At 39.9% G+C, this 72,089-nt stretch overlaps 2 protein-coding genes and 1 long non-coding RNA gene across 3 annotated transcripts; all 3 read left to right on the top strand.

Moving 5' to 3' along the window:
* The first annotated feature begins 24,641 nt into the window (after positions 1-24,641).
* LOC136180457 (uncharacterized) lies at positions 24,642-25,920 on the top strand. The gene is made up of 3 exons (XR_010667109.1): positions 24,642-24,775; positions 25,016-25,097; positions 25,534-25,920. It is a non-coding gene; the product is annotated as an uncharacterized lncRNA (long non-coding RNA).
* A 10,056-nt stretch (positions 25,921-35,976) lies between these two features.
* Positions 35,977-39,935, top strand: rbm7 (RNA binding motif protein 7). Its single transcript, XM_020649431.3, has 5 exons — positions 35,977-36,191; positions 36,442-36,604; positions 37,886-37,961; positions 38,626-38,719; positions 38,909-39,935. The coding sequence occupies exons 1-5, from the start codon at positions 36,099-36,101 to the stop codon at positions 39,269-39,271; spliced, it is 789 nt and encodes a 262-aa protein (XP_020505087.1). The 5' UTR covers positions 35,977-36,098; the 3' UTR covers positions 39,272-39,935.
* A 3,180-nt stretch (positions 39,936-43,115) lies between these two features.
* barx2 (BARX homeobox 2) lies at positions 43,116-54,222 on the top strand. The gene is made up of 4 exons (XM_020649421.3): positions 43,116-43,548; positions 48,912-49,218; positions 51,901-51,985; positions 52,457-54,222. Exons 1-4 carry the CDS (start codon positions 43,362-43,364, stop codon positions 52,721-52,723), a joined length of 846 nt encoding a protein of 281 aa, XP_020505077.2. The 5' UTR covers positions 43,116-43,361; the 3' UTR covers positions 52,724-54,222.
* Positions 54,223-72,089: the final 17,867 nt, after the last annotated feature.

The following is a 72,089-nucleotide window of genomic DNA, read 5'->3' as shown; positions in this document are numbered from 1 at the left end:
GTTACTCAATACAATCTTTCCCCCCACTGATGGGAGTATGCAGTTGATTGACTTGACGCCTGAAGTTCAACTACTTTACTCACATAACTTGTTAAAAAAGTTTTGGGTGCCATCTGTAACTTGCCTTCCAAACAGTCATTGGAGTAGTTATGGCAGACGTGCAAATGGAGGTGTTATCGATTTGACAGACTCCAGCCTGGGGGAAGTGTTTGAAGTCTGTCCATCTTACTGAGCTCATTGCGTCTCCCTGGTCCTGTAATGGTCCTGACAAGATAAATTCCTCATCTAAAGTAAGGAACACCTGTCTTCTCTGTCGTAACAGTTTAGTGTTAATGTTTTCTGTTGTACTGTATGAACTTTTTTGTCATAAATGATTGACATCTACTGTTCCCAATTCAACTTCATATTAAACAATTAAACTTCACATTAAAGATATGGTTTGATAAAATAATATTGTGTACTTGATTTATAGTATTGACTGTGGTTCCATTATGATTTTGCTGATGATGACATATGAAAATATGAAACTTACTCAAGATTGTGTAAAGTTCAAGTTATGCTAGACACAACCTAAATAACATAGAAGTCATTGCACCTTTTGCACCTTTTGTCTTCTTTTTAGTTTGATCATATATTGCTTTTTATATTCAAGTTTCTTGACAGTAAGATTACTGCTGTCTAGCCTTTTACACCTTTTCCTTTCTAGCCAAAACACCAAGTCAAATTCCTGGTATGTGTAAAACATTCTGAGCAATAAACCCAATTCTTGGCTCCAAAGTGGTGGTCCTATGTGATCAGAGGATGACTGATCTCCCAGTCTTGTTACCAAAGATAGCCTGACGAATATCTGGCAGTGTCAGACATTTAGGACTATCATCACACAATGTGAATGCTGCTACAATCTTCATCAACTACCAACCAATAGAAATGTGTAGCATGAATTGACGCACTATTCATTTAGATACTTGAACTGACTTACACTGCATTATATGCTGTATTCTATCATTTCTCAGTGGGTAGAGCTGGTTGTCTCTCAATGTAAGGTTTGATGTTCGATACCCAGCTCATGCAGCAACATGTCTGATGTGTCCTTGGGCAATACACATAACCCTGAGTTGCTCCTTCTTCGGTGGCGTGTGAATGTGTATGAATGTAATTAGGTAATACTGATGGACACTTTACATAGCAGCCTCTGCCATCAGTGTATCAATGGGTGAATGGTAGCTGTGACCTGTAGTGTAAAAGTGTTTTCAGTAGTCAGAAGGCTAGAAAAGCGCAGTACAAGCTCAAATCCATATACCATCTACCAATAGTAAAATAGTATTTTAAACTGTTTCAGTATACTGCCATAATAATGAGACAAATAGAATGAACACATTTTCAATGTCTCGTCTGGTGCTTGTTCATCGGAACATTAAACAGACATTTGTCAAATTTAGTTTTACCTCCTTTTGCTTCCTTTCCCTGTTTTATGTGTAACTCCTGCTATCTATCTGCCGTCACTTTGGCTTATCCCACAAGGCCACCCGTCCTTAAATTGCACTCTCCACCGTGTATTTTACCGGCTCTTACAAAACAATTTATTTCCCCTATCCAAAACTGTTCATCGGAAATTCTACCCTCCATAACAACACAGATCCCCGAGGTTTAAGATTACATGGTTATGATGTTCTCATTTTTATGTCTGACTAGTACAAAACAGTACATTCATTTTCACTCAGTGAATGAGTTGATAGACTGTGATAAGAATAATTACCGAATAATTCTTTTGCAATCATATTATCAGCCTATAACTTCCAATAATGCAAAAGGTGATAACACATGGGTATTTGATTGTGTTTCCAGTTTGCATGTATAGGAATAAGAAGTCAGACGTCTGATTCCCTTCCAAACCATCCTGTATGACGTTTTTTATCAGATTAGCATGTATGACCTTGGGTTTCTTTTCACCAGTGTTATTAGTTAGTCAGAATTTACAAACTACAAACGCATCTGATTGGCGAGAAGAGAAAAAGAGTCACACAATCAGCATGTCAGTACAAAATATCTACTATATTTGATGATGATTTGACTATTTGCGGCCCAACTCCCGTCAGCAGATTGGTGATGAGCACCTGTCTGGTCTCACAAGTCCCCGTAACTCATTTAATCTCATCACATCTGTCACACAGTGTTGGTTTTAAGCCATCATCTTTTCCAGGGGGACAGTTGGATTGGCAGCTATTATTTCTGACTGCCATGTTTTATTTAGGTCCAAGTATGGAGATGGTGTGAGTGAGTTGAGTTCATATTCTACTGTCTACTTTATTTCTGTCTGAATATAACTATCTGTGCGAGTTTCTAAACTAGAATATAAACATTGTTATTTCACTAAGTCTCAAGCTAAGGGAAGAATGGAACTTTACAAGAGCTTGATAAATGGTAGTGAAGTTGAGCATGCCCACCTTGCTTATCATTACACAGACCATTAATAAATTGATGGATTTGGTAAGTGGTTGCTCATATATTTTTTAATCAATTTAAAGGCTTTATATGTGATTTTTCACACTTTAATGTAATAGAAATCAAGTATATCCTCTGAAAATAACTGTTATGACTGTCTACAATGGGTGTAACACCCAAGTCCCACTGTCTGTGATGCTTTCAGAGTTTTCAGAGTCCTACACAGCAAATTCAGGCCTTAGGAATAAACTCTCTAAGAGTTAAAATCAACTCAATTTGAGTATAGATGTGAGACTATCGAATAAACTCTAGGGCTTAGTTAAAGTAACTCTTTTCTCGGAGTTGATATTTTGACTCTTTTTAGGAGTTAAATATAAACTCATGTGGGAGTTAAAATGCTACTCCCATTTTGTGAAAAAATAACTCTTATTTTAGTTAAACTTGCATAAACTCTTTTTGGTGTTAACAGTCAAAACTAAATATTGTGTTAAATTTGACACTTCACACAAAGTATTTTGTGTGAAAATTAATACAAAACACCCACAATATAAATGACTTCAATGCCTTTTTTTATTAAACACAGACATTGCATTCACTTTGCTGCATAAATACATGTGTACCAAGTTATATTTAAGTGTTTTTGAATAAAAGTGAGCATTCAAAACCTCACATTCAAAAGACACTGTAACAATGGCAGCTTAAAATGTGTAAAGCACTGTGATGAAAATCATGAATAAAAAAATAGCTGATAAAAAAATAATTTTCAATATTTCAAAAGAACATAAAACAAACTAGGTCTATCCATATTCATTGTACAAATGACTCAGAATAAATGCATCCAGTGCAAATGCTGTTTGAAAAACCTTCAACGTCTAAGTCAGATTAGGTTACAAAAGTGACTTTCTTTGTAAAAGAATTTTGTGAACATACACAAAATACATCCATAATACTTTCAAAACTGTCATTAAAGCACAAATGCATGTCGATGAAAGAAATTATCAATTCCATTCAGTTTAAACTGATCTTACATTTTTGACACTTTAAATTATACAACTCTCTAACACAACATAAAAATGTGAATCGCACCCATAGGACATTTGGGCATCAAAAGCTTTGAAGTGTCTTAATTTCCCTCTTTCTTGAACCAGAATCTTCCTTGGGATGCTTTCACTCACTTGGAAAGCATGAAAGTGGTCATGGAAACAAGTTCTACATTCAACCGAAACAAAAAACACTTTACCATTATGCAAAATAATCGTGGTTATTTTACTAAACACTGGCGTGTTTTCATCAGTGCCTGTGCAAACAAAGAGGCCAACCCGATATTCAACTCCATCACACTTGACCCAGTTTTTCAGGTTAACAGTGGCTTGTGAATCAATATTAAGATGTGCAGATACATCTCCTGTACATTCTAATGTTTCAAGTAAACGCATTTTGACTGGACCAGACTTAACTGTTTTTAAAGACAAGCATTCCCAATGATAGGCTACTGCAAACTGATGTTTCCTTGCAAGTGACACTGTCAAGTTCTTGAAGTTCTTTACACAGTCCTTGAAAAATTTGTGTTTAGCCTCGACTCTCATAGTCCAGATATGAATAAGTGGTCCTATTTTCCGGATGCACCTTGGATAGTGGACCATGAAATTATGTTTTGGAATCAAGTTCTTTGTTGGGTACAGTTCTTTGAAGAGTTGGTGATGTTCAATAATAAGATGCTTTAGATACACAGTCATCCCTTCAGTAACTGAGTATGAGAACACAATGTTTATGATATTCAGCAACAAAAGCATTAAGCGCCAGTGCAAATCATCCTCTGTTACCCGGTCACCAAATATCAAAGGTATGTTGGTGATCAAACACAGAGTTTGTGACGCATTTAACCCTATTCCATGTCCCACACAGTCAAGCCTTACTCAAATTCATCAAAGTACAACTGGATCTGGAGAGCAAACTTATCACTTGAAAACAAGGGATGATTTTTGAAGTAGCTTCCATCACAGAAATCTTCGTATTTGTCACATTCAGTAGATTTTTGCATCATCTCACAAATACTTTCATTTTTGAAAAGGAACTGCAGTGTTTTGAGTATTGGAATATATATATATGTATTTGTCACTGATTGGCACTTGCTCATAGGTTCCAGTTTTGCTATTTCGCCTGGTATCATACCTTATACCTAGGCGCTTTTCAACTGGCTGCACAATACCCCATTTTTCTGTGAAATATTTCTTCCATTTGCTATCAGAATTCAACTGACTAAAGGGGTTGTCAATGTGCTTAAACAACTCTTCAATGGCTGATATGGAGAGATTATTGGCTGGTAACAAGTTCAACACTTGTTCCTGGATATTTGACTGCAAGTCTCCCACAAATTCCTCTAAGTTCTCAATGGTAGAAAGCACTACAGTATTTGGTACACACATATCTTTGCTGGTATGACACTGAAGAGCCTGATACAACATTTTGGTGTTGAGATGGAGAGGAGGGTGTTTCATCATTTTAGAACTGAGAATTATCATGCTCTTGGGTGTCATGGTGGAAAGGGGTCTTGTCTGTCGCACATGAAGTCAAAAGGTGCATGTATCTTTATGAGATGTCTTCTAAATCCAGAATAACTTGAGAATTGTAAGCAGCATCCGGTTTGACCACATTTTAGTCTTAAATTTTTCCCTGGATACATTCCATGAATTAGTTTGAGGTGCCTGAACAAAAGTAAGGTTGTACCAAAGGATGACTCACAGAGGAAACAACTCAACATTTTGCTAGTTGGTTGAATACTGCTTGTTCAAAAGCCTAGCTCTCAGCTCTTTGACTTTTGGAGTTTCTTCTGTTGTGCCTATATCAATGTTGTACAGAGTAGTCTGCAAAAATGTGTACAGACTGGACAGAGCAGCATCATATTTCAGACTGAAATAGTGGGACTTGAACAGCTCATCAAATGCGCCCAAAGATGTACTTGACTGACATGTAAGAAGCTTCCTATCCAAGACTATGAAGAAGCTGGAAACCTATGCTTTTGAAGTTCCTGAGGCCAGAAGATATGGTTGTGGGTTTCCCTCTGTGGTGGTGAGATGATCCTCCAGGCTCTGGCAAGCCTGAAACACAAGAGCATCTCCGTATAAGCCATTAGATAGAAAGGACCAGCAGTTAAAACAATTGGGTTGTGCACTGCTTAAACCCACAGACTTTAACCGTAAGGATAGTCTCAGGTTTGATTAAGTATGGAATAGGTAATGTGGAATATTTCTAGGTAGAATAGTTTAGTGGAGAATAGTTTTGTGTAATCAAAAATTTGTGTTGATTTGTTATTCAAATGTATTTTAATAGTTCCTTATCCTTTAAAGCAAAGAACAAAGGGGGGGGGGGATGTGAAATACTTCAAGCCACTTCGCTGTTTTTATAACTTAGTAACAATAACATAAATAAATCCTTAATGTAATACTACCTGGCTCATCAGCAATGTCAGATTCTTCATTCATGGCAGATTTCAGGTGTTTTTTCAGAAGAGGCATCTCTCGTAGGGTCCTGGCCTCTTGGATGATCTTGTCTTTAAAGCAGGTGGTCCATTTTTCAAGGAACCTGAATGAAGTCTCTGCTCCAAACATCAACGAAAAGTCCTGCAAGATCTATTATACACAGGACAGAACAACCATTACAATCAACTTAAGTAAATCCAAGTTAATTTCCCAAACATTGAAACTCTGATTTGTTTATTACCAGTCCCTTAGTGTCCAAGATACGAGGAAACATTCCAAGTATGTCTGCTGACTGCTGTGAGTCATTTCTCTCATCTTCTGGAAGACTATGTCACGGTCGGTTGTGTGGTGAAGAAGAGACATTGCCTCCATGTAGTCATCCCCTCATTGTTGGTCATCTTCGGAGCCAAGTGTTCTTGATGATGTGGGACCTCCTTTAAGGACCACTCTGTTGTGAGATGTTGATGCAGTTTTGGACTGACCTTGAACTGTCTTTACCCTCCACTCAAGAAAGCCTGCGTTGCTTTGAATATCATAGAAATGTTCCTGAAAAAAAATGATCACCTGTGGTTAGAGTTCTGAGACTTTCAAGTTTTAAAGGACAACATTGAACAAGCAAAATTGTGTCAATATTTCATACTACTACGCAAACTCACATATCCCTTTGTTGAGTATGGATCCTTCAAAGATGGGAAGAGTGACACAATCCCAAGAGCATGAAACTCCTTTGTTGATTTATTTACCGCTCTCCTACATAAATAGAAGTTTTGTTTGTAATAGGATTATTTCCGTATTGACTTCAAGCTTCTTACCCTTCCTTTTCACGCATGTGGGCCACAATGATGTTAACCATTAAGCGACGGGTTGAATCTTTCAAACACCCATTGTCTTCATATTCCCTGATAACATTCAATCCTGCTGGCTTTGATGTTAGAATCTGCTCCACCATCTAATCACATAAATAGAAAACAAAAGAATAAACAACCAAAATGAGACCTTTTTTTAAACAACGATCTCAATCAATTTATCATGAAAATGATTAATAACAATACTTCTTCTATTTCTGTAACCCCTATGCTTAATTTTAATTTAAGATAACCAACTAGCAAATTGTATAATTATAGTTACATTTCTCGCTCGGGTGCTGTCCATGTCAGGGTGAACAATTTGATGTCCAGCATTACTGATGTTGCTACTTGGGCTGCTTAAGGTTGAGATGGACAATGTATCTGTTTGACTTGGGGAGGAAGGCCCTACACCTTGCTGCAGGTGTGTAAAATCTGAGGATCAAAAATAAAAAAAACATTTGGGTACAGGGCATAAACAGCAGAAAAGTAAGTATCAAAATGCCAGTGATACAATGAAATGATCAATATCACAACTTAATATCATTAGGGGATGGCTACTTTGTATTTCATTAAGCAAACTATAACACTGCCTACTACATGTTGTGAGTGTCACATATTCTGCAAGGTCTGCGCTGTCAGCTCTGCACTTGGATAATTCTGCAAGCTGGAGTTCTGAAATACAAACAAGAGAAAGCATGATTTGTTATTTACTCACCCTGAATACAAGACAAACAACTAAATAGAAATCTAACAGAAATTGACATCACTTTACCATCGTCAATGTAGATGACAAAACAGACATCTTTAACAGTTGCAAGCTCTGGAAAGACATCCTCATCAACCTCTATTCCCTGATCATCTGTGACTTTCAGTTTTGTGTCTTCTGGTATGAGAAACTTCTGTTGCACTGAAGCATAACAAGCAATACTCCATTAACAATTGATCATTACTTTCCTTTAAATTACTCAATACAAAACGAACTTGACTTACCCAAACTAATAAAATATGAAAAGCTTCTTCCAGTTTAACATATTTCTTTGTCTCTCCGTGGTTCACCTTTACCAACATCCTGACCTCTAAAGGAAAAATGTAAAATTGTATTAGTATTAGCATAGACTGTATTGTCACTGTAAACTGTCTGTGTTATATGTATAGCTTTATCGTAATCATTCATAGAGGAAAGGAGACCGAGTGTGGTTAAAACAGCACAGCTTTGAACAACTTGTTGGAGGCATTGCTTTATGATGAAAATATATAGTCTAGCATAGGTATTGTGACATATTATGCGCTCTAACAGGCACAAAAAATAATTATAGCATAGCTGCTGTTCAACCACACCTGTCTCCCCTCTTGTTAGCCTGAACTTAACTCACAATTAGGCTCAACTGTTTGCTTGTTAGTCAGCTCAACATCATGCTGAATTACTGGCTCAACCGTTTGAATCACGGGGTCGCGTTCAGGGCTGGGTTGTTATCTGAATTAAAATCATATTAAGAGGCAATTATATGATGCGTTAATGTTACCTTGTCCGCAGTCCTTCAGTGGAGTCCCCGTGTCTAGTCGTTTAGCTTCCTAACCATGCCCAGTCCGATGTTGCGACTCACAGTCTACACAAAACAACACCATTGCAGCGACTAAACAGAGAGAAATAGGACGGAGTAAACGTGAAGCTAACAAAACTACAATTTATCAAATGCAGAAAATAGTGAGCTAGATAGAGGGTTGTTCTGGCAGGCCGTCAACCAACGATGTTGAGGAGCCTAAGAGAGCTCAAGAGCTCCCAGGAAAGTAGGTGGTTAGTGACTGAGATTTACAGATAGATACATGCAGTAATATGATGTACTGTATATGCACAGAGAGAGAGAGAGAGAGAGAGAGAGAGAGAGAGAGAGAGAGAGAGAGGAGCTCAAGGTGCCAGTTCCCCCGGTAGTCTAAGCCTATAGCAGCATAATTAAGAGCTGGTCTACACCAGCACCAGCCCTAACTATAAGATTTATCAAAAAGGAAAGTTTTAAGTCTATTCTTAAAAATACAGACTGTGTCTGCCTCCCGGACCCCGGCTGGAAGGCGATTCCAGAGGAGAGGAGCCCGATAACTGAAGGCTTTACCTCCCATAGTACACTTAGAGACTGTAGGTACCACTAGTAGGCCTGCATTCTGGGACCGTAATGTTCTCGAGGGGCAGTACGGCACTAGTAGCTCCTTAAGATAAGATGGTGCCTGGCCATTTAGAGCTTTGTAAGTGAGAAGAAGGATCTTGAATTCTATTCTAGACCGTATAGGGAGCCAGTGCAGAGAAGCCAACACAGGAGTAATGTGGTCCCTTTTCCTAGTTCTGGTCTGTACACAAGCTGCAGCGTTCTGGACTAGTTGAAGAGTCTTTAGAGACTTACCAGAGCACCGTGACAAAAGAGAATTACAATAATCCAGTCTGGAGGTAACAAATGCATGAACTAGTTTTTCTGCATCATTTTGCGACAGGATATTCCTGATCTTGGATATATTACGAAGGTGAAAATAGGCTGTTCTTGAAATTTGCCTGATGTGAGAGCTAAAGGACATATATCTTGATTAAATAGATTCCTAACAGTGGTGCTAGATGCCAGGCTGATGTCATTAAGGACAGTCAAATCACTATAAAAAGTCTCTCTGAGGTTTTTAGGGCCTAACACAATAACGTCAGTCTTGTCTGAGTTAAGTAGCAAAAGATTTCTGGTCATCCAGGTCCTAACGTCCTTAAGGCATGTTTCTAGCTTACATAACTGACTGGTGCCATTGGGCTTCATTGATACATAAAGCTGAGTATCATCTGCATAACAATGAAACTGTATGGAGTGTTACCTCATAATATTTCCCAGAGGAAGCATATATAATGTAAAGAGAATTGGTCCAAGCACTGAACATTGTGGGACTCCATGGCAAACTTTGGTGTGCATAGAGGACTCATCATTAACATGTACAAACTGAGATCGGTCTGATAAGTAGGATTCAAACCAACTTAAAGCAGTCCCTGTAATTCCAAGTAAATGTTCTAGTCTGTATAATAGGATCTGATGGTCAATGGTGTCAAAAGCAGCACTAAGATCTAACAAGACGAGCACAGAGAGAGGTCCCCTGTCTGAAGCTACAAGTAGATCGTTTGTAACTTTAACTAGTGCAGTCTCAGTGCTATGGTGGACTCTAAATCCTGACTGAAACTCCTCAAATAAACTGTTGTGATGGAGAAAGTCACACAGCTGATTAGCTACCACTTTCTCCAGGATCTTTGAGATAAAAGGAAGGTTGGATATAGGCCTATCGTTAGCTAGAGTTCCTGAATCTAGAGTAGGTTTTTTGAGTAGAGGTTTGATTGCCACTACTTTAAATGACTGGTACATAGCCTGCCAGTAAAGACAAATTGATCATATCTAATATAAAGTTGCTAACCAAGGGAAAAACTTCCTGAAACAGCTTGGTTGGGATTGGGTCTAAAAGACAGGTTGACGGTTTCGACGCAGAAATAATTGAATTTAGCTCTGAAAGGTCGATTGGAGAAAAACAGTCTAGACTAATATCTGGTCCTGGAACTGTCTCTGCCGTATCAAACGTATCTGCACCAGGTAAGGGCAGGAGTTTACTAATTTTGTCTCTGATGTCTAGAATTTTGTTGTTGAAAAAGCTAAGGAAATCATTACTGCTGAGTGCTAAAGGAATGCAAGGCTCAATGGAGCTATGACTATCTGTCAGCCTGGCTACAGTGCTGAAAAGGTATCTAGGATTGCTTTAGTTTTCCTCGATTAGAGAGGAGTAGTAGGCAGCTCGAGCGTGACGTAGAGCCTTCATATATTTTATATGACTATCCTGCCAGAATAAACAAGATTCTACCGTTTTGGTCGAGCGCCATATTCTTTCAAAAGTTTGCGACGATTGTTTTAGAGTACGGGTTTTTGAGTTGAACCATGGAGCTATTCTCTGCCGTTTGATAACCTTCTGTTTCAGGGGAGCAATCGAATCAAGAGTAACTCTCAGCGAATCCACTGCACTATCAACAAACTGATCTAGCTGAGAGGGACTAAAGCTATCATAAGAGTTTCCAACTGGATTGAAACCCGGTACTGAATCAAAAGCAGCTGAAATAGCTTCCTTAAATCTAGCACTATCAGATAAACTTCTAGAGAGCACATTTTTATTAAGCAGAGATAATTCTGGTAGGACAGAGTCGAAAGTAATAAGGAAATGGTCTGATAGAAAAGGATTTTTTAGGAAAACTGTAAGGTTTTGGATTTCAATGCCATAAGCTAAAACAAGATCCAGGGTGTGGTTAAAACGATGAGTGGGTTCGTTTACACCCTGGGTGAAACCAATAGAGTCTAATAATGACATGAAAGCTGTGCTAAGGCTATCATTATCAACATCCACATGGATATTGAAGTCACCTACAACAATTATTCTATCACTGCTAAGGACTAAATCTGATAAAAATTCTGCAAATTCAGATAGAAACTCAGAATATGGGCCAGGAGGACGGTAAACTACAACAACTAGGACTGGCTGAAAGGTTCTTGAGACTGGATGTAAAAGACTAAGAACAAGGCTTTCAAAAGAAGAAAAATTCAGCTTTGGTCGAGGGTTAACTAGAAGACCAGAATTAAAAATAGCTGCTACTCCACCACCTCGTCCGGTATCTCGAGGTATATGAGTACTAAAATGACTGGGAGGAGTGGATTCAGTCAAACTAACATATTCATCTTGACACAGCCAGGTTTCAGTCAAAAAAAGTAAATCAATATGCTGATCTGATATCAGATCATTCACTAAAAGAGATTTGGATGCGAAGGACCTAATGTTCAAAAGTCTGCAGTGAATATTCTGATTTTTTAGCAAAATCGTATTCGTAGTTTTGATTCTAATGAGATTTTGACGATTTATGCCTTTTTTATTCTACGTTTTGGATGAGTTAGATTCAGAATTACAGCTATAGTGACTGGGAGACAGATCTAAGGGAGGCGCAGAGAAGCGTGCAAGACTGCAGCTCTGCCTCCTGGTCTGAACTCTGTGTTGTTGTCAGGGTTTTGGACTAATAACCTCTGCTATGTTTCTAGATAATAGAGCTGCACCGTCCAAAGTGGGATGGATGCCGTCTCTAGCTAGCAGACCAGGTTTCCCCCAAAAAGCGTGCCAGTTATCTATGAATCCCACATCGTGTGCTGGACACCACCTCAACAGCCAGCGGTTGAGTGATGACATGCAGAGAACACTACGGAGTCCGACATCGTCTTAGCAAAAGTACATACCGACTCCACATTAACCTTAGTGACTTCTGACTGGCGTAGTCAGGAGTCATTAGTGCCAACATGAATTACGATTGTATCAAATCTACCTTTAGTCTTTGTCAGCAACTTTAAATGAGATGCGATGTCGCCCGCTCTGGCCCCGGGTATACACCTAACTATGCCCGCTGACTTCGCTAGCTTCACGTTTCGGACTATGGAGTCTCCAATAATCAGAGTTTTATTCTCAGCGGGTGTGTTGCTGAGTGGGGAAAATTTGTTTGAAACGTGAAGTGGTTGGTGGGGAACCGTGTGCTTCGATTTTCGACTATGCTTCCCTCGGACAGTAACCCAGCCACTTCCTCCCGGCTGCTCGGGAGCTACCGGGGGGGAAGCCAAGCTATGTCGGCCCGCACCGGCTACAGGTGGCTGGCTAACTACAGCTGCATACGATGACTCTGACTCAATGGTGTGGAGCCGTCTCTCTAACTCAGACACCCTCGCCTCCAAAGCTAAAAATAAACTACATTTCTTACATGTATCATTATCACTAAAGGAGGACGAGGAGTAACTTAACATCTGACACATAGAGCAAGAGAGGGAGAGACAGAAAAAGAAGACATTGTAAAGCTAACTGCTAAGATAAGAGTAGGTACACAGTAACACAGTACAGAGGAGAACAGAACAGAAAATGATGCAATATGCTCACCCGTAGTACGTAGCTCACTGCTCAGGTGCTGTAGTAAGAGAAGTACAATTTCACATTTACCTGTGTCTCAGCGAAGTCCCAAGTGAGCACTGCTGGTCTGGACGCGGCAACAGAACTGTTAGGAATAAACTCTGGAGTAGTGTTGGTTCACTGTCCTCAACACCGTGTGAATGAACTACTTTTTTTAACACCGCCCAAGAGTATCACTTAACACAAGCTAGAGTTAAATGTGTGAATAAACTCCAAAATCGAACTCTTTCACTATTTTTTGTTCAACTCCCAATTTTTCCACTCTAGAAATTTGCTGTGTATCTTCAGTTTGTTTACATCGCCTGGACGGCCGGCTGACTCCTCCCCTCGTGTATAAAAGTTGTTTAATTGAAGGACTAGAGAAAAGAAGAATAACATACTGTACTCACTGCTTTGTGTTTCTAGATCACGCTCATTTCGGGTAAATTTACATGCAGTGTGAAGATACGAGCATAGTAAAGAGCGCTAGCATTAGCATGCTAACACAACAATGAACCGCAAGTTGTTTTGATTTCATGCTGGTGCTTAAGGGCGATATCTGCTGGATCAAAAAATTGCATATAAAGCCTTTAAAGGAAGGTAAATACCACTTAATTTTTTAATTTGGGGCGGCTGTGGCTCAGTTGTAGAGTTGGTCATCTCTCAACTGGAAGGTAGGGAGTTCGATCCCCAGCTCCTGCAGGTACTGATGCATGATGTGTCCTTGGGCAAGACGCTTAACTCCCAAGTTTTTTAATAGATCAAAACTAACAATGCATCAAAGTCAATATTTTGGATAATCTTTGACATATTCAAGACTGATTTGAAAAAAATCCCCCAACCACCAAATATTTTCTATATGGAAAATAACTAATTTTTGTGTTTTTTTCTTAAATAACAACAGTGACATCAAGTAATCAAACTGTCATTTAAAGGGTTAAATTCCTAAAAATGAATATTAATCTGTTCTATTTTTATAGCAGTTTTTTGGCATGGACATTTTTGTCCTTAGTGACTTAAGAGGGTAGTAAATTAAACTGATCCCTGAGGGTTACAAATGGACAATTTCCATAGAAACCTTTGCCATCAATGTGTTAATGTGTAGATGTGACTTGCAATGTAAAAGCGCTTTGAGTAGTCAGAAGAATAGAAAAGTGCTATACAAGCTAATTTGCCATTTTATGATGACACCTCCACATAATGTGCCAAAGTGAAACTCTAATTTCACCCATTGTCACTGTTTCATATCAGTACATCATGTGTGTGTTTTATTTTAAGCATGCTAGGTCTGCAGCACCCATGATGTATAGCCTTTGACTGTGAATTGAACCTCCCAGATTTACAACTTTAAGCTAATCATTCAATATTCATTATAATTACTTTTTAAGCAGAAGCAGTGAAACACTGTAATGGTTCTAATTTAGGGTTTAAGGGCACCGCTCCAAGGACCCCTCAGAGGGAAACTTCTCAGAAAATCAACTAAGAGAAAATGCAGAGGCGAAACAGAAAGCCAAAGCAAGGGAAAAGGCTTGAAGTAAGTTCAATAAATTCAAGACTGGGGTGGAGAAGAATATAGCCAAAGACTGGGGTAATAGTAGGATGAGACTCTGGGTCACACTTGCATGTGGGTAGGCTCGAGTGTGAGGTGAAAACTGGCTGTATGGAATATGAAAAGCTCTAACACTGTTATCGTTGACTGTCTGCATGTGCAAGATGCGATGTGACAGTTGAGCAGGGCTGTAAGGGCAGAGATGAATTCACAAATGGTAGCCCCGGGGACCAGTGGGTTGGGGTGGGTGGGTGACGGTGCATGCTGGGGAGGGAACATCAGGGGGTTATGAAGGGCTAGTGGGGGTATATTATCTGCAGTGCAGCAGGGATGTTCCCTCTTAACTCCCTGCCCTTTGATGATGTGTCCAAATAAAACGTCTGATCAAAAATCCACATGAAATTATTTTCTACGATGTGACAGAGTCGAGGGAATCGTGGTATAAATATGTTTATGGCTGTGTGAAAACTTCATTGCAGAAGGGAACATGAAAGGTCAAGTAGAGGGTCAAAACCTGCAATCCCTTGCAGACACTGAAGCTCAAAGCAATAACTCCACATTTTGGGAAATATGCTTATTTGCTTTCTTGCCAGCAGTGAGATAACAAGATGTCCACTTCTTTCATGTCTGAATGGCAATTTTTGAGCTAAAGCCAACAGCCTGTTCGTTTAGGTTAGCTTTAAGACTGAAAAAGGGTCAAACAGGTGGCCTTGCTCTCTCTCTTTAAATGTCACAAACTCCACCTATCAGCTCCTCTAAAGCGAACAAGCTACAGTAGCATGTTCCTTTATGATTTCACAGGGATTTCCTGCAGTTTCAGCTGTTGTCCTGGCAACCCCAAGGTGACAACATTACTGAATTCACACATAAAAACACACATTTGGAAATGCCCCTTAATTCCCTGGATGAGCTGCTGGTGTGAAACCAAATTGTTAAATTTTTACCCTGACTTTTTCCTATCTGCCACGTAGTAAAATTTCCATGTGAAGTTGGGCAAGCCATTGTGAGAATGCAGCAGTAGATATTCAGCAAAATTCTTGGGCAAGCGGGAGGGGCTGATGACGTTTTTAATCACGCAACATGATATCATAATATTACATGTGGTACAACAGTCATGCTGGTAATAAGCAGCTTCATTCTCTTTTCTGCTTGCTAGTGTGTTCTTGTCAACTCACAAAGGCTATCTATAACATTCACAGAGTCGGGCATGGTTAATCAAAATGTTTAGATCACGGCCATTTTGTGTAAATTTACATGTAGTGTGAAGATACGAGCAAACTAAAGATCGCTAGCATTAGCATGCTAACACAACACATCAATGTGCTGCCAACCTCCTTTACTTTTTCATTAAGACACGGTGGAAAGTTTTGTTCAAACAAAGTTTTGTGTCAATAAATTGGATATCCAAAGATACCATTAAGATATAAATTACATATTAATGACATACAGACAAATTACACGTCTATATTGAAAATCTATAACTAATAGAAACTTTAACTGTCTTTACTCTAGCAGTGTACATTACTTCATGTAAGTAAAGCAGCATTTCACAGTAAGAGCTCCAGGGGCAGAGACGGGCATATTGGCTTGTTATTCTTTCTGTTAAAGGTTTATAAAGCTCTCTATGTACAGGAGGCAGTATACTCCTGCTCAGGTTTATCCATCTTACCATGTTAGAGCAGGGTTCAGATGTTAACAGAAACACAAGTTACTGGAAGTTAAAAGATTTTGATAGTCCTTTTTCAAATGAATGCCTACCTTAAAAATGTATTTTAAAAATTAACACCTATAATTAACGATTGATGGACGTGTGACTAACAGACATGTGCCCAGCTATACACAATTCTACAATTCACTTAGCAGACACTTTTATCCAAAGGGACGTAAATCAGAGAGTAAGTACAACACAAGCAAGGGTCTAGAAAAAAGGGAACAATGTCAGTAAGAGCAAACGATCAGCTTTGAGTCTGATTGGACACACAGGTGCTGACAGGAAGTGACCAGAGACAAAGCACAACATTGAGGGCAGTTCTTGAGAGCTCTAATCAGTATAGAAACCATCTTATAAGTCATCGTTATCAAACAAAAACCATCGTCATTACCATCATCATCATCATCAATAATATGGAGACCATCATCATTAAGTTAGTAGGTATTCATGAAAGAGCTGGGTCTTTAGCTTTTTCTTAAAGGTGCAGAGGGACTCTGCAGATCAAATGGAGTTTAGTATACCCTTCATACCACTTCAAACTACCAAGACTGTAATGCAACAATTCCAAATCCATTTGCGATGCTTTCAAACAGGGATTAGGACATTATACAGACAAATACAGTGCAGTGGAAAATCCTTTTGTGTCCAGGTATTCCATTCCCGATGATTCAGAAATGTTTGCAGGGGAATGTCTTTGGGCATGTGAGTCACATAACCCTTTTTATATTCATGACTTGACATTGTTTTCCACAATGTGTAGAATGTCAATATACTATGTTTCTACACCTTCACAGCTGTGAATTTAAAGTGTTACTCATTTTCTTTCTCCTATTTTTCCCACTTTCAACTCTTTTGTCATCTCAAACCCTCCATGTGACCCTGGCCCACATAGGGTCCATCCTTCTAGACAAATACACCAGTTGCCTTGTGATCCTGATGCTAACCCATTTTTTTTTGCTTTTGTATTCCATGCACCTCTGAACAATACAACTCGGTCTTTGAACCTGTTAAAAACACCAGGCTAAAACCTGATTGCAGACAGCATTCGGCATCATTCTGTCAATCCATCAGAGCTCTGTACCGTCTTCTACCTCAGCTAAATGTGCTTAATTTCTACCTTCTTCTTCTTGGCACAGGCAAAATGATACCAATTGAAGTGAGTGTGACAGACCTGAAAGATTATGTGTCTGTAGTCGTGGGAGGGGGGGGACAGGAGATGGGGTAGGGTTCTGTTGAGCAAGAAAGTGAAAAATCCGTAAAAACCATTTAGCATTTTAAATAGCTGCACCATCTCCATCTAGAGCTGAGCCCCATTAATTAAAAAAGGACATGCCACATTGAAGCCCAAATGAAATTTCACTCTCATTCACTGCAGAAGACGTCTCTAAGAATGATCCTTTCCCTGCCCCTCCGTAAAACTGCATAATCTAGGTTACAGACTTTATCATAATTGGATGAGGATGATTTATACCAGGTGGAGAGAAATGATGAGGGCGGAAAACCTACCCAACCACCTCACCTAAGTCCTCTTCATTGCTCCCCCCCCTACACACACACTGACACTCTGACTGTCACCAACAGCTTAAGAGGATGTCATCTTCTACTACTGTATACACTTACAGCTGCTAACAGAGTGAGGAAGTCAATTATCTTGATTGACATTTTCATCTCAGTGGCAGATTTGGCATCGCATGCTTGGGCATGTTTGTGTTATCGGCTGAGGGTTTCATATGCACTCTTTTTCTCTTAGTCGTTGCTGAATGAGGAAGCCAATTCTGACGTTTTCAACGTGATGATTGCACATCCAAAGACGAACAGCTGAACCAGTGCAGATCCACGTGAGGGAACACATTTCTCTGTGCTGATTTATGGTTGCCTTCCCTCACAACATACTGAGCTGATGCCCCCATACTCTCAGAAAATAACATCTTGATTTCAAGACAAAAACCAATTGGATTGCTTTGTTTTGGTCAGTTTTTGATTGCATCATCTTTCACCATGCTAAGTGTCTTACATGAGTAAGTATGGATCAAATCTGACATCAGTAACACCACACTTTTCAAGTAAAGTTTGAACTCTCTTTCTATTCAAACTGATGTGACTCAAGCTTCAATTACCATCCCCGTGCGCCCATTTTTTTTGCCATGTGGCCGTGTTGCAGCTGAATACGCTCATCAGTGCCCTTGAATCTCTGAATATAGATGAAACCCAAACGTTGCTGTGTTTGCAGCTGTGTATGTGCTTGGCTAAGCATGTGCATATGCGTGCACACTTACATTTGCATTTATGTTTTTATTCATGCTCGAGACTTTGTGCTGTTTCCCTGTGCTGTTTGGCTCGCTGTGGCATTTCGCCTCTGGCTATCCGAAGTTACTCAAATTTCAGGTAGCTGCACTCCTTACCTCGGGGGGGGGGTCCTTCGGGAGCTCTTGTTTGTTTGAACAAAACTTTCCACCGTGTCTTAATGAAAAAGTAAAGGAGGTTGGCAGCACACTGATGTGTAGACTAACCATAAAGGGAGAGGAAGAGCGAGGGAGGGGGAGAGAGAGAGAAATAACGAGATGTGGAGTATCTGTTATTCTAATGTTGTTGTTATTTTTGTTTTTTTAATGGAAGGTCCAAATATGAATCAAATTGTAGATGGGTTCCTGGGCTTATTTAAACTTGAAGTTAATTTCATCTTATATCTTATAATCATCTTATAAAGAGAAGAGGAGAGAGAGAGAGAGAGAGAGAGAGAGAGAGAGAGAGAGAGAGAGAGAGAGAGAGAGAGAGAGAGAGAGCAGCTTTAAATATACATCCGTAAATTGCTCTTAACCTATTCAACACAGGTAAAACAAAGCCATGAGGCTTTATCTTACAAACATAGGAGTTTGTGAAGTACCAAGAAATCATTAATTCATGCCTTTTTATACATTGTAACCACACATGTTGTAGAGCACACAGAATGTGTCCCGCACAGGGATAGTTTTTATCATGCATAGTGTAGTTTAAAAAATAGACTCACATCCACTTCTTCTTGCAACACATTTAAAAACCTATTAAAAATACACTTTCAAAATATTCTTCATCCACAGCTTTTTAAGTCTTAAAAGAGATCATGTATTGAAAGAAAAGAGGGGGAAAAAAGGGGGGGGGGTGAGGAGGTAAGAACCCTTGCCCCTCCATATATTGGGAGTGGATACGTAGCTAATGAAAAAGAGGACATGGACGACATGTTGCTGATACAGAGGTAATTACCCACTGCTGCTACTGCAGTACCTACACTGCCTCAGTCACATGCTCATATAGCCTTGAGCGGGACTCAGGCAATGCTCCGAGCATCTCTTCTTTCACTCCTCTCTCTCTTCTTTCACTCCTCTCTCTCTTTTCTCTCACTTCTTTTACTTCCTGTCACTTCTCCTGTCGCTCTCTGCCTCCCTCCACCTTTAGTTTAGTTCAGCCTTTTCTGTTTTGTTTTTTTAACAGGCTGCCATGAGCAGTTGCTGTAAAGCTGGGCAAAGTAACTGGGCAGTTAATAGGTTTCTCCTGTTACTATTAAATACAAGTAAATACCTTATTAACAGGACCAGACGGATAAAAGGACCCAGAATGCAGGCTCACACAAGGCAGGATGCAAACAAAGGGCAGAGTTTATCAAGCGGTCTAGACCGGTTCACAGGTAATTCAAAAATAAAGAAGTAAACAAATCTAAGTGGGGCAGGCCAAAGGCAAAAGTCTAAAAGGCAGGGACGTCTTACAAATGATCACATCAATGCTAATTTTATAGTGTTCAGAATAACACAATGTCTGACTAAATTCCATGATTTACTTTTTTTTCAATCACAGCTCCTGAAAATACCTTTCAACAGGGTCAACCACACCTCCTCACTAAGATACTGACTATGGGCTAAAATTCCTTGCTAAGATATTTTAAGCTATGTTAGGAGCTCTCTGAAAGGATTCTCTGGTCAGTTGTTCAAATAAAACTGAAGCCAAGAACTGTAGTTACAATTCATCATCAGTTCCCCCCGTACAACATGGGTAGATTTAGATAATTTGCTTCATCAGAGCTTTTTTTCAGTGATCAGAGGATTTAACTGAGATGTTGCCAAACACAAATAGTTGCATACCGGACATATGGACTTGGTAAATGGACTTGAGCTTATACAGCGCTTTTCTAGTCTTCCGACTACTCAAAGCGCTTTTACACCACATGTCACACCCACCCATTCACACCCTTTCACACACTGATGGTAGTGATTGCTATGTAGTATCATCCATCAGAAGTAACTAATCCATTCATACACTGCAACTGAAGCAGCGGGAGCAATTCAGGGTTAAGTGTCTTGCCCAAGGACACATCGGACATGTTGCTCAGCTGGGGATCGAACCCTCAACCTTCTGGTTGAGAGGCGACGACTCTACCAACTGAGTCAGCGACATATAAGGTCAATCCATTTCTTCCCAATTCAAGTGAAGAAAAGTATCATGAGAGTACTGGCAAAACCAATACCAATAATGTACTTTATTGGTATAACTAGAATTCTTTTACCTTGACAAAAAATTATCTTGCTTTTTTCCAGCAGTGTGTTTGAATATGATAAACATATGCAACTTGAATGTCATGTTCATAAGAAAAACAAAGAGAAGGACCCACATGCACAAACCAATTAGGCCTATATGTACTCAACAGAAGGGCAAAAATCAAAACAGAAGATGAACAAAACCACTCACTCCTAACTCACTGAGAACATCACACAAAACACAGGCAGGGAAGAAACCCAGAGATTAAATAGACCAGGTAATCAAACACAGGTGAGACTAACAAGACACAGGTGAGGATAATGATGGGCACTCAAAACTGGAGGGAAATAACACAGAGGCAGGAAGAAACCTGTAAGACATGAGACACAAAAAAAATACAAAATAAAACAGGAAACACTGAAAATTAAACTCAACTGAAAAATAACCAGGAAACAGAGAATCAAAAGGATACAAATGACAAAATGAAACGACAACAAAAGTTAATCATGACAGTGAAAAAGTAAAAGAAGAATCCAATCAACCATTACCATTTTGGGGGCCTTGAAAATAAAAGTATACAACAACTCCATGCCTCTCTGTCGACCACATATTTCATGCTATAATAACATCCTATATTTACCATAAGACTCATCAGTTGCTCCTCTCTGTGAACTTCTTTGAACATTAGTCCAGTATACGGGTAGTGATTTTAAGCTTGACTGCACGCTCTGGAGCCCTTTCTTTACTGCGCTAATTGTGATTCAAGCAAACAAAGCCTTCATAAATCCAGTAAAGCTATGCATGAATAAAATCCTGCTGATACACATTCTTATTTTAGTGCAAGTGACCATGAGTCTTTGGACCAATTTATTGCTGCCTCCTAAAGCAAGCATTCTCATTATAAAGCAGCATGACGTCCATTTGGCGCTCACGCTGTCATGAAACTGCCAAACATTTGAACATCAGCCATTGTACATGTTTGTTTCCCTTGACACAATTACCTTTTTTATGTATTGCAGCAATCAATACACCGAACGAGCACCAAAACATTTCCTTAGAGCAGCTTGCGTGTGCTTTAAAGTGCAGTGGTGTTCAGAAACTGCAGATCCCTGGTTCACACATCTCACTCCTGCAAAGGTGATTAGCATATGCTAATGTAGGTGGAATACTTTGGAGTGATTACACTTTCATGTCACAGAAGGGTTTTGAAATTGCAATCCATTGATTATGTTAAACAGCAAGGATTTAATGGGGGGGGGGGGGGGGGGTGGATGCATGCACAGCGGCAGCAGAATGCAATTGTAAAACCACAGATGCTCCAGAGATCCAGTTTTGCAGTGATTTCATCCAGGGATTAAAATCATCATGTGCTTGGACAACATAAGAGATAGTACTTGCTGATAATCAACGGGTCAATCACGTTCACTGCTCCAAACCCAACAGACGGCTCATTAGGCAAAGAAGCATAGTCTTAACAAACAAACAATTATGCACACAACCTAGCACTGTGAGTGGAATCGCAACACCTGCAGAGACCCTTAAAGCTAATTTGGGAGAAATCCTTTGAGTGAGACATTAACTCAGCACAAATGATATGGAAAAACTCAATTAACATTTAACCAAGTGATGAAATACAACAATACAAACAAATGTGCCTCTGGGCACAGAGACAGTAAGCCCTCATTAGCCAGATGGAAATTATTAAAATGAGATAATAAGAAGACCTCCCCCAGTGCAAGGCTACGCGGGTTGGAAAAGTTGGAGATGTTGCTTTTATTAACCGAAGATGAATGTTCTCAATGAATATTCATGAGGAGGAAAATGTTGTTTATCTTACAAGTACATTATAAGGAAAAACAATCAGGAGAATGCTATATACTTCATAATCAATGTTTTATTTTAATGACTTTTTAATTGATCATTTCATTTTGATCATTCAAGTGTGTATTCTCTCTGCTAAACAATGCCCCTGCCTTCTTATTATTTATGTTTCTTTGCCGCTGTGTCGTAGATGGCAATATTGATTTCAGTATTTGTGGTCGTTGACCTACCCAACAGCTCGCTTATCTTGTCACTGCATCATAATGGAATTAAAACATTGGGAGAAGGGTTGCTGGCAGAGTAGTGATGGCCCCGATCTTACCCACTTCCATGCGGCACCCATTAATAAAGTCATACATCAAGTTAAGGACTGCTTATCCTGCCGATGTCATTCTTGAACTGCGATGTAGTTTCCCCCTCGAACAGGCTTGACACTTTTCCTGACCCTGCTGATGAATAAATAATTGCTTCGGGATTAGCCCTTTATCATTAAAATCGCCTCATTCCACCCTCCACACCTCTGGATCTGTTGAATTTGAATATCAATCTGTTCCAGTAATAGATATTTTCCTCCTCCACATACCTGACATCCTGTTGATATACGCACACTTTATGACTTTGCCCGCACTCTTTGTAAAGCACAATGAAGAGAACAATAAATCTACTGTTTACATATTCTCCTGCACAGTGATGCGCTGCCATAAAGTGAAGGCATGTGTTGCTATTAGAGCCGCATGCAAGACCGTACAATACACTGATATGATTTATGGAACACTGCCATCACCCTTCCGATTTCCATCTATATCCGCTGCTATAATTACACCCAACAGCATTTTTCTTGTACTCGCTGCATGGATTGATGTGCATAATTTATTTACTCGCCGACAGATTTTAAATAGGAAGCATCAAACCAGTGAGTAACCTTGGTGCCTCATCCAAGTGCAGTTACTGCTGTCACTTTGAAGAAAAAAAAGTATGAGGATGCAAATTTGTTTCTTCAAAAAAAAAAAAAAAACACATTTTACAAGGGTTACAGTTAAGGGATAATGACTCCCTTATATGTCTTAATTTACACGCATTGACATTATTTGATTTAAGATGTGAGACCTCAAATACAAGATGAACAGATGCTGAATTATGACCAAAAAGGTCCTGGCATTGCTCAGATACATTAACATGAATAACAGAGATGTGCATCCATTAACAAGTTTTGGCTGATGTAACCTGAGTTCATTATCTTACAGAGCTTCCTGAGCACTATTCGTTTTTTTGTTGTTTTAAAGGCTTTATATGAGATTTTTCACACTTACATATAATGTAAATCAAGTATATCCTCTGAAAATAACTCTGTGAGTCATGACTGTCTACAATGGGTGTAACACCCAAGTCCCACTGTCTGTGATGTTTTCAGAGTCCTATCTTCAGTTTGTTTACATCGCCTGGACGGCCGGCTGACTCCTCCCCTCGTGTATAAAAGTTGTTTAATTGAGGGACTAGAGAAAAGAAGAATAACATACTGTACTCACTGCTTAACTGTGTTTCTAGATAATTTCAGGTAAGTTTACATGCAGTGTGAAGATACGAGCATAATAAAGATCACTAGCATTAGCATTGCTAACACAACAATGCAGCGCAAGTTATTTTGGTTTCATGCTGGTGCTCAAGGGCGACATCTACTGGATCAAAAAAAATCGCATATAAAGCCTTTAAAGATTTCATGACTGTTAAATTCAGTGTCTCTACACCCAGGTCAGCCTCTCTACTACAGTGTGGCTTCCTTGTAATTTGTCCTCAATCTGCATTGCACAAATATAGGCCAGTGCCATCAATATATCCCCCTCCCGTTCACTTTCCATCAACATTATCTTCTAGTTAATGTATGAACCTCTGCTTTCTGTTGCCAGAGGGACAGAACTTGCCCCGGACCACCAGACAGGGAATATAAAATTAATATTTCATAGTGCTCCAACGCCCATCAGACAAACTTGTGTGGACATCCCGTCAATAAATGGTTGAAAGATTGATGGAATATGATGTCCCTGGGTGGCGCATGGAGCAGCTGGTTGGACTGTTGATACAAGAGCTATTTTTGGAAGATCCCTGGTTCTTTCCTTTAATCTAGAGGGGAAGCCAACTGATGCATTGTCGCATGCATTAGAGGGGGGGGTAACGGAAAAAATTTAAACAAAGGAGCCCATCACAGGAATGTCCCATATCTGTCGCACTGTGTGCACCAGTATCTGAGATGTGGTTAACGCTGTGAGTATTTAAAGCAACAATATGTGGAATTCAGTTTGGTGTGCGTTGGCGCCGACCAAAGATCTCTGAGTGCAACTGCACTGTTGTACACACAGTATCATCCCCTACTACTGTTCCTCACAGACAGCATGCATTTGTTGAAAAGCAGAGGAGCAGTGTTATGAGAGGCTGATGACTCATGTCGACTGACAAGGTACAGTAATATTACTTGATTTGTGGTTTGCAGATGAGCAAATATGGCTTTGTTAGCATCTACAGCCTGTTGTAAAGACAACTTAAGGGGTAGACTTTTGGCACAAAAACATCACGACAGATGCACATGTAACAGCAGTAACAGTGTACCAAGTGCTGGAAGACTTTGCACAAGTTACCACGCACTACATTTTTGTGGTGAGTTGCGTATTTTAACACAAACTGCTGAATTTCTCACCAGGCTGTTATCTGGATTTTTCTGGCCAGCCCCTGATGAACATTTCTGCAAGAAGTCGAGATGAGCTGATGTGTGAACGCACCAGGTGAAATATATGTTTAAAAGATCCATGTAAGTGAGTAGGTGGGGGGAGGGGGGTGATGTTTTTATCCTTTGATCAGTGTGATCGACCTTGGTGCACGTAAAGAAGTTACTTAATAATCTTGTCTGTTCACCAGTAGGTTCTTCATCACTGATTATGCTATGATTATGTCAAATTACATATACTGTAGCAGTGATATAAAGGGAAAAAACTGTAATTATACAGTCAGACTCGTTTATTCATACCCCACCTTTGACATATTGTAATTTTAACTCTTTGACTTCCACTTATGACAACACCTCTTTCCTCCTGAGATCTACAAATAGTTTGAGCAGATAAATTCTAGAAGGTGAAAACTCAAGACTATGATTCAAAAGATTAACAGGCATGATTTATCATGTGTTCTTTCTGAATCTGTGGCATTTCTCCTCATCCTCAGGGTCTCAGGGTGTGTGCCTTGAGGGATGCCTAGAGGGCCACGGCGAACCAACTCAAAATGACCATTAAAAAAAAAGCAGAGATCTGGGGTGCTGGTGGCGCAGTGGTTAGTGTGCTCGCCCCATGTATGGAGGCCATGGTCCTCCAAGCAGGCAGCCCAGGTTTGAATCCAGCCTGTGGCTCATTTTCTCGCATGTCATTCCCTACTGTCTCTCCACTATCCTATCTTTCCATTAAAGGCACAAAAAGCCCAAAAATAAATCTAAAAATAAGCAAAGATCTAAAAGCCTGTTTGAGTATAATTTGGGGACTAGTACAGGGATTAAAGGAATTATATATATGTACATATAGGCCTATATGTTTTTTAAATGAAAATTGTAATTTCAATAAGTGATTATTAAGAAAAGTGAACCATATAATGTGTCAAATATTGTAGTCTCACTGTCCATGATATGACCATAATAATGGTACCACTGTGTCTTTTGACATTCAAAAGCGGTTCATGCAGAGTCCACACAACATCTGACTGATCTTATTTTGTGGTAGTTTCGTAGCTCTTCTACAACGCTCTGATATTATAAATAAATTAGTTGAATGTCAAGGCAAATGTTGAACATTTGTACTGAGAAACCCACAAGCCATGGATAGAAGCCCATGTAACATTAGTTGTGACAATGACAGAACCAAACCCTTGGAAAAGCCTTCAATGGATTTGACATGGTCCCATCTTGCTGGATCTGTCAAACTCCTCTTGAACTTTTTTTCCCCCTACTATTTTGCAGTAAAGGAACACAGTTAGAGCCTAGAGCAGCTCCTGCATGGGTTTGAAGTAATGTGCTTTACCCTGACAGTGAAGATAAAGGGCTTGGGGTGAGGAACAAAAAAAAACAACAACTCTGAGCTCTCCAGAGAGATGTCTGTGAATTTGAAGGTTAGGGCTGCAGTTTTATGCCGATATAAAACTGGCATTTACTTCAACTTATCTATACTGCAAGCAATTCATTTTCATAGTAACCATTACACTGAATATTCTATGACCTTTTTATGCTCTTCATAAACACCTGGGAAGTCTTTCCATGAAAAGACAAGGCTAAATGTAATTTGATTTCTCTTGCATCATTGACCACATGGAACTATTTAGGTCCAAGCCTAGGGTACTTTAATAACCTTTTAACTTTGTACCACTCATGCATGAATTATGTGAGGGTCTATTATTTATTTTTTTAACAATATAAACATACAGCTGATGACAACACCACTTTTGAAATGTCTGTTTTTCAGGTGGCTTAAGGTCAACTACAGCTGTGTCATCTTGTCTGTGGAGGGATTTCGTATCTACAATAAAACTGGTAATAATATCTGATTCAAGGTCCTTCTGACAATGTTCCTACTTTGATTTTTTTTTTTTTAAATTACACAGTCTGTGTTATTTTAAAAATCGATAGTATTCAAGAGTACAAAAGCTTTAGCTCTTCAATTTTCAGTCACATTTTTAACCCAAAGAGAGAGACAGAGCGCTGGTGATATTTCACAAATACATTAATAAGGTTTCGGTATCTGTCATGTGTGGTAGAAAATAAGGCTTATTTTTTCAAAAAAATAAAAAAATAAAACAGAAAGAAAAAAGGCTAAGAGTAAACACTGGGAGTTAAGTAACATCACAGGAGCAGTTAGATCACTTGTACTGACAACGAGAGGGAAGAAACAGTGAAACTAAAGAGACACTGGGGCAATCAGACACAGGTGAGACTAACGACACAGGTTAAGACAATCAGGGCAATAAAGAGAGAGAAACCAGACAAAGGGAGGAAGTAAGACAAGACAAGAAACACTGGGGATAAGAACTACAAAAAAACCAGTCAAACAATAAAAACAATGCTAGGGAAATGCACACTCAGGGAAAAGAGAAACATAATAATAAGAATGAAAAAATACAACAGGAAGCACTAGAAACTTCCATCAGGAATATGAACAGAAAATACAGGGTTAAAAGCAACACAAGGGAAGAACAATGTGATGAAAACAGTAAACATAAAGAACAAGAAAACATTCTACAACTCCACAAGAGTAATCCATGACAATATCAAAATGTTGCCTATGTCATGCTGCATTCATGTGGTGTCGGACACATCGTACAAATTATCTTCCGAGTTGTAAAATGGACATGAACACCTGCGCAAGTCGGAACAACTCAGGAACTCGGAAAATAATTAAGTGCCCGATTTGACGTCATAATCGTCATCAAATGGGGGGCAAAATATGTTTTGTTTATATGAAAATACTTTTTATTAATTCAAGTATTGCACATCAACTTTTGGCCCAAATATCACTTTTAACAGTTACATTTCACTGATCTTCTTCATAGCATCAACGCTTTTTTGTGCTGCTGTTACAACATTCCAACTTTCCGAACTGAAATCACATGAACACACTGAAGTCGGAAGAACGACTTCCCAGCTCAGAAACTTGGACCACCCGAGCAGCACATGAACGCAGCATATGTGTACAACTTAAACTGTGTGCAGTAGAGCCCGACCGACTAATCAGCCAGCCGATATTAGCGTATCAAGTGACTATCGGTATCGGCTAATTTTATCGCAGATATGCGCCAATATTACCAGATTTATTCACCAGCATTTCATTTTCATTCATTGTTATACAGATGATACTCAGCTTTATGTATCAATGAAGCCTGATGGCACCAGTCAGTTATGTAAGCTAGAAACGTGCCTTAAGGACGTTAGGACCTGGAAGACCAGAATTTTTTTGCTACTTAACTCAGACAAGACTGAAGTTATTGTGCTAGGCCCTAAAAACCTCAGAGAGACTTTTTATAGTGATTTGACTGTCCTTAATGACATCAGCCTGGCATCTAGCACTACTGTTAGGAATCTAAGAGTTCTATTTGATCTATATGTCCTTTAGCTCTCACATCAGGCAAATTTCAAGAACAGCCTATTTTCACCTTCGTAATATATCCAAGATCAGGAATATCCTGTCGCAAAATGATGCAGAAAAACTAGTTCATGCATTTGTTACCTCCAGATTGGATTATTGTAATTCTCTTTTGTCACGGTGCTCTGGTAAGTCTCTAAAGACTCTTCAACTAGTCCAGAACGCTGCAGCTTGTGTACAGACCAGAACTAGGAAAAGGGACCACATTACTCCTGTGTTGGCTTCTCTGCACTGGCTCCCTATACGGTCTAGAATAGAATTCAAGATCCTTCTTCTCACTTACAAAGCTCTAAAAGGCCAGGCACCATCTTATCTTAAGGAGCTACTAGTGCCGTACTGCTCCTCGAGAACATTACGGTCCCAGAATGCAGGCCTACTAGTGGTACCTACAGTCTCCAAGTGTACTATGGGAGGTAAAGCCTTCAGTTATCGGGCTCCTCTCCTCTGGAATCGCCTTCCAGCCGGGGTTCCGGGAGGCAGACACAGTCTGTATTTTTAAGAATAGACTTAAAACTTTCCTTTTTGATAAATCTTATAGTTAGTGCTGGTGTAGACCAGCTCTTAGTTATGCTGCTATAGGCTTAGACTACCGGGGGAACTGGCACCTTGAGCTCCCCTCTCTCTCTCTCTCTCTCTCTCTCGCTCTCTCGCTCTCTCTGTGCATATACAGTACATCATATTACTGCATGTATCTATCTGTAAATCTCAGTCACTAACCACCTACTTTCCTGAGAGCTCTTGAGCTCTCTTAGGCTCCTCAAGATCGTTGGTTGACGGCCTGCCAGAACAACATAGAAGATAGAACCAATATATCGGTATCAGATTTTTATTATCCCTAATATCAATATCGGTCCCAAATATGCCACATCGGTCGTGCCTAGTGTGCAGGAATTTGCTTGCAATTTTTGGCATTTAAAATGAAGAAATTAACTGGTATTGCGTGTCTAGGACTTCTATATTTGTTTTGATTTTGACAAGTATCATATCTAAGTTTAAGATTACGTTTTTATGACAACCCTATATGTCCTTCTTCATTTCTTAAGTATACTGATGATGGTCTCGCTCTCTGCAGGGCTCTTCACCCAAAATGAGTATAATTTTCTCAGCGTATTGAAAAGGCAGTCAGATTTCTAGCCTGCTCTCAAGTGCAAAAAAAAAAAGTGAATAGTTCTAATCTTGAGTTTTTGCATTTAAAGTAAATATTTGCATCACAAGGAGCTGGAATAACATCCTCTGATCAGCTGATTACCATAGTGATGAGAATCTTCAAAGGGAAAACTTTCTTCCTCGGGGGTTGAGCTCAGAGTTATAGGTTATGAGCTGCAATATTGACTGTCTCGGAGGGCATGTTCTGCTCAGCAGCAGCAGGAATATGGGACACTCCACTGTTGATTATAATGAAGTGGGGAAAGAGGCAAAAGCTTACTTCTGGAAGAGGGGGAAAAAAGTGAGAATCAGCCTCTTTTTGACAGAGCTCATTATCTTGTCTGAAGATGTTTGGGGCTTTTAAAAAGCAGCAGCAGAGATGACTAAAGAGGAGGGGGAGGGGGTTGGCAATGGGATACCCAAGTAGGATGGACATTTGGGATGTCAAGAGCTTATACTGTGTGGGGATCCATTTCTTGGTTATCCTGCTATAGGACAGCCATTTACTTTCTATTCCCTGGCTATAAAACAGCCTCCATATGGCACCTTTGGCAAAGGGCATTATTCTGCTTCTCAACAGGCAGACATCAGCCTGGCCATCTGAAATGTGCTGACAACACACTCTTTGGAACTGTTAACGGGATGGAGATAAAGGGAGGAGTGGGCTGGAGGGATGTGTGTATGTCCCTTATTCTTTTTATGGCAACAGACGCGTACCCTTTGAGGTCCTTAATCATCTTCTGTGAGTTAATATTAGTCATTGGACACCCTCTCTGGAGGGAGCTGATGAAGGAAGAGGTATTCTGTTTGAGTTAAATGATAGAAGAGGAAAAAATGGGTTTGGATGCCCTGCCGCAGTCCTTTTTGTGGTGTGGGGCCTATGCCAGAACCCACATCCCACCCACCTACCCATCCCCTCCCTCCCCATTTCAAATACTGCTACTCAGCACTGCAGCACTGTAGCAACAGGATGGATCTTCTCCTTAATGTGTGCATTTCAGAGAAGGGAGACAAAAAAAAAAGCGGGAAAGGAAGTCACAGCATGTCAGGGCATTAGTAACATGCAGCGACGATATCGAGATAACAAGAACGTTGCAAACGGGCAAGAGATGCTGCAACACAACAAACCGGCTCGGACACCACTCAGAAGATTTTTGCATCCATTTATGTTGGGACGGTGTTGAAATGGAGTGGCATGTTGCCAGAGATTAGCTCTTGCCTTTGCGAGTGTGTGTGTGAGAGAAAGAGAGAGAGAGAAAGAGTCCCTTCATCAGATGTGTTCAGTGAGGACTGAACATTTCCCTGAAGTTCTGCATTTAATATTTGAAGCAAACCTGTTGAAAGTTGACTGATTGAAAATGATTATTATTCAGCCGGGGGAGAGGATGAGAAATGCTTTACTCTGTTGCAGGGCTGAACGTGTGCACAGGAAGCATTTCTCTTACTGCAATATACTCAGAGCTTTGTTGTGATCTAAGAATCTGTCTCACCTAGAGATTAATGAGGATGTAACAGACCAGATGCATATTGTACATGGACCTAGGATATAAAGTAGAGCACATTGCTATTGTTGGAATGCTTTATGCAGTATGTATATGCCTCAACAATCTCAAAGTGAGCTGATATGTATAGTCCAAAGTCCTGAATAATTGACGACGTTCACTACACAAGTGGCTCTCCTGCTCCATTGCATTAAGTATGATTGATCCACATATTGCAACTAGAACTATTGGAACCGCTCAAACGCTATCCTTATCAATTGAGTTCATCCAATAGCTGTGCACGAGGTGTAAAATAAGACTGCGTATAAGCGGTGGGGTTGTTGCTGAAAAGGCACTGAGGAGCACTTATAGGGGCACAGGCCATTAAGCCATGCACAAGATGCACTGAATGGGGGAGCGGCGCTGTGACATCACGCCGCCAAAGAGGGATGGCTTAATTAAACTTTCGGCCGACAAATATTCATGTGCATTTAATGATCCTGAATCACTTCATTCCACATGAATTATGAATATTAATGAAGAGGAGGGAAGGGCAGTGGAAGGGTGTGTTGGGTATAGGATAAAGCCTAAAGGAAGGGTGGGTGTCGGTGAAGGAGAGGGATGTGTCTAACCACCAGTCAATCACTTCACAGTCCAAGCAAACCCTTCAGGCCAGAGGTCATAATTGGAAGTGAGCCTTCAGTGTGTGTGTGTGTGTGTGTGTGTGTGTGTGTGTGTGTGTGTGTGTGTGTGTGTGTGTGTGTGTGTGTGTGTGTGTGTGTGTGTGTGTGTGTGTGTGTGTGTGTGTGTGTGTGTGTGTGTGTGTGTGTGTGTGTGTGTGTGTGTGTGTATATATAGCCTCATTACAGTAGCCTGTGTGAGAGCACTTAACCGCTTGTAAGATCTGACCATAGCAAGGGGAGCTGGTGGTGGCCTATATTTCTGGAGTCCTGTCCTGTCACTTCTCCCCTCCATGAGCGGCTCACTGACCACCATCTCGCCCTTGAGCATTGTTCCCATTTTTGCCGTGCTTTCTTCTTCTCCCTCTGCTAATTACAACAATGTGGCAGCATCTCATGTGCAGGCATCCAAAAAAAAAAAATAGTCCTAAAAACAGGGACTAATGCACTAATGTTAATGAGGAAAAAGTCCAGGATGTATAATGTGTTTTTGAGTGCAAGTGCACACCGCTGTTTCATATTTAGCTCCAAAATGGTTTCTGTAATTGCTTTAAATGAGGATAATAAAGTGAAAGTCGGGGCAATTCTGCCAGTTTGTAAAGTACATTTCACTTGAGCAGCTGGATGCACACGTTTGTAACAAATTGGGTGTTCAAATATATATTTATATTTCAGAGAGATGTGACAAGCATCCATGATAAGTTACAATGAAAACTCTGAACTTTTACTCAACCCTAAACATCGCCTTGTTTGCAAAGTTGTAAACATGCTGCATGTTCTGATGAAGCATGAATAACAGAGGAGGGTGTATGGTTGTCATCCAGTGTAGAATCATGTAATGCACAAATGTAAATTTCTTCCATTCTGCTGATTTTAATACACTGCTTAAACTGAAAAAAAGCATACCATCTCTCTAACAAGCCACTTAGATCCATTCAATGTTATTAGAAACCTAAAAGTGGGCTACAGGCTAAAAGAGAAACATGAAAAAAGGATATTCCTATGACAATCAGATCAAATTCCCTTCTCCGCATTGAAAAAAACCCCTCTTTAATTCAGCTTTTTTTTTTTCTTCCACGGTGCATAGCAACCGTCTGACATCCCCTCAGAGATAAAGCCCTCACTAAAATAACTCTGGCATGTGAAGCATCGTTAGAACAATGCTGCCATCTACTGCTTCTTTTCAGACCCTTCAGCTTTGTGAGCAGGATTTAGGTTATTGTCAAAGGATGTATACATGTTTGAGTCAATTTATAAATGTCAAAGCAAAATGTATTTTTATCTGAAAGGACAAAAAATAAACATGTCACTGGATTCAGTCATTTTGTTTCTGTATGTGTTAAAGAGGGTTTAACTGATTCAGCGGGCTGTTTTGTCTTCACTCTCCCCTTTCTCCCACATCTCCACACTGAATACTTTGTCCTTTGGAAGTACACTTTAGTGCCCTCCTGAAAGCCTTCCAATGGCTGTAAAGAGGGGGAGGAAATGCATCAGGGAGATGTATGGGGTAATGGCAATGTAAGCACCCAAAATAGATTCAAGGGCTTCAGTCATCAAATAGCGTACTGCACAGGTGTGATTTTATGGTCGGAGCTTTTTACTGCAACCTTGCACCATTTTATATCATAAGCTTTTTTTTTTGTGGGAAAGCGCCTGCACATTCAATATGTCAAGTGTTAACAACTAGGCACAACAGTTAAGGTCCTGCAAGACATGATGACAGTCAAGATTTTTGGTGTTAAATTGCGGTGTTTATTGCCATGGGGAGTAATAAACGTTATGGAAATAGCACCTTGCATGGAAAAAATTTTAAGGTATAGATTTTTCTTTAATGGCAGTGCGGTCCACTTTGAACTTCATTCAATTAAAATGAAAAAAAAAAAAAGTAAGAGAAGCTTACATGCCATGCCATCCCTGTTTCTTTTCCTTACGGTGTTGCAGCCCAGAATTCTTGAGGATGATTACTAGGCATGAAGGAGAGAATCATTACAGTTTAAATTGATCTAATTAAATTGAGGATAGAAGCAGAGGTCCATCTGATTAGGGCTGAAGTCAAGCCTCTCACACTGCTCGCTTGACCTCCACACTTGATGATGAGGCCAGCACCAGAGGTACTTGGTTCCAGGTGCTTGAGTCCCTGACCCAGTCACAGTTAGTCAGTAGCCTATATATAAAAAAAAAAAACTGGTCAGTCTGGAACAGCAAGGCAGTCAAAGAATCGGATTCAGATGAGACAAGAAGCAAAAACAGAGGAGAAGAGGGGTGGCTGTGGCTCAGATGGTAGAGTGTGCTCTCAAGGTCGGGGGTTCGATCCCCAACTCCTGCAGCCACATGTCTGATGTGTCCTTGGGCAAGACACTTAACCACAAGTTGCTCTCTGCTTCGTCGGCAGCATGTGAATGTGTATGAATGGGATTAGTTAATACTGATGGTCACTTTACATAGCTAAATCTACCACCATTGAATGAATGTGTAGGTGTGACCTGAGGTGTAAAAGCGCTTTGAGTAGTCAGAAGACTAAAAAAAAAAATACAAGCTCAATTCTATTTACCATTTACTGAGAGAAGAATTAATGTATAATCTATAGGGGAAAAGGTAGACAATTAGCTATATACAGGTAGATGGATGGGTCATGACTAAGAACCACTTTAAAACAAACCTTTAGTAAAATATTTTTAAATTAAAAATAAATAGTCCACAAAACAGATGGAAATTAGGAGTTCTCCCTCACATTGACAACCTTTTGTGGGGCATGTCTGAATTGTCTGTAGGCCAGAATCACTCAGTAATTAATCCTGTTATTTTTCACATTCTGATGCACACACTCAAACTTCCATTGTATGTGCTGAAGAAGGTCTGCTCTTTTATTAAGTTTTACTAACCTTTGGGTTAACTCAACCTTTTGGTTGTATTGTCATTAGGGATGTAAAGATTAATGGTAAAATCGTGATAAATCGATTCAAATATGTCAAGATTCACATTGGTACTCTGAAAAATGAATCGCAATAATCTGGTGAGCGTCAGCAGCTGTAAGAGCAAGATTTTGAAATTGAGGATGCTCCATCGTCTTTTAAAGTCAGAGGTGTGGAACTATTTGGCTTTCCCAAGACAGAAAATAAGAGGTGAGAAGATAACAGACAAGACAAAAACTGTATGCAAATATTGCAAGAAGACAGAGAACTACACAAATAGCACAAACAACATGATGCAGCATTTTGTCAAATAATTTGTGAGAGAATCGTATCGTGAGTCGAGTGAATTGTTATATCTCTAATCATCATAGTTGAATGCATTTTTTGCACGTCCCTTAGTAGGGCCATCAGCGTATGAGTCATAATGTAATCTAACAAAGCATGGACTGCTCTCAGAAGATAACAGCCAAAAGCAAATGATACAGCAGAGCAAGAAAGTCATGGAGTGTGTAGACTGAACATTGATATTTTGTAAACATCTTTGTCAAATCAGTAAAAAAATTATAATCTGCAAAAGATTTGATAAATAATTGGTGATATTAGACATCAGAAACTGTAAAATGATTGCACTCAACTTATATCTTGCAACTTCCTGAAAAAATTGTCCAGCTCTTCTTTAGGCCTACACCTAGGCTTTTGTAAATGATCGCTTACTTTATGTTATGAACTTTTAGGCTATAGTTTAAAATAAATAAATAAAATGTATTGTGTATTTTATTAAAATAGCACTAGTGAAGTACCGTTCTTATTTTACCTTTGTGTTTATTGCTTTTGCACCAAAAACATTTTAAAAAAATAAATAATTTTTACTGTTTAGTTATTTGTCAAATCTAATTCTGAAATTCCAACTCTCTCTTCATCTTCTGAAATGAAATGAATTGCCTTCTACTGTGCATGTTTTAGGCTATACAGTAAGGCAAGACCAACAAACGTGCGTTATCTCAGGCTACCACATGAAGGCAAGACACACAGAAAAACATTTTTTTAAATAAAATAAGTAATTTAAATATTCCATCAGCTCAGCTTGTTTTGATGTATTTTGCATTGAGTAGGTAAGCCTACCGCTGCAGGCTGCCAAATAAAACCAAATGTACGACGAAGTTTTGTGAAACATAATGATACCATGATACCAACATTTTCAACTCAACCGGATTGTGTACATACCTTATGTCGTAAAGTAGTATCTGTTCATTACGACGGCAGCTCTTGTGTAACGGCATGTCACTTTACGGCAGCCGAGGCCTTCCGTTTATAAATTAGCTGAGTGATTTTCACGCTAGCTTTAGTATTACCACCGTTTGGAGAGTATCATCAGTACAGTGCTGAAATACAATGGGAATAGAGGATGAAACGGATCGGACGCTCTTCATAAGAAACTTGGATTCTAGGGTGACGGAGGAGCTTTTGTTCGAGTTGTTTTTACAGGTACGTATGTTGTTGCACTCATTAGCCATAGCTAGCACACTTAGCATTGATGCTAACAAATAGAAGCGGGTTAGAGATTGAATACCTCGAAATATTAAATTAGATTTTGAACCCCTTTTTGTAATATGTGTGACTTGTTCGAATATATTATGGAAATGTTTGTGGTGCAGACGTTATAGGTAATTGTTAGTTAGCTGTAGCATGAGCTAGTTATTGTTTGGTACAACATTAAGTGATTGTTTGTTTACAGGCCGGACCTCTCATCAAAACTAAAATCCCCAAAGACCCGGATGGGAAACAGAAAACATTTGGTTTTGCGGTTTACAAACATGAAGTGTCCGTGCCGTACGCCATGCAGCTTCTGAACGGAGCCACGCTGCACGGGAGAAGTCTTCATGTGCAGTTCAGATCAGGTGTGTTTGTCTTCTGTTGTTATTGTGCGACAATCATTACTTTGTACAAATAATCATAAAAATGACCTTGAACATGTGAAATGCAGTTATACTACAGCGTGCCCCTCGTGTGAGGTGACAGCAAACATTTGGCTCCACCAGTACTGAACGATAATGGTAATTAATCAAGTGACAACAGAGGGTTAATGATGAGGTTTCTGTGAATATGATAAAGAGCCAACACGCCTCGAAACAAACGTTTGCATTCATTTGTTTGTATTCTTCTTGATTTACATACTTTGACCCTGCACTCAACCCCATGAATCACAAAATGCAATTTAAGAAAATGCATACTTTATTAATCACCAAAGGCGAAATTATGTTATTTTTTTTACGCTGTTTGTAGTGACTATCTAACGTCCAAATTTCTTCTCTTGCTTTTAGTCACTTGTAGAGAGGTGTATGGAAAGTTCTTGATGTGTAAAAAATAAACAAATGTCCATTATTAAAGTACTTTCTGATGTTCCGGTTTATTGTCACATATGAAGCAGAGACTAACCGTGATGATGATATGATGAGTTGTTATTTCCGAGATTATACTGTTGGTTGTCGTTCTTTTATGTTAAATAGCCTACTTGCGTTATGTTGTGTTACGGTAACAACCGTATGTTCCCACCACCTATACCCTTGTTTCCTGTTCACCCTGTGACATATAAACACTTAACCAACCACCTGACCAATTAACCCAAATGATCAATTATCCCCACCTAGTATCCAAATGCAGTAAATGAATCAACATATTAACAAAATCCATTGAAATAAAACACATAAATACACACACACTAAATTGGCTCCTACACTGTTAATATGAGAGACATGCTTCTCACACACACACAGGCCTGAGTTACATGCACATGCAGGACCTGTGGGCATACATTAGAAAGATGTCAGAGTGGGGCTGCTTAATGTTACCCTAGCACCTCTACAGCAACCAGACCAACTTCCTTACCCCTTGGCAATGATATACATTTACATCTCCATGGGCTTGTTCACATGATAACCAGTCATTCTGTCAGTTAGATTTTTTTTATTTAAAAAAAAAATCCTCACCTTTACTTCTACATTTTGATGCAGATGTTTTTCCCTTGCTGGTTTGCACTGTAATTATACAGTTCTATTTGAATCTGAAGCGTGTTTGTTTGGTTGTTTTTGTACCATACAATGGCAAATCATTTCACATGAAGACTAATTTGTTCAGGAGTTAAAACATTGTTTTTGTTTCCTATTTTTCCCTCATCATAGGTAGCACTCATAGCAGCAGTCCAGGGAACTCGCATAATTCAAGTCCTGCAAATACACCAAATCCCCATGGCCAGAGGTAAGAGTGTCCCATCAGCTGTTTAATCCGGAAGGGAAAGAAACAAACTATGTAGCACTCAAACAACTCTTTAACACAGATGTAACTGAAAAATATAGGAGCCAAAAGCTTTTCCAAGTTCATGCTTTGCAAGAAATACCTGGCTGATAAAGCTACATGAACAAATAAACTACATGTCTTGTTAATTTATGTTGTTGGACTAGATACTGGTTGTGCTTGGCTTCAGGTCTGCAGTTGCGTTAGTAAGTTGTTGTTGGCAACATGTTTGACTGAGAGATATATTTTGCTAATGGAAGAAATTATCGCAGGGGATTTTTAAACAAGCTGAAACTTAATGCAGGTGTTTTGTTGGTTGGCTGAAGTTTGAACTCATCGCCTACATTCACCCAACATCTCATGGCTAGGATATGTGTTTATATGATCAGCATGATGTTTTTAATACTTGTCTGCTTGCTCTTACTCGTTAGCTCTTTTTTTATGATCTTAACTCTGTAGCTCTTGGAGATTTGTTTTAAAGAAAGTGTGTTACAAATTAAGTGTGTTATCAGAGATGTTCAAGTCAAACAGGTGTATTTTAGTCACTATGTCTTAACTTCCATTGTGTAGACTTGTACACTTGCCTTTTCTTCATGATAGGTAAATATGATTTGCTTTACTCTCGCAGGACACCGATCCAGTTCAGTTCTCCTCCGTACACTCCTCCACCCCAAACGCAGAGGCCCTTCTCATCACCGGATAACCTGCAGAAGAATGTCATGGTAAGATTATTATTTTCTAATTTTCACAAAGCATGAGTCATTACAGACTTTATGCTCCCTATTCATGATGTACATTTATTGGACCTGCTATTTCCCTGAGGTAGAGAGGCTCATTTTAATTAAAGAAGAATGTTTTTTTTGGCTGTACAACATGCATATCCTGTTATTTATCTATTCCTCTATCCGTAGATGAACAATATGATGTGGCAGCTCCACGTCCAGCAGCTCGAGCAGTTGAATGGTGGATTTTCAAAGCCTCTGCAGAGGCATCCGTCTGCGGGGGGACACGGCGGAAGAGGCGGCTCAAGGCAACACGATAACTCCCCTTATCGTCACAATACCTCCCAAATGAACAGCGGTGGCAGGAATCAGCGATACTCAGAAGAACAAGGTTCCGGCCGTCATCAGCAACACGGCCACAGCCGGGACAGCTATCACCATCAGGGCGACAGGAGTGGCAACCGTCACCATGACAGCAGAGGTGGCAACAGACATCATGACGACAAGAGTAGCAGCCGTGGCCACCAGGATAACAGATGGCGACGCTACTGAGACGCGCAAAGGATGTCTCGTGAAGACTGCAGCTTTTCACAAATCTGTGGACAGTGTACAAAAAAAAAAACTTGGATTATGTTGACATATTCACATGTATACTCAGGTTTTTGTATATAATCTTACCAGATTTAATAATTTATGCCTTAGAGCCATTTTTGTTTTCTTTTAAGGCATTTTTAAATTTCTACACTTCTTAAACGTGAGCTTTTCCTCACAAATGTTGCAAAAAAAAAAAAAAAAAACGTCTAAAGGAAAGAAGTGTATTTAGAGCAAGGGGGGGAAAAAATTGACATGACTGGTAGCTGTTTGAAAGATGAACACACACACCAAATGTATTTAAAAAAAGATTCCGGATACTCACCAGTTTTTATGTTATGCAAATAGTATTTGTATGGTGCTCCCAGAGTTTTACTAAAGTCTTCAGGTACTTTGCAAAATAGAACAACAATTTTCAGCTAAAGATTCCACCAGCACCACTTTTACTGCAATAGGGAACCACCCTTTCTTAATTGTATAATTGTAGATCTGACCTTGCTCTTTGTAAAACAAAACAAAACAAAAAAAAAAAGGTCTTTGTTTTACTTTTTTTAATCTGAGTCTGTCAGACGGAACTGTTTTAAAAATGGACATTTTCATTATGATAAAGCTCCTTTTCATTTGATCGTTGCATTGTCTTTCATCTGGTCGCCCCACAAGTGCCTGGCTCTTGGCTGTTAATCAAGAATGCTATTTACAGCTCTCTGTGTATGTCACTAAGTTGAGTAGCTATTGTATGTTGATGCTACATGCCTTTATGCATGCACACATGGCCTTATCTGCACCTATAAATGGCCACGAGTAACTAATAGGCTTGTGCAGTGGGTTACAAAGTAATCTACAGGTGGCGCCACATGCGTCTTTTTATTGAATCAATTAAGATGTTAAATATATCTGAGCCACATGATCAGCTCCTACATGTGACCTTTCTATTTAGGATGCTTTCAAGTCTTCACATGGATTTGACACCCACCCTGTTCACTTTACAGCATGCAATTATGTTGAAGTGTATTTCTTGTCCCCCCCCTAGTGTTGCACACAGAGATATCTTGTTGCCTTTATCAGAAGAGTCTTTACACCACTTGGACAATAGCACAGGTTTGGGTTAATTTGCAGATGTGACAGAAGCAGGCTATTGTCCCATCCCAGAATTAGCAGCATTTTGATCCTTAACATCTCATGTTGCGATCAGCCTTTCGGCATTGCCCCCCCCCCCCCCCCCCCCCCCCCCCGTGTCTCTGCTCAGGCTTGCTTACAACAAAGTGATGATCAAATCCCTTAATGTCCGAGCTGAGGTCATAATCTACCCTTCCGAAAGTGCTTATGCCACTAACAGGCTGTATCGACAACTAGATCCACCAATAAGTCTCCCTGTATCCAAAAGTGGAGGTGCATTTGCACCCTCTACACTAAGCTCTGTGTCAGATTGCATCCTGATGCTCCAAATCGCTCTAATAGAGAGTATCCTCTGCTCTCGGAGTCGGTACTACTAGGAAGGCCCTTATTATGCTTCTGGCTTTGGCATAACTCTTTTAATTGGTTGATCTGCCTGGCGTCTCCTGCCCTGGAGCGCGCGGATTAGAGAAGCCGCTCGGTAGCCGCTGCTGTGTGGACTTATATAGTCTCCTGAAATGATCCACTTCCAAACATCCAGAGACCCTCCCCTCTCTCTAGCAGCCACGCAACGCAGACCACAAGTGTCAAGATGCCTGCATTCGTGATTCCAGGATCCTGATACCACCTCAGGTTGTTGGGTTCATTGGTGCCACAGTAGCCCGCGCTCTGGGCCTAAGTTAGCCTGCCACAGGGTTTTGCATTTCTTTATAATTGAAGAAAACGCAATGGCATGATTCTGGCTTATGTGTTCTGAAAGGACGCATTCGTATTAAATGCTGAAATAGACTCTACTGAAAATTGCTCAACTGAAGTTGGCCTGACGTGTTTTGATTCAAACTATTAAAAGGGAGGGAACAGAACAATTAAAAAGGCTACAATAAAAAATGCGATCGAAATGATGGTAATAACTTTTGTTTAAGATTGTAAGCTTGATTTTAAAATGCCCTTCTGCATGTTGTCTCTTTTTTTTTTCCTTCCTTTTTTTTTGCAGAGACTTAACTCCCCATGCCCGACGCACAAAAAGTGAAATGTGCTCCACAGCAGTTGTTCACTTCCCTTCCTCTTTGATCAAGCCATCAAACATGAGAAAAGAAGCCGAGCTTTCCCATGCACAGCTCCAATATTTCCTCCTTCATAATCCTTCACTCTTTGAACACGGCGGTTGTGAGAGCCGCCAGCGAGTTGAAAATGAATTTCAAATTCTTGTGATAATAATCGGTTCCACTTTAGGTCACCGGAATGATATCCTGACCCAACAACAAGGAAAACCTTTGAAGAAATATCTTCACTTTGTGTTTCTGACATGTTCGCTCAAATAAGTAGCAGGTGAATACTTTCTGAAATATTGCAGGAGGCTTTATTCTTATTATTAAAAGGCAGATTTCTTTTTCTAAAAGACACGACGCATGTGGAGAGATTCAGCCTGTCAAATGGCATTGGAAGTGTCGGTGTTTGAGGTATTTCCTCACATTAATGTCAGGCACATCAACCAAGCACTGATACATTTTACACTGATACATTTTACACTGATACATTTTACACTGATACATACAAGTTTTGATTTGACTGATATCAAATATCCTCAAATTGTTAAATCAAAATCAAACCAGGACTTTCATCAGGCATCTAGAAACTCTTTCTCTTTTCAATTATTCATAACTTTATTCTATTTGATATCTGCGGTGGCTTTAAAGTTTTATTCCCTCATGATCCAATTGTTGATTAATGATAAATTGCAACCGCTTGCGTCAGTTTGTTTTGCCATCAGAAAAGTGAATGCCACGTGCCACTTTATGCCTCTTAGTAGATCTGATTTTTTTTTTCCAAAGCGGAATTCTATTTAAGGCCTTTATGTAATATTAGTAATAGGCCTTATTTTATTATGTTTTACAAGCTTGTATTGTACACAATTAAACAATTAAAATAATAATGACTAAACAATCTTAAAAAGTTGAATCCAACATTGAAGTAGTCATCTAAACAAACAATCCGGCTGAGAAGCCACGTTAAAAATGTTTCTCCACTTTTTACAGCACCAAACCCTTGACTTCAAAAAATAGATCAGAGTAGATAAATATTATTTAGTAGTATTTAGATTAGTAAGTTAGCTTACTGGTTAAAATAACCTTGATATTTGTTTCTGTTTGATCCCAAAGTTTAAATATGGAGCAGAGGAGATTTTGTGTGTCTCAGGCAAACTTTAAAAAGTAGCCTATGTAAAGTGAAATAAGTTATATACCTGAATTTCTTTTAATTTTTTAAAACGGATAAAAAAATATCTTTACAAATAAAACCTTTACAAGAAAAAAACGTCAGTAAGAAGAATATTAAGCACATGTCTGTTGATATAATTTGAATGTTATGACTGAATTGGTTTAATAATAAATTATTTCTATTGATTTAAGTAGTTATTAAGATAATATGACCTAAATTTGTCGGTTAATAACATTTATATGCAGATGAACAAATTATACAAAAGCCTAATAGGATAAACTGGAACTGAACAAGTTTTGTGCATATGTGTTTGGGAGGTGGCCATGTGTTTGTAGCATACAGTTCACGAGTGTGTGTGTGAGAGAGAGAGAGAGAGAGAGAGAGAGAGAGCGAGAGAGAGAGAGAGAGAGAGAGAGAGAGAGAGAGAGAGCACGGTGATGTGTTCAGAGATGGTTTATATAGCAGTGGGTGTGAGCGCAGTTCGGAGTCTGTTCATTAGCACTGTTGCGCTCTGTGCACCTCCAGTTGAAGGCTTCTGGACGTCACCACGACACTTCAGGGAAAGCTCAGACTGCATTTTTGAAAGACTAACAATGAGTTGTTCAAACGCATGAACTGCAAAAGTCTACTTTGCACACGGTTACACCTGCATAGCCTCAGATTTCAGCGAACGAACCAATAGCTGAGTGAAGACATAGCGCGCGGCGCACAGGGACAGATCATGCACTGTCAAGCCGAGCTGAGGCTCTCTTCCCCGGGTCAGCTGAAGGCTGCCAGGAGGCGCTACAAGACTTTCATGATTGACGAGATCCTCTCTAAGGAGACCTGTGATTATTTTGAGAAACTTTCTCTATACTCAGTGTGTCCATCGCTCATTGTTCGACCGAAGCCTCTTCATTCATGTTCTGGTAAGAAAACTCTTGTTTTTAGACTTGTTAAAAAAAGCAACACGTGAGAAAAATAAATAAATCACAATTTGTATTATTTATTTATTTGTGTATTTAGATAATTTGACATAAGAAAATGTGTTGCTTGGAAGCTGTGGTATTTTACGCGTGAGATCAATTTCACCATCAATAAAAATAACAATTTGTAGCCTATTTAAGAAAAATAATTTACATATTTCATGAATCAGGAACTTGCATTTCCAACCTGAACAGCCAGGTGAGCAATGGCCGTACGAACTCAAGTGTGTGTGACCGATTTACTTTGTAGCTTGATGACATATTCGTTACTTTTACTATCCAATTGGTGCGTTCAGAAATGTAAAATTGATACAATGCAATACTCATGATACATTTTTAAAGTAAGGCATCTGTTTTATTTTATTTTAAAAGGCCTAGTTTGAAGGGAATCACTTGTAATTCATGCATTCAAGAACTTCACCTGTTGCACTCACAACTTTTACTGCAGCCATGTCTGAAGTGATGAAAATCAAAGTCATGCAGTACAGAGTGAAGTGATGCTTCAGGGCTTTTTTTTAAACTGATGAATGACTGAATTGATAACTTGTTACACGTAGAAGTTGACAAAGAGGTGGTACAGCAGGTAGTCCTGCTGTGGAAGCCTGTGGTTTTATCTGTTACCTTTCGTCTATTAGGTCTAGGGTTGTCCTGCTTATCAAAGGCCTTTGTCGGGGACTTTAGCTGCTGCTGGATATTTTGCAAAGGGTAGGATTGTACTGTATCTTGTACACATGTTAATAAGACACCAAATTTATGTCAAGCAACTCAAATTTTGTAATTTTTTAATGTAATAATTACAGTGCAGCAAGTCAAACCACCAAATACATGATTACTTTACTTATTACTGCACATTGCATATAATGAGTAATATAATAGCTAGTATAGAATAAATGTTGCATGTTGCATGATAAGCACTTTTACAACACCATAAAGAGCTATAGATAGATGGATATAAGATAGATGGATGGAGGGATGGGTTTTGCAGCCCTTTGCTGTTCCATGTGCTTGCTGATATTAACCAAAGCAGTGGCTCAAAGCTCAGTTTGCTCAACGTGATATCATGTCTGGAAAAAACAACAAATCTTGACTGATGGTTAATTGTAATTCTAGATGAACCCAAACAAACTCGTAGGCTACTGCAGCCTCTAGTAATCATTAGTATAATTGCTCCAAAGTCTGAAATAATAGCCACTGCAATTCGATGATGACAGCGGTGTGTGGATAAAAATAGGAGCAAGCGATTCCCTCATCCCACTGATATAAATTGGTATATGCTAGAGGGCACTATGACTGGCACCCCTCTGTTCGGGTGGATAGAGTAACCCGCCCTGCATATTGGAACACTGTGCCCACCACTTATTTGTGGCTGTGGGGGGGTGTGAGACACAGTATATTCCCCAACATCAATGGCTTTTCGAGCTGGATATAGAAGCTGGCAGCCTTACAGGTCGTGGGCCGAAGAGATCCGGCTGGCCCCTGAGCGGCCCTCTTTAACTGTGACTTCTTCATTCTGCAGAAGAAAGAAGAGGCTGCTATAACCTGCTTCTACCAGCGGAGGCCGCTGAAAGACAGTGATGCTGTCATGTCGCCTGAAGGAGTTCTAACCAATTAATTGCTGTGTTTTTTATTGTTCACCACCGGTATGCCACTCAAACATGCCAACATAATTGTATTCCTGTTTTGTTTTTTTAAAGTTGTGACACTCTCTTCAGAGTCTCGCTCCAGTTTATGTATCTAAAAATGAGATAAAGACAACAACTGTTCACATTTTAAAGTGGCTAATAATTGTTTTAATCACCAATCATTTGGAGCAGGATTAGAGACAGTGATTCCTGAGTGGAGAGTCATTGTAATAGAAGGGTGCAATATTTCATTTGGAGTCCCATCTCTCAGCGGGGACCCAGGGCAGGGCTTTTAGCCGTGTTCTCTGAAATAGGTGAGAGATTAAGATCAACTGTGGTGTAATCTCAATTGACAGCATGATGAAAAACACCAACAAAACAAAAAAAGGAAAAAGGAAAAGCAGGAGTGTGTGCAGCCTGAGGGGCAGCTGAGCACTGATTTGGCCCTAGCTGAGGGCTTATAGAAGAAATCCAAGTGAGCAAAAGGGTTCTCATCCCATCTTTAACTGTAATCCACTGCAGACAATAAAGTCTCCCATTAAGCTTAAAGCTGGCTTGAGGAGGTTGATTACACCCGTGTCAACACACACAGGCAAGTATGCACACACATCCTTCTTTTTTTTTTGTTCAGTTAAGGATGATGTTTGACAACCTGTCATCTCCACATCATTCTCCACAAGGCCACTTACATCAGATTCTTTTTTTTTTCTATTTTGACAGAGGATCAGTCATAAACTCGTTCTTTAAGTACTTTATGCTACAGTCAGGTTTCAGATGCCACAGGAAGAGCTGTGAGGACTGAGGATCAGGTTTCAGATTAAATTGTTAACACTTTGTTTAGTGTAATGCCCTTTGGTAATCATGCAGCTTTAGCCGGGGATGTTTTTCATCATGTGTCTGGGAAAGTATCACGACCATTATACTCAACATGATGCTTTTGACACCTTCCCTTCACCAATTATTCAGAGTGCTGGCATTGAATTGCTCCAGTCAAAAAATAAAAAGAATATAAAGCATGAGAAATAAAGCCCTGCCCATCACAATACCGTTTAATTTGTACTGAAAGACAAGAGCCAAATTATTGACAAACTTCTTAGCTGTTAATAGATAGTTATTAAAACAAAAGAAAAAGGGAAGTAGTATGCACATCCTGTAGATGCAGGGCAGTGCAAAAACAGCAGACTGATGAAGAAGAAATGCCTGCACATTTGATCAAATGCCACAAAATGTTTTAAACGTGATTAATTACGGTGGCATTTGAGCAAGTGTGCAGGCGTATCTTCTTCTAAACCCAAAACAAAGCAAAATTGCACGTTTACTTTGTCAGGGTTGAGCAATGAATCATCCATTTGAGGATCCCATTGACAAAAAAAAAGTTAGATGTTATGATAAGGAGCAGGTTAGTGAGGAAAAAAAAAACTGTATACCTTCTCATCATTTAGACAGTTTTTGGCCTGCAGCTTAAAAAAAAAAATCTCCCCTTTGAATGCAAATCATTTTGAATATTTATAAAAGACTTAAAAGGAATGCTTTACAAATGTTTCTATTTGATCTATTCTGAGAGGGTGTTTCTCCTGTAATGGTTACCATAAGCACTGGAGCAGGTCCCCGCATTCCGTCTGTGATTATCAAGAGTATCAGTGTGCGAGTGCACGGGGCCGAGCTCCTCAAACAGTTTATTTGTAGACTATTGACAGGACACTGGCACTTGTCAACATGTCAGAGAGACGGCTTCACTGTCAGTGGAAAAACCCCGTGAGGGCTAACATTTCTCTCCCTCTCTCTGTTTCCTCCTCTCGCTCTTCTCTTTTTCTTCTACCTCTCGTGTCCTCCGTCTGACTCGGACTGTCCGGAGACAACTTCAAGCTCTGTGTTGACAAGAGATTTCCTGACAAAATGTGAAGCCCATAGTTTTCAATTCAGCATGCCACAAGTATCTCTTTCTCTTCACTCTCTAATGGATCTTATTAATGGATCATGGAGGTGAGGAGGATGCTCTTTAAAATGGAGGTCATACCTAAAACTGATATAATAATTAAAAAATATGGAGATAGAGAGAGAGAGAGAGAGAGAGAGAGCAATTGAAATGGAAAAGGTATAAATGGAAAGCAAGAGTATGCAGCCAGAGAGAAAAAAAGCTCTTCTTGTCTAGACCTGTTGCAATAGCAGCGATCTCACGTTGGAGGATTAGTGATGACCTCAGCGCCTCACCATGATGTCATGATGAGCCCAAGGCAGTGTCTGGTGTGTGTGTGTGTGTGTGTGTGTGTGTGTGTGTGTGTGTGTGTGTGTGTGTGTGTGTGTGTGTGTGTGTGTGTGTGTGTGTGTGTGTGTATCAGTTTGTGTGTGTAGGTGTAAAGAGTACCAGTGCCTAGCTTGTGTTGGTGTGCAGAAGTAAGGCTCTTTATGCTTGACTTCAATCTAATAGAGCAGCTTGTTGTGGATTTGTGTACACTGTAGATATGAACACATGTTTTACTCTGTTTTAAGATTAGAAAGAAGAAATACATCACTTTTTTAAGCGTTCTTCTGTATTGTTGCCTGAGCTGAAATCCTTATTTTGTCAGGGGCCTTAAGGAAACCAACATAGATGATGAAAATAAAAAGAAGTGTAGGTTTGCCGTTATGTCTCCTGTTGAGAGAATGTGTGTGTTAGTGTTTAGATAGTTAATATGTTGCGGTTCAATCTGGGATTAAGCTGTCGGATCTTCAACCAGGAACACAAACGCTCCGTGTGTGTTAGTGTGTAACAACCTGCTATCTTCTTTGCCCCACTGCAGCCTTTTTACCTCCCTTTATATCTTCCACCTCTACTCCTCTAATCCCCCCCTGTGTCCCTACACGCTGCTCTTTATCAGCCAAACCTGCATCAGCCAAAGCATTACAGCCATGCGCTGGGCTCTGTTGGCTTGTAAATTAGAGTTAAGGGATTGTTTTTTTTTACATTTGAAGCCGTAAGGATTTTCTGGCAGATATCATATTCACTTCGGTTGACCCACCGCATCCTCTCGGCCATCCTCGGCTCCAGACAAGTGTTGATTTTTATTGATTCTGGCGTCTTGCTGCTTCTGTCTACGCTGATAAAAAAGCATTTATATATGACTATATGTGTGCAAAAAAAATGGGAACGATTGCAAGCGAGGGAGAAGAGTTTATAAGCAGAATGGTGTCTGATATAGTTTTTTTTTTTTAAAGGATTTTATTACAGCATTTTCAGTCTCTGGATGTTAGTGTGTGTGTGTGTGTGTGTGTGTGTGTGTGTGTGTGTGTGTGTGTGTGTGTGTGTGTGTGTGTGTGTACATCATGCTGTCAGGCTCAGTGTGTGCGACTGCGAGAAAGCCAGTTAGGATTTAACCACTGAGAAATAATCATTCATTTGAAGGGTTCAGAGGAGCGGTGTAAAACACAGTCTGCGTCATTGGGATCACAGCCTCTCTACATGGTGAAGGTCAAAAGTAAAACACTTTTCACAGCAAAAACCGGGCAATTAAAAACTGAACCTGTCTCAGCAATTACAAGCGGTCGATACTGCTACAACCAGCATGACTGAGGGGCACACTAAAAACTCTGCATGACTCAAAAGGATGTCTGATCTTTTTCCCCCTTTTTTCTTTGTTGCACCAGACTTTACTGCATTCTCTCTTTTTCTTTTTTATCTGACGCACTTTGTCTTTCTCTTTTCAGGGTCCTCATCACTACGTGCCTACCCTCTCCTCTCAGTGATCACGCGGCAGCCGCCCCACATCCCTCAGGTGTCCTCTCCGGTCGGGGTCCCCTCGCACCTGCCGTTGCTGTCCCCGCAGCACCATCGGGGGGGCTCCGAGCCCTCACCGAGCCAGACGCCCCTTAGCATCAGCAGCGAGTCGGACACAGAGCACAGCGTGCCTCGCCTGAAGAAGCCGCGTCGCAGCCGCACCATCTTCACCGAGCTGCAGCTGATGGGCCTGGAGAAGAAGTTCCAGAAGCAGAAGTACCTGTCCACACCTGATAGGTCAGTGGAGGGTTGAAAACTCACATCTGATTAGATAGGTTTGGGAGTCTGTTGCCAGATAAAAATCATGTCTGTACTTAACTCAGAGCTACCTGAAATGATTTCTTTTGACAAAGCAATAACATTGAAAGTAAACCACATGTGTGTTCTAGGTAACTAACACCAAAGTTATTACATTTCAGATTAAAAAAAGACTCATATAAGTGTCACTCAAATGCATACCTCGCATAGAGCACATTTAGAGAGTGCACATACACACATTCACAAAGCCACAAGTGCAAATGATCAAGCAATGGTTAACCTAACATCATCATTTTTTGATTTATCCTGTGGGGGAACGTCTCATGTAATGTGAATTTTGTTGAAGCCAGAGCATTACCTCAGCTTTTTCTAGTTGAGACAAGAGTAACGTTTTTTAACCCTGCGCTCCCCCAGCAGCAAAATGCCCCAACAAAGACACAGTGTCTCACCGGAGAGAAACAGGGACGGCAGCCAACGCAAGCAAACTGAAGTGTATTTTACATTGATTTACTGCCAGTCGTTTCACACATGTGCAGGTGTATGTAAAAGAACGCAGCACTATCTACGATGAGATGAAGTCATCCAAATGTTAATATTATGTCTTCAGTTCCGTTCTTTGGGTCATTTTCAGGACCTGACATGAGGTCAGACCATATTTTCTTAGTTTTATTGTCCAATTCATTCTTGTATTTGGCCTGTGGAATATGTTTCCATTATACAGAAACCAAGACTAGTATTGAGCCATATATGTTGTAAAAATAAGATTAGCTTCACATGCTAAATAGGGTCTCAAACTGTATGTGAACTTTGCATCCAGTAGAGATAGCTTATTGTACATTACATCCCTTTTCATAGATGTTGTCAGTAAATCAGAGGTGATAAAAATACATATTACAGTCTTTTTATAAAGTGTGTTCTCGTATTTAAAAGTGCAAACAGCAACAATTTCCAAACAGATGTCTCAAACCCTTGCATCCTTTTTTTTTGCAGCCTATCTGCTCACCACATCTAATCTCAAAATACATTAGCATATCAGGAATAAACCAGATTTATTTGTCATTCCATTTACAGCCCATCCGTGGGGAAAACTCCCACGATGCATAATTAACTACATCACATCTTGGCTTGCCTGGAGGCCATTGGAAAGGCGCCATGCCTCCTCTTAAAGCAAAGAAGCCCCGAGGCCGATCACAACTCAGCGATCAAAACCAGCCACCCTTAAAAGACGATGGTGCCAAAAACACTGTGTCCTGTCAAAATATCCGATTCAGATACTGTGTTGAAAATTAATTAAATACCCAGCTGGTGGGAAAACATCAACAGAGAAAATCCCCATTTAAAGCCCCCACATCAAAGGTGTGGCGTGCTCCCCACTTTCCAAAGCTAACTTCACTTTTCTCTCCCCCTTTTTTTTTTTTCTTGGCTTGGAACTTCTGCGGTTTTTGGATTGAAACTGTATGCGGGGGCAGGAGGAACCGAGACCAAAAATATCCCCGAAAGATACTTTAGATTATTTATATCTTACAACAGAACAATTTATTTAGGCAGCTTCCAATTGAAAGAATTAGCGCCTGGATAATCCTCACTGTCATCACCACCATCATCATCATCATCATCATTATTACTTAAAAAGGTATTCAGTTACACCCAAGATTCCCCTGTGAAAGGTGTGAGAACAGAACAAAATGGCGGCCTTGCTGTAGCCTGGAGGAGGACTTAAATACTGTTTCTGTTGCAGTTAGTGTGTGGTTTCTCTTTATTGAGAACTAATGACCATAAATAAGTGGGGTGTTTTCCTTTTTCTGCTATTACTTTCCTGTGCCTCCAGTTGTCGAGCTGCTATTGACTCGGGCACGCATGTTGGTGAACTTCTGATAGACGGCTTGATTCCCTTTATGTCTGCTGGTTTTTGAAGCACACACCCAAAAAGGCCTCTAATGTAAGGTATAGGATTATGTATATAGAAGCTCAGGGATTTATTGTTGCTCTGCTTTTTAGATTCTCCATCCTCTGTCTAAGCTTCTCCTTGCACCATCAAATGAAAGTCAGTTCCTTCCACTTGGGGGTCGTGTGGGTGTGAATCCTTTCATCCGCCCGTTTAAAGACTTTGAGAAGAAAAAGAGTAGAGGAAATCTAATTTTAAAAAAACAAAACCCAGATAGCTGCTCTTTTCCTGGAGTGGATGCCTTGTTCACTGTATCTGTCCCTTCCTAAAGGTTTCACATTACACAAAAAAAACAATCGCCCTATTAGTCATGGATCAACACATGTGTTGGATGCATTCAGAATCTTCCTACAGCCCCAAAAGTAGAGGACTGTGTTTTACATTGAGCTAAATGGACTGTGATTGGATTACTGATGTGGGTACAGATGTTTGAGCAGCTTTTTCTTGAGCTGCAGGTGTACAGTGTCAAACTCAAGCTACCGGCAAATCAAGCTTTGATATGAGACTCGAAGGTCTTAGGCTGTTCTTAAGCATGCATGACTCACATTTTGTAGACTTAATGCTACGTGATACACGTGTTGTAAGGTAAAAAAAACAAACACAATTGGAGTCAGGATTCTTATTGTCAGTCGGAGTCAAACCCGGCTGCTTTGGATGCAAGAAGTGTGTTGAACTGTTCGTCTGATGTGCCGCTTGATGTGTTTGTGATTTTGCAGGTTAGACCTGGCCCAGTCACTCGGTCTCACACAGCTCCAGGTGAAGACATGGTACCAAAACAGGCGAATGAAGTGGAAGAAATTGGTAAGAAGACAGTATTAAAGTTAAGGCTGGGACGTCTGGAAACTGTTTTTTTTAATACAGAAGGGGGGGAGTAATATCTCAGGTAGATCTGAAATATTATTTTTCTGTCATCACTGAAAGTTAAAAACCAAAACTGTAGCTTTGATTTGACTGCTAACCAACTCGTCCATCTACCAATGATTTGCACAATACTTGTAGGACAAGCAAATAAAAGGTAGCAGTGTGTCAGTCAGAGAGGGTGTGGTTTGAGGTGTGACCAGTAATGACAGCAGAGAGAGAGCAAACACTTTTGAAGGGTCAACAAAATAGGAACAAAAAAAAAAGAAAAGAGGTGAAACCGTCAAAGACAACTGAGTGCACAAGGAGCAGCCAGGAGCAATACGTCTTCTCTTAATCACTATAATAGCATGCTTTTCCTTTGACTGCTGCTACGATTTATTTCCCGCTAAGATCCTCTGTGTGATATTCTAGGTGCTCAAAGGAGGTCATGAGGCCCCGACTAAGCCCAAGGGAAGACCCAAGAAGAACTCCATCCCCACCACAGAGGAAATAGAAGCAGAAGAACAGAGATTGAAGATCGAGGATGAGGAGAGGAAGAGGAGGGCGGGCGAGAAAGCAGCACTGGCATCGCAGCTCGAGCCTGAAGATCTCAGTACAGAAACTCACAATCCAGCAGCGACGATGGAGGGATCTGAGGGAGAGCTTCTGATGCAGTCGGAGACTCAAACAGCCAGCTAGAGCAGAACAAAGCAAACCAAAGACTAATGCCTAACCTGAAAACAAAGAGTGCCTCAGGATCACTGTAAAAAAAAAGCCTGCGTGGTGTTTAAAGCCATAATGCTTTACAAGTTTGACTGGAAATGTATCGATGGTATCACATCTATACCTGATGCAGCCTTTTTATATTTTTGTGCATTTGCAAATGTACCAAACAGAGAGCTAACGTGTATAGACACTGATTGTGCTGGCAGAACTGTGGCCTTTATTTTAAGCAGGTATACCAAGCATAAGGAGTGTTAATCTGTCCAATCCAAGTCGGTCTGTAACAGCTCAACCATGAATCATGCGTCACCTTTGTGTGCATTACAGCCATTAAAGATCACTGATCCTCTAAGCTGCCTCAAAGCTACATAATGCACATGCCAAAAATATCGAGATATGCCTTATTGTAGTGTCTTTCTATATAAATGTTCTATAAATCACTGCACTGCCAAATACCACAACATTTAGTTGCTACAGTGCCTTGTCTCAGAGGAGCTTTACAAGTGTTGATACAGTATCTATTAAATGCCAGTATATATTTTGCAGTGATTTTCTATTCAAAGTTCTTTTCTTTTTTTTAGAGGGAAATAAATTCTTTTAAGATTCTGCACAGCTTTATGCTGAACATGTGCCTTTTGTTTGGCCAATAAAGCTTGCATTTGTATCGTTCTACCTGAAGATGAAAAGAGAAGCCACAGACTGTATCATACTGTAGAAATGTGTATAAAGTATAAAATATATGATCTTTTGGATATCTTGGTAAAACAGTATTTTAAACTGCTGTTTTATATCGGATTAAAATTGTGTGTGTGTGTGTGTGTGTGTGTGTGTGTGTGTGTGTGTGTGTGTGTGTGTGTGTGTGTGTGTGTGTGTGTGTGTGTGTGTGTGTGTGTGTGTGTGTGTGTGTGTGTGTGTGTGTGTGTGTGTGTGTGTGTGAGAGAGAGAGAGAGAGAGAGAGATATTACTGCCGTCCCCCACTGTTTTTCTTTTTTTTCTTCCTCATTTCACAGGAGCCGGGTTGACTCCGCTTTCTGCCACGAGGCCACTAAGACTCTTAAGCTGTCAGAGATTCTCAGAGAGAATAAATCTCAGCCCGTGCCAAGGTGCACAGCCAATGCTGAACATTTAAAATCTCAAAAACGTTTTTGGCCTGCAGGCTTTGCATGATTGCTCCAATCAGTGTGTTAGCATAGCACTGTCAACTGCCTGTCACTGACTTCTCTTTAAAACCACACCTCTACCTTCTCTCCTCGCAGATACATGCAATTAAAGAGTTCCACTTTTGGAATATAGGCAGATTCATTTTGTATTTGTTATTGTTTCGTATGAAAAGTGCAGTATTTTTCTGATGTAAATAATGCTTGTTTGGTAAGCTTGTTTGCAGTTTTTTTAGGTTCATGTACAATACTTTTTCTTATGTAACAAGTGTGTGTTTATGTATTTAAATACACTTAATAAAACAGAAATCATTTAAATTTCTCTGTTTGGTGAAAATGCTTTGAGTTTTTGTCATTACATTGCTTTCTATGTCTAAACCCCGTGATTAAAACAAACGCCTCTTGTTTCAACTTATTAATACAAAAAATCTGATGCTGGTTTGTTAAAGGCATGTGATTTTTCACACTTAAATATAATATAAATCAAGTATCTCCTCTGAAAATAACTCTGTGAGTCATGACTGTCTACAATGGGTGTAACACCCGAGTCCCACTGTCTGTGATGTTTTCAGAGTTTTCAGAGTCCTCTCTTCAGTTTGTTTACATCGCCCGGACAGCCGGCTGACTCCTCCCCTCGTGTATAAAAGTTGTTTAATTGAGGGACAAGAGAAAAGAAGAATAACATACTGTACTCACTGCTTAACTGTGTTTCTAGATCACGCTCATTTCAGGTAAATTTACATGCAGTGTGAAGATACGAGCATAATAAAGATCGCTAGCATTAGCATGCTAACACAACAATGCAGCGTAAGTTGTTTTGGTTTCATGCTGGTGCTCAAGGGCGACATTTGCTGGTTAAAAAAATCACATATAAAGCCTTTAAAGGAAGAATGTACATGTTCAACATTTTACAAAAACATAGAGCAGATATCAAGTATATCCTGTTGTTGAGTGCTGACTGTCTATGATGAGTGAGAAGTGTGAGTCCGGCTGGCTGTGTTGTTGTCGGAGCCGTGTTTACATCATGTTTAAATGAAAAAGGACGGCTGACTCCTCCCCTTGAGTATAAAAGCTGTTTTAGTCAAGGAAAGGAAAAGAAGAAGAATATTCTCACACCCATTTGAATATAGCATATGCAGTTTTAGATCACGGTCATTCATCGTCCATTTTAATGCAACTAGTAGCCAAGCGCTAACTAAAGTGTTCTAACATTAGCCTGCTAACACAACAATGCAGGCCACAGGCGATTGCAGCTTAAGTAAGTGACAACTTTGTCCGCCGCTTGCAACAAAATACTTGGTGCGAACTTGAGTGGAGGAGGTGTGTTGCTGGAGGAGAGTTGGAGGCTTCAGATTATCTGAAGTCTCTCCAAACAGAAGTTTGTTTTATTTAAAGCTGGTGCTCAAGGGCGACATCAACTGGATCAAAAAGTCACACATTCTTGCACGTAAAATGAATCCAGAAATTCAACACATTTTTGACGCTTGTTTTTTAGGTGCGTCTCTTCAGAAAGAAAAGACTGCAACAACAAGTTAAAGTCACTCACAGGATGTTTTTAGGACTCTAAAAAATAATTCTTAGCTGTAGCGTCACATTATGCCAAGTGTTAAATAAATCAAACAGTTAGTCTACAGTAGCTGTGGCAGAATGAGGCTCAAGCCGGTCCATTACTGAGGAAGCTTTTGAAGACTTATTATATGAAGTCAAGGTTCACCATAAATCACAATTTAGAGAGAACAAAGCATTTAAGCACTCCGTGTTGTGACATTTATCATCTTTATCTGTACAGCAAATGAGATGGCCTGTAGTGCACCTCAGGGCTCCTCTGTGACCCAGAGCGAGCAGGGAGCAGTCTTAAGTGTATTTTTAGTGCCTGATACCGGACATGGATGGTTTCTAAAGCAAATAGTTTTGGTTAGCATTGAGTAATGCTTTCTGTGCTTTAACTCCTTGTGTAAACATTGTGAGTATGCTTCATACATGTGGGCATGTAGAAGCCCCCACTCTGTGTTCATTACAGAAAATACCCTTCTGCTTTTTTCTGCATTTTTTGTTCTTTTTTCCACACAATTTTTGTAGTAGTTTAAAACAATATGTCCTCGGTTTGAGATGTTCCTTAGTTTTTCCTGTGCATTACTAGTTGACTTGACATTTTCACTTTAAAGCTACTTCTCAGGTTCTAAAAGCATTTTCTGACCTTTTTTAAAAAAGTAATCTTTCCCCCTAACTAACAGCCCTGTTACTCTCGGGATGAACTATTAGAAAAGCATTTATACTGTTGGGATTCAGGAACAATAGAAAACTTCTTGATAAATGCACACATGTCTATGAGAGCATGAAATGGCCCCAAAACAAAACAAAAAAAACCCTGTCGGAAATGGATTTAACTTACAGTGTTCTAACAATTACAATTATAAAACCAACTTCATTTTTTAATCTACTGGTATTTAAATGAATCCAATTACTAGCAGTTATGAGCTCTGTCACTGAAACAATTAAATGAAAATGTGAATGATTCATACAAACAATGCACGGCTATGCTACAGTGTCACCTTGGTCATTGTGCTTTATTTGCGTCTGTTGTTCAAACTGTACTTAACTAGAACTGCTAACATGCCTGGTTAAAGGCATGAGGAACACAACTTGTTTTCATGACATTACAAAACTATGCCTGCAACTGTTAGCACAATCATAGGCGGAAATCATTTATTTGGAATTCATTAAACATTGATTAGTAAAAAGGAAAAGTTGACCTTGCTGCTTGTCAGGCTTTAATAGATCTGAGTCAGCGCCATCCTCCCTTTCCATGAAACCGTCTAACAAAAGGCCAGATTCAGTGTATCTGCATTAATTGCAGGTGATGAGCACTGATATTTCCTTGTGAAAACAGAGGCCGTGGCTGGCAGGCAGGGAGGCGAGGATCCACATTCTGCATGTTTCCACAGGCTGCTGAGTTCCTCTGGGCTAATTGTTGTGTAGCGAGATGAGACACTGGAGGCCTAATTGGAGAACCTGTTATTTTCTCACAGGTCCAAGTTCAACGGCAGGTCACAGGAGTGGAGTGGTGTCAGCCCTACCCCCCCCCCCCCCCCCCCCCCCCACCCCAACCCCACCCACCCACTAAAACATCCATCGCACACCTTCAGCTGTCAGCTTAGCGTTCGCTCAGGTAGTTAGCAAGGGGGGAGTGGGCGTACAGCTCTCTGTGTTTCACCTCTATTTGTGTCATGACAGAGGAAGTTATCTCTAAATGTTGAGGGCAGGAGCAACAGCAGGGCTTACTTAAGTCAATAAAGGCGGATGCTTTTTTCCGACAACATGCACAATACTCCCCTTTGTCCTCCCGTAACATTTGAGAGAAGCAGTCATCGTGGGCTATGGCAGGAGTATCACCTCCCCTCAGAGAAGCATGGCTAAGACGTGCGGCCGGCTCAAGCTGCTGATATGAGTCTATTGAGCAAGAAGTTTCCAATGTTTGCTCTGTGGAATATTTGCAGCTATATGTTACAATTCCTTTCAAAATACAAACTAAACAGACATAAACATACTTTATTCAGTGAATAGTTTTAAGGCTTTTATTCTTTTAAGCCATTACCAACACTGGTATGTGTTTCAGAGTAATTCTTAAAAGTGTTTCTATGGAAACAGACAAACTTTCAACAAAGCAGAAATATTTGCAGTGTTAAGACACACTAATAGGGAATTTCAAAGTTGTAAAAAATCCCTCAAATATTGACACTATTCTTGTATATGTATGTTTAAATATAGAACTCATTTACCTACCATGTTTATGTCATAAAAGGGGGCTTATGGAGAGAAGGCTACTGAAGCCTTAGCATATAAAGCAATGGAAAAATATCTGACTGAAAATGAACACTTTTCAATAAGTACATATGAGGATGATTCAGGGAAATCTGAATCTGGAGTCCTACACAAAATGTAAGTGTGATAGAGATATTAAAATGATCTAATGTCTGATCAGGCCTACAGGCTGTTTCATCCTGAGAAGTCTTCACTTAGTAGCTGAACTTTTTTCAAGTTGTTTTAGTCACAGACAGTGAATTGAACATGACTTCAGGAAGACTCATATCAGTAACAGATCCATCAGTTTGAGGGCTGACCAGACACCACAACACTGCACAAGGGTTTTCCTTACTACAGACATTTTATAACTTTTGTAACTTATCACATTGGAATTATTTCTTTCTCTTGGCACATTGATCACAAGTTAAGTGTCCAGGATTGTGTGCTTGCACTTTGTTGGGCACTTTAACCTTGCTGGATGATGCTCCATCATGTTGCAGAGAAGTTTTTGCTACGATTTCTCGAGATCCCTCTTGTCTGTCTGGTTCAATGGCAGACCTTTCTGCATAGTTTTATAGTCCGATGTGAATGTATTGACCTGAAATCATGTTAAAGGGATGTTGTTGACATTTCTGCTTGATTATCATTTTGTGAATCATTCATTCATTCTCACACAAACTGCAGAAATTATTTGCATATAATTTATTGTGCCAACTTTAAACACAAGAAATGCCTCCATTTTGAATAACACCCTCACAGCTTGCATGTGGCAGAGAGATATGGTGCTAAGACTTCCTTACTGAAACAACAGTCATCATCAAGCACCCATTATCGGCCACTAGAGGTCACTCCCACAAATATGAGTAAATTACCACTCATTTGGGTTCATTAAAGCCTATGGAAGTCACTTAACATTTCCTAGGTTGTCATTTGATTAATGCTTGCTTACTATAAAAAAACGGCAATATCTAAACAACCAAGAATTAAAACAAAATCTTTAATCTATAAAGACATATCTCTTTTTTTTTTTTTTTTACAGAGATCCATCTAAAATTCTCATTCACAACAAGCCTTCATTTGCTGCCAAGAATTTATGAATCAAATATTCTTTGACTAACTTCCACCGTTTACGCAATCAGCCTCGACACAGATGCTTTTGGCCTTGGAGCCTTAAATCACATTCAGTGCTTTCTGTTGATGCACTGTGGGATCTTCCAGCCTAATGTATTTAGTGCGTTAATTACAGTGCTGCCCGCCTCCCTGTCTTCTTTCGATAGCTCATCCTCTGGTCAACATGTCTGGGAGAAGATGACACTGCCTCCCACCTCCTGGCTTTTAAGCTCATAAATCAACCAGTGAGCATGTGTGTGTGTGTGTGTGTGTGTGTGTGTGTGTGTGTGTGTGTGTGTGTGTGTGTGTGTGTGTGTGTGTGTGTGTGTGTGTGTGTGTGTGTGTGTGTGTGCCTGAATGCATGTTTTTGCTGCAGGGATATTGAAGGGCTTGTTAAGGGAGTCAAGATCACTGGCTCAGAGGGTGTATATCCGCCCGCTGAGGAGATGGGCAGTAATAGACCTGTCAGTGGAGTTTTACCCAGGAGCTACCTATAGTGCTGTAATGTCTGCTGGTGACTCCCCCTAAACCCTTCAGACCTCCATTAGGATTCACGTCAGGTACCACCTAACCCCTACACTTGTGATATTAACTTCTGGTGTTGAAGGATACCAATTTGCACATTTTAGAGTATAGATTTTAACTTCACATTTACACAGGTTGCTGTTGTCCGTTTTTTTAAAATCGATAAATAGAATCTAAGTTCAAAGATCCACCGGGTAATAATTCCTTAAGCTTTAATGCCAGTCCAGAATCCCTTGGAGATTCCCCTGACTATTCTGCTCCGACTTCAGTGCCAATGTACTACCTACCAGTGCAGGAAGAAATGTGCACAAAGGGTGTTGCTTCTCCAAGTGCCAGCAGCGTCTCTTCTTCCTCAGAAAACTCCGCAAATTTCAAGTCCACCAATCAGTCCTAACAGCATTTCAACATCACAGCCTGGTTTGGGTCTCTGCCAAACATTCATCGTAATCTATTAAACAGAATCATAACAATAAGCAGCAAAATAATCGGACAGCAGCAGGAACCACTGATCAGTATCTACAACAGGAGAACAAAACTAAAAGGACAACACATAGCCTCAGACAGCACACACTCACTCTGCCATCTCTACAACCGTCTCCCCTCAGGCCACAGATACAGATCTCTCACTTTCCGGACTAATCGAGCTATGTCAAGCTTTGCTCCCACATCCATCAGGCTCATGAACAAATGATCTATTTCTTATTTATTTTTAAGACCACTCATTTAACTGCTCATAGCAATTATTTATGACCTATCATGCTTTTAATAGATCCACTTATATGTCTGTGTTTCTGCTGTTGTTTTTTGTGTCTAGCTGTATGCGTACTGATGCTCTTTTACACAAATGAAGTTCCTAACGGATAAATAAAGTTATTTGAATTTGAATTGAATTGAATTGAATTGCTGATTGATAGGCTTGTAGCTCTTGAAAGCAATGTTGTTTGTGCCTAAGATTAACCCTAAATTATTGCATTTACTGTCCCCCCCCCACACACACAAATATACATATTTTCACATTTTTGCTCATTATTATGTTTTTTTTTCCCATCATTGTAAGTACACTTTTCCTTTGGATTTTTTTAAATCTATGGCTTGATAACCATTGTCCATAACTTTGAGCTGCTTTTTTTCTTTTCACTATTAAATCACTATTAAAGGCCATAAGACGAGTTAGCATCATGTAAACCTGTTTTTTAAGAAAAAAAAAAGAATGTGCAGTTGATTTCTATCAGCGATGCCTTATTTGGCATTAGCTTTAGGTTTTACCCCTAAAAAAATGGATGAGAGCACATACGGTGGAATGTGGTCACGGTCCACAACCAATTATGACAACAATACAACAAAGGGAAAGGAGGTACGGCATGTCCCAGTTTTGTTTAATGTAAAAAGCCAGATATTGAAACATGCAAACAATCAGCAACAAGAAGACAGAAGAATCCCAAGTGAGGCGAGGGCTATGCGGGTGGTGGGTAGTGTCAGAGTTTCTCACCGTGCTCATAACTCATTCTCTGGCACAGCTGACTACATGGGGGTTATCCATACAAAATCCAGCAAAGCCTGCTGTTCTGTTTTTTTTTTCCCTGCTGTGACCCAGTCTGGCCTTTGAGAGATGTTCTCTCATTTGCCACAGCAGACAGTGAATTTTATGGTGCTCCTCTCCGTGCTTTACTTTACAGCAACAAATCAAAAGTCGAAAGAACGTCTCACAGTGAAGACGGCTCACAGCTGGCAGTAAATCAATCCCTGCATGACAACATATATTTACTAAAGTTTTGTCCCAAACTTCAGACAAGGCAACAACTTTCAAGTTATAACAACCATACTTAAGTATTAGAATAAAATAAGAACTAAAAGTATAACTGATTTAATATTTTACATGGAAATCTCAGACTTTACTGTGTATATTTTACAGATAGAACTACTTCACACACAGCAGCGTGCACACACAAAAAAGCAGCATCAGCACGTATTTGCTCTCTGTGGAGAATAAATAATTTTGGACTTGCACACAGCCTGGAACGCTGAACAGATAAGCCTATATTTGGTTAAATAGGAATATGAGGTCGGTTGATATGTGATCCAGGCCCTCTCCTCAATCCTATCTCTGCTGCAGCTGCGAGTATGCTGCACCCATTCATAGACACTACGTCACTGTGATTATCAGGTACTCTGAGGTAAAATCAGATATGATTATCGTTTTGATCGTTTTGGTTTCATATTGATGGGCATAATGAAAGGCTTCACATTATTTGGCAGGAAGAATATCTGTTTGTTTGAACTCTTTGTCAGTTAAAAATGTGCCTCTTACACCTGTTGCTATAGCATTGATGACTTATGCTCATAATGTTACATAAGGCTTGTGTGTTGTAATAACAAGTGAGTGTGTATGTAGCTCGTCACAAATGATTGAGGTGTACATTTTTTCATGTCCAAGCACTTTTTGTCTAATCTTCTTTTTGAGAGAAGCAGTGACGGGATGAGTTAAAATCTTTACCTGAACTCCAAAAATGAGCCACTGTCTAATACATCATCATTGTATGTGTTGCATTTTAAAGTTATAGCTGAAATGTAGAATGCTTTAAAAGCCCCAGTATGGCAGGAGCTTTAAAAATAAAGTGACTTTTTTTGCATACAGCAACAATGTGAGTTATTCAATCTACTATTTAGAGGTGATTTTTTTTAGGTTTTGAGTGAGGTGGTGCATCTTAACCACAGATATTTAGTTGATTTTCTCAGGTGAGATGACAGGAGGATAGGTAAGAGTTGGGATGGTTAACATGTGAGGAAAGTTTATTTAAAAAACAATATGTGTTGAGGGTTTTCCCCTGGGTACTCCTGCTTCCTCCCCCAGTCCAAAGACATGCTCGTGAGGTAAACTCGTGACTCTTAAATAGGTGTGAGTGTGAGTGTGATTAGTTGTCTGTCTCTATATTTCAGCCCTGTGATTGACTGGAAAACAGTCCAGGGCCCAATGGCGGCTGGGATCATTTCCAACCCTCTGCAACCACCAATGGGAAAAAGCTGTATAGATACAGATGTATGGATGGAGAATCTCAGACTAGCTACATCAGTATCTTCTTTTAAATCACTTTTAAAAACACATTTTTATCGTAAGGCCTTCTTATAATCCTTGTTTCATCCATGATGTTTTAGTTGTTTTATTGTTAACTTTAGCCAATCTTTGTCTCTGTTGTTTCTCTTTGCTCTGTTAATTGGATGATTGCTGCACTGTTGTTTTATTTTTCATGCTTTTTTAATAGGATTTTATTGTAGTGTATTTGACTCTTGGGATTTTTCTTTTTTCTGTAAAGCACTTTGTGACATTGGCTTTGATAAGTGCTTTATAAATAAACTTTATTATTGTATTATTATTATTATGAATGGATATATGGATGGACAATATGTATAGTGGCTGAGCCTAAACTTGAATCCACTGAGGGACTGTTAAGGCAGGTAACTAAATGACCAGCTCACCTTAGCATTACTGACTGTCAAATCAGTCGAACATTCTCACCAATACAACTACAGCGGCCACCTGATGTGGTGTGGCTTCACGTTGCAATCAAAAGCCTCGTTGTGAGACGGTTGCTACCTCTATTGGTGGTGACCCACAGTACAAAGCTGACACTTAAAAAGACAAATTCTACACACTCAAGTTATTTGCCTGTATAATCCATTGTTATTTACCACTGTATGAACTGAGTTTGTTTTAATACATACTGTATAATTTATTGTTAATCTAATAGTGTCACAAAATGTGTCATTCCAGGCGTACATACTTTTTATTTAAATTTTTAAATATTGTCCTTTTGTGGATTTCGGCCCCTGCCCCTCTGAAATCCTCTGTACGCCCCTGCTTAGAAACATCATTTCCAAACTTGTATTTTTCATTGCATGTTAAATACCTCTTCCTCTGTTAAATACGCTTTTCTTATGTTAAAAAAAAGCAGCTACTCATGCACTTAATTCGGGCTACATGAAAAAAATGAAGCTCAACAGGCTTGTAATCCTCATTTTACACCGAGACTTGAGTTTCTAAAGGAAGCAGCTCAGAACGCCAAAGAAATGTCACAGTCAGGGAGTCGAGGAAAAAAAGTGCAACAGTGCCGGCTGTGAGACAAGGGATCAACTGAGTGTCAGAATGACTGAGCAATTACGTATTTGCTGAAAGCTCATTTCATAGATCTGTGCCCAAATGAATTAAAATGAATGTGTGTGTGTGCTCATCTGTGTTTTTATGTGCATAACGAGTGTTTCTCTCCTTCTCCATGAGCTGCCAAACACTTTTTTTAAACACTGATGTTTTCCTTTCCTTAAGAGAGCTAAGAAAACTTCCTCCTTGTCAGATTTTCGTCAAGAAAAAAGATTTACTTTTGACACAAATCTACACAAAGACTCATTCCTGTGCTGAAAGAATGGACTTTCCTTTTCTCCACAGGTGGACACTTACACCCTGTTCCTGTACAGAGAAGTGTGTGTGCGTGTGTGTGTGTGTTTATAGGAGGACTTAATGTCACCTAAATTGTGTTGTGTTAAGCCAGCAGGCAGGTTAATGAGCTCAGGTGAGCGATCTGTCTTCTCTTCAAATATTTCTACTTGGGGGGAAGAAAAAAGAAAGCAGAAACAAAACAGAGGATGGGTACTGGTGATTGGCAAGCTGTGGAGGAGCTTCTATTTTCTCAACATGTTTAGCCTCTCCTCTGTCAACTGCTTTGACAGCCGGGCATGTCAGCGATCCTGTGAAGGGGCTCTGCGCTCTCCTGCCTCGGCTGATGTCAGGGAGCAGCCAGGGGTCAGCCGTCAGCTCGAAGGGGGCGGAGCTAGATCAGGGAGTGGGTGGAGCCGGTGCAACTTGGCATGCTTCCCCTTAAAGCTGTTACTGAATCACACATGCTTTTATGAATGAAATAAACAAGAGTGTTCCGTTTTTTTATTTGTACCATAACATCTTTATTTTAATTATTACTTATTTTGCAATTAAATTAATGGTGCTGCTGTCATGAAATTATAGGAGATGTGCTGAAACAGCTGCGCTTGTGGCCTCCGCACATACAAGCTGCTACACGTGAGGCAGATGCATATGTGACTCATCTGTGGGTTATTCAAAAGGAAAATATACCACATATTACTCATGATTGTCATAAATAACAAGTGTGAATTACAAATCATAGACAGGTTGACATGATTAGTTTTTATGGGCAACTTCAGTAAAAATTACTCACACTTGAAAGTTTTAATAAGTCCCATAGCATGAGCTATTCAAAACAGTGTGTGTGCACCACGTTTGACAAGTGAGAGGGAAATTGCAGAAATAATAATAATGTTAAGGTACAATTTGTTTTACAAGGTTTCAGACTTAAATAAAAGCTTGTTTCCACAAAAGACATGCACTAGATAAAACCATAACCAGCTCCTGTTTTGCAAAATTACACTTCAGTAATATGAGAGTGAGCATTGCAGCACTTTCTCCACTGCAGACAGAAACTGTGTTTATATGGGACATACTCAAGTGAGTCAGTTCCTCTCGACTTGCTGTCATGAGGCATCAGAACACCACAGCTCCATGAAGAGCAGGACCTGCATGCCTGCCTTGCCAAAAGGTTCAGCCCCTCTCCACCTGTTGTGGCACTGGTTGCTATAAACATTTGAAGTAATTTGAATTGAGTATGCAATACTGTAATGTTTCCTTCAAGATGTTATCTGCCTGAAGTCTGGCACCCGGCCATGCACTCGGGGTGTGCGCACATGCCGAAACACATACACACGTAATCACTCCAGCGCACACAGAAAACATAAACTTTCACGAGTTGGAAAATTATAAGATATGGTCGAGGAGTAGTAATAAAAAAAGAGTGAAATTAGGAGGGGGGAGGAGAGGATGAGGAGGTGGTATCTCAGTCCTCGGCCCCTGACAAGGTGAGCTCTCTTTGCCCCCGAGGAGTGACTGCACAAACAACATTGCTGGTTGGTGAAGCAAAAGGAAAAGGCTCAGAGCCATCAGTGAATATACATCATTTCTTAAGCACTTAAAGGTGATGAAACACAAGGGCATGGCAGATGGAAGAGAAATATGCTGGTGTGTTTCATACCTTATAGTGTGTGTGTGCGTGTGTGTGCGCGTGTGTGTGCGCGTGTGTGTGTGTAAGTAAACTGACAAAAAGACAGACACACTTTATCATAGTGTCAGCAGGTGTCAGGAGGAAAGGCGGGTCAAAGAAACACATTCTTTGACAATGCATAACACAAACTGAGACAATACTGCACTTATTATAATTTTTTTTGCTGATCTCGATCTAATCGCCGTGCATTTGACCTTGTTTACTGTCACAGCTTAGTTTGCACAAGATTTGTTTACAGAGCAAAGTACCCACTCTTTACCTGCTCCACCGTTCATTTAACATTCATTCTTTTCTGCCCACCCCATGCTTAATCCTTTTTTGAAAAATGTATTTTCTCTGTCAATCCACTTAATCCATTATTGAATACTGGGGCCTATCCCAGCATGCACTGGGCAGAAGGAATGGACACACCCTGGCTGTGTAAACTGTCCAAGACTGGTGATACTGGAAGTTGAGATGCCTCCTGTCGTTTCTTTACACATGTCAAAAGCCTCTGTCATTATTAAATGCTTTTATAATTAGCATTAATTTGTCACCTAATTGTTAGGGAAATTAGCTTCCTATTGTCTCATATGTACAAGGTGTGGAGAAGGACATGTTGAATTTGATTTCATCCTTGTTTAAAGTTCTGTTTTATTAACATTATCATAACTGTGCTGTCTCTTGTCATTCTAGCCTCCATTATACAATCATCACAAAGCTAGGACTTAAAGCTCCAAACATCTTGTTCCTTTATTTCTATCTTCTCTAGGTTACTGATCGATCAGAGAGGATCCTGAAATTTTCTTGACACATGAATGCGTGACCTGGTCTCGATATAATGTTTTTACTGTAAGAACCCCTTTTACAGTGTGTTTGTTTTAAGCAACAGGAAAGACAAATCCACCTTCAACTATGCGGTAATGCAGGGGTGTGTCCAGACTTTTCTGACTGGGGTGGCATACTTATGAAGGGGTGGCATGAATGGTGAATTGAATTGTGCTTGTATCATGCTTTTCTCAAAGTGCTTTTACACCACAGGTCACACCTACACTTTGACACCCTGATGACAGAGGCTGCTGTGTAAAGTGTCCCTCAGTATTAGCTAATTCCATTCATCCACATAGACAAAGCAGCTGGAGCAACTTGGGTTTAAGTGTCTTTCCCAAGGACACATCGGACATGTGGCTGCAGGAGCTTGGGATCAAACCCATGGCCTTCCAGTTGAGAGGCAACCAACTCTACCACTGAGCCACAGCCGCCCTCTGAGTCTGTTTGCACCAAGCTGTAATCTCCAGTGTTGAAAAATGAAGCTGACGCTGAAGTGCAAAATCCTGCAGTTTGTTGAGTGCCCACTTGAGACTTGAAGTCACATACTCCCTCGTTACATTTTTTTTAACAACCTGGTTCAAAAACTTGTGATAACTCATCGGTTTTTCATTTGATTAAGGATAAGACTTATTCACAATAAGGTGCTTTGCTGGCCTGATAACAGGTGGGTATGATGTAACGGTTTGTCAGGAGGCTTTAAACCCACCTCAGCTCCAGCTGTTAGCCTGTCGTCAGGTTGAATGAAAGTTAGGTTGAGACAGCATTTCCAGCATGCCAACCGTCTACGATAATTCTCCAAAGCCCCCTGCAGCAACAGATGGGTGAAGTCACTCAGGCTTCATCCATTAATATTAACAGTCTATGCTTCTGCCCCACAAGAAGTGAGCTGTAGCCTTTTTTTTTAACTTGGATTTCTCAACAGCGCCAAAGCTCTGCACTGCCTGAGGGTGGCTTCTGCCACATGAGCATCTTTCTTTTTCAACTATCAAGGCCCTTTACATCACGTCACATTCATATTTACTGTACTTCAAAATTGCAAGCACACAGCTGTACACTGTCTAACTTGCAAAAATACATTTACAAAAAGCAAAAAGCCCAAATGGGTGATTTTAGGATAAGACCCGCCCATTTGACAAAGAAAATAGCTAATCATTGTCTGAGATATTGAGGTGGGCTGGACACACCCCCCCCCCCTGGCCTCCCCTCTGCATACACCCCTGTACTAAGGTTCATATACACAATAGTGAGCATCTATGACCTTCTGTGACCCTTCCTGATGTTAGGTTTTAATTGGACCTGGTAATACTCCGATATTCAATGTATAAATAGTTTCCCATTACATCTGTAATTTCCAAAACTTCCAATCATTGAAAAATAATTAGTGGGGTGTTGGCTGACCTTGCATGTGTTTGCTTGCTGCTCACTTTAATATGGACAGAAAATCATTTTATGACTCAAATAGAGACAAATTGTGATTCAGTTTTCAGATTGCAGTTTAAAGACAAACATCGAAGCGGCTTTAAAACAAGAAAACATAAAACATTTAAATGCCAGCAAAAGAACGGCTTTAAACAGAGTTTGTCTCAAAACAAAAAAAGCTGAAACAAATCCTGGTGATGAGGTGTCAATGTGTAAACTATTTATAAAATACTATACTATACTACTATAAAATATTTTGTGGGGGGTTGTGGGCTTTTTATAGAGATATGACAGTGGATAGAGTCAGAAATCAGGGAGAGAGAGCATGGGGATGACATGCAGGAAGGAGCCACAGGTCAGATTTAAACCCGGGCCTCCAGCCTGGAGGACAATGGCCTCCATACATGGGGGTGCGCACTAACCACTATGCTACCAATGCCCCATAACATACATTTCTTTTTACATGTGGAGTACAATATTATGTCACAAAGATATTTTAGAGATTGTCCCCGTTTGTAATGAAGAGGCTAAAACTTGAAAATGTTCGAGGGTCAAACCTCATAGCAACTCATTTAGAGAAGATCAAAGCATTATCTTCAGCCCCTCAGTTAAACTTTACATGAAGGCAATCACTATGAACGCAGTCACAAAATACATTAGGCCATGATGATGTTTTTCTTTCCTGTAGTGTGGGTGGTAATGATTCAATTTCCATGATAAATAGTCAATAGGTGCTTCCTGATTAGCGACCAAAGTGGAGGCGAAAAAAAAAAAAGGGGAAGAAGAAATGATGAAAACGGTCTTACTATTAGGTTTGGGGATGATGAAGCGAAGGAACAGCTTTGTTGATCACCGAATGAAAGAACAAGAGAAAAAAAGAAATGTCCTATGTGCTTCTTTTTTTTTTTTTTTTTTTTCTTCCACCAAAGGAACACGGTAACAGAGCCTCATGGGGGGATTTTCCTCACAGTCGAGGGGCTTATTTGAATTGGATCTGCTGTTGATTGAAATGAATCGGCCCAATATCACAACTCTTTATAACTCGATCCCGGGGACAGATGGACGAGTCATCTGAGAGGACACTTTCTCTAATCCTCATTCCTCTCATGTGCTGTGGCATTCTGGGACGTCTGCGAGAGAAGAAAGAAGATGGCAGAGACCGATGACCCCTTTTGGGCCCTCAAACTTACACGCAGATATATGCACACACACACACCCACACACACAGAGATTCTTCCAAGAGGCATTTTGTGACTCTTGGCTGTTGGGGGAAACTGATTTCATGGTGGACAGGAGCATGAGATCAAAAACAACACAAAGGTGTAGAGGAGAGTGTTTTCTTAGTTTTACTTCTCATCCAGCCGGTAGAGCAGCAGGGTGCTCATGTCAAAGGTCAGCTTGTCAGATGTAGTTATAGAAACATGGCTTTGACCCTTCCTGGCCTTTGACAGCGTCAGATTTCAGTGAGTCAGGAAGAAAATGCATTTTCTTTAAACTTTTGGGAGGAGGATGCAACCAGTGCTGTCAATTCAATTTAATGTGTTTTTCAGACAAAAAAACTCAATTTCCACTTAATTATTCATCATGTGAATAATGAAAATGCTTCTTACTTATTACAGTTTTTCTCCTCAGTAAATAACCCCCCATACTGAATCCCTTCTCTCTTCACTCCCTGCTGTTAAATTGCTCTGCTGCTGTCAGCACCTCGGTTTCTGGGGCTCACATCCACTCGTCTTCGTCAGCAGAGTGGCCATTCTTGTGTGTGGTGAAGCACTGTGGCAAACTAATATAAAGCATTGTTTATACTATAGGAGTCGCACTTTTAGCTCAACCCAACAGTCCAGACTCTAGTTCACAAATGATGGTGTTACACAATGTTTCAGTTGTAATATTTTCAAAGAAATTCAACATGAACCACTGTCAGTACTTATGCATCATTTCATCTGGTATTCAGGGTGAGTCAGTAAGAGACAGAACACAATGGGGACTATTGTTCAGGGATTGAGTTGCATGAAAACTAATGGTTGCTATCTTTATCAACACTGGCTCAAAACACATCTGTTAAATTTCTGTTAGCTTGAGTGGCCGCGCACAAAGAAACCAGTGTTTCGCATTGACTGACACAATCTGTGAGACATAAATGATTTACTCTAATACCTGGGCAGGGCATTGTGCATGTGCAGCAATTGGCTGGATGAACCACGGGCGAGTATACCTGTCGCAACAAAAACTGTGGACGTTCTCTTATGCATGCACACAATATCCTCCTGTGCATGCTCCTGATGTATGCACTATTAACATCCATCTGTATGCATCAAACATTCAGTGAATATACAGAGAATGCACATGTATGCAAAACGGTGTAGTCCACATACATAATGTAAATCCTCATGCATTACTCATGCAGCTTTGTGGAGCATGTGCACAGTTCATCATAGGTTGTTGTCTGTGTGCAGGGTTACCCAAACACAGCAGCAGCCAAGAGACACAGTGAATAACACCTGATACTTGTGTGTTTTCCATTAACTGTCATCCAGCATGACACTCAGCTCTTTGCACCCATTGAGCGAAATGCCATCACATCAAGTTTCTGTGCAGATTATGAATGACATCAATTTGGTTTCTACTTCTTACTTTGTTTTGCTTTTTACAGTCTCTCCAAAAAAGGCTTTGAGTTGTATTTGAATGAATGTCTCCAGCTGCTCTACTCTGCTGATTATCACAGCATCATATAAATGTACTATGTTGGGTATCTTAAGTGTTTTTTTCCCCCTCCAGCAGTTCAATCAGTACAGATCTCAAGGCTATTATACTACTCATTTATAAAAGTAGCATTAGGTTATGGAGAACAAAGGTCTTGCAGACTCCTCTGGCACGGAGCGAGCACATAAATTATTGTTTTCTTAATTGGATTAAAACCTCAAAGTGAGCTCGGAGAGACCTCCCACATTCAGACAATGGAAAAAACAAGCTAGGTCATTGTAGATTTCCATCTCATAAGGTCTTCAGTTTCGCATACTATTAGAAAAGAATCCTTGTTACAAATTCTTTTTTTATAGAGACAATAAATCTATCATCTCTACAACACAAAAGGAAATAAAACTTTTTTTTTTTATCTCTCTCTCTCTTTACCTCGCAAAAGATGTTCCCTATAAATAAACACTTGGTATCTTCCCTATCATCTTTTGCACTCCCCCCCCTTTCTCCTCCTCCTCCTCTTTCTCTTCTTTGTCCCCAGGTGAAAGGAAATTGTTGGCACATGTACGTGGATCGCTCAGTCAGTCATGATGTGCTAACCTCTCTGACAGTAATCCTGGCTGATCTGTGTGTATGTGTGTAGGTGTGTGCATTTGCTGCATGTGTGTGTGTGTGTTTGTGTATGAGCTTGGTTAAGGGCACTAGTGTGTTGACAGCAACCTGCTGGGTGAGCTCAGGGCTCAGAGGGAGGTGAACTGATGACACTGTGACACATGTCAGCAGAAAGCATCCTGTTCAGTCAGCAGTCATTTGTAACTATTTATTGACACCCACTCAGGAAGTCGAACATACGTTCAAGGATTTATTCATTTTGCTGTGATGATCCCTTACACCATGTTTAAAACGACAATTTTATAAACATAGGTGACTGAAAATTCAAATGAAACTATTCCCATTTGAGAACATTCTCACATAATTTGCATTTAAACTATAGGATAGCATAGGCATTCTGTTGTTTTTCATGATAAACAGGCACTAGGTGCTGTCTGTTTCCTTCAATGATCAGTCCTGAAGAAGCAGAAGTCGCTGGTTTTGGCGCTGGCTTAATAAGAAGTTCTAATTTTAACTGTCAAGCATTTCATTTCAACAGCTGCATTTCATGCAAGTAGCCCTCCAGCTTCAAGACCTTGAAACCGACTGACTGAGACGTTTATCCAACTTGGCCTTTTTTTTTCTATTACGTATTATATTTTATTGGTTAGTTAGAGACAGTCACTCCAGAGATCAATAAAATGAACAGCCCAGTTATTGCAGCTTGGACAGTTCTGAGTTGACATATTCATCCCATAAAGCATTTTTTTTTTTCCTTGCTATGAAGTCCAGCTGTGGAGCGCAGCTGGATTTCAGTAAGGACGGTGATAATGATTCAAGCCATACAGACACCAATTGGAAGTTAAGACTGTAAAAAAGACTGTATGTCCTTAGGCTTCGCAAAAATTAAGATGAACACAATTCTGTGAGAATTTCTAATTTTAACAACCACGTGAAAAAAAGCAACATTTGAAAAAACGTTAGAGAGAAAGACTTGGACTGTGGAAGATGTGTACATGTCTTAAAGGTCCCATATTATGCTTCTGGTTTTATATTCTCTTTAGTGTGTTTTCCATGTCTCCTGTGCATGTTTAGGCACATCTATGTGCA

The sequence above is a fragment of the Labrus bergylta genome, chromosome 11 (genome assembly GCF_963930695.1).
Source record: "Labrus bergylta chromosome 11, fLabBer1.1, whole genome shotgun sequence".
Classification (NCBI taxonomy): Eukaryota; Metazoa; Chordata; class Actinopteri; order Labriformes; family Labridae; genus Labrus; species Labrus bergylta.
Note: the sequence above shows the minus strand (reverse complement) of the source record. Positions and strands in the feature narration are given on the sequence as shown.

What these genes read in the sequence shown, in the direction of transcription:
- rbm7 (XM_020649431.3), top strand. Translation starts at nt 36,099, where the DNA reads ATGGGAATAGAGGATGAAACGGATCGGACGCTCTTCATAAGAAACTTG. An exon ending in CCAAATCCCCATGGCCAGAG is followed by an intron (nt 37,962 to 38,625) that starts GTAAGAGTGTCC and finishes TTACTCTCGCAG; the next exon opens with GACACCGATCCAGTTCAGTT. An exon ending in ACCTGCAGAAGAATGTCATG is followed by an intron (nt 38,720 to 38,908) that starts GTAAGATTATTA and finishes CTCTATCCGTAG; the next exon opens with ATGAACAATATGATGTGGCA.
- barx2 (XM_020649421.3), top strand. Translation starts at nt 43,362, where the DNA reads ATGCACTGTCAAGCCGAGCTGAGGCTCTCTTCCCCGGGTCAGCTGAAG. An exon ending in GCCTCTTCATTCATGTTCTG is followed by an intron (nt 43,549 to 48,911) that starts GTAAGAAAACTC and finishes TTCTCTTTTCAG; the next exon opens with GGTCCTCATCACTACGTGCC. An exon ending in GAATGAAGTGGAAGAAATTG is followed by an intron (nt 51,986 to 52,456) that starts GTAAGAAGACAG and finishes GTGATATTCTAG; the next exon opens with GTGCTCAAAGGAGGTCATGA.